We start from the raw sequence: 60948 nt of genomic DNA, 5'->3' as shown, positions 1-60948 counted from the left end.
CCTCTTTCACACATGTGAGAAGCCTGTGACCTGTGGGGTGGGGGCTGGTGGGGTTGGGGGTCTCTCAACTGATTAAAACTGATGACAGATCTGACCTAACAATAGACTTACCCTGTCCTTGATTATGTTAACATTTCCTTGCAGCCGAAGGGCACCGCCCACAGAAATATTTTCGGAGCGGTGTCCCATCCAGCCTCAGCGGGGCAGTAGAATACAGGCTCCGTTCACTTCCATAAACCTCAACCTCAAGGTGAATACTTACCCTGAAGCACCACCAGAGGACATGAAAACTGTTTTAGAAAAGAAAGAAAGAAAACTCCACCAATACACAGAGACTACACTTCAGTAGAATAAATGTGTTTATTGCACGTTCACAATTAAAAACAAATTTGAAAATAAAGTTTGGCATAGCAGCGCTTTAAAAAAATAAGCTAAACTGACAACATTGAACAGTGCAACAAAGCCCAGCAGCACAGGAACAATTCACTTATACAAAGCTTTTTTTTTCCTAAAACAAAAAATAAACTAACATGATTGTAGGTTGACTGCCATGATTCCACCTTAAAGGGGCTGTATCATGCTTTTTTAGCTAGTCCAAACCCTAGAAATGGCACTAACATGGTAATAGTTAATTTTTGGCGCGAAGGAAAAGTAATTTTGTGTGAAATAAAAGATTTTCTGGGGCTAATTCTGAAACCCGCAAGAGAAAGCGCTCTGTTTCACTGAAAATCCCGCCTCTCCCCCTGTGGACTTTGACTGACAGCTACTTCAACCAATCAGCGCTTCAAAACAAATATGTCATGCGTTAGCTTGTCTAAGGGTTAGCTTTAGCTCTTTAGCTCTAGCTTCTCTACACGCAAAGACACACGAAAACGTCTTTTCCTGTTAGAAACTCACCAAGCACAGACCCTTCAGACTCTTGCTCTTGCTTGATTGTTGCTTTCAGACGATGGTTAAAGTTTATCTCCGTAATCAGAGTTAGAAAAAACTGCCTCTCTGAGCAGCAGAAACACGAGGAAAGCTCAAACACACAGGCACGGAGGAAAAAAATGCTTTGGGGGTGTTTTTGGTGGGTACATAACTATATAACAAGGTTAAAACATACAAAAAGTGAATTTTGCATGATACAGCCCCTTTAATATCTACACACAGTCTTCAGTAAAAGCTACTGTGACTTTTTTTTTCCCTGGATTTTTTTTCTAAGTGCAAAAATGGCCACAGTTGGTTTTAAACACATTCACAACCACTGTCAGAATCCCTCATCAGTGTGTTCGACAGCCAGCCAGCAGGGCGAGGGCTAGTGAGAACAGGACCATCTTAAGGGAGGCTCCAGTTCTAGATATTGCAGCTGGAAAGAGAGTAAAAAAAAAAGAGGAAACTGTTACAGCCTGGCACAAAAAATCTAGCAGCGCTCTCGGGAGAGACCCAAAACATTTGGAAATCGTATTTTTTTCATGAATTTCTCTGTAATCTTACCAATATTACTTCTTCAGCAGCCAAGAATATACTTAAAGCACTATATTTCAACAATAACTATACATCAATAACCACGTTCAATAAAAGCACAGACAAACAAACAAACAAAAAAACCTTTCCAAAATGTTCATGTGTGTGAGATACAGTCTATTTTGAGGTCCATGCTTAACGATTAATATGATATCAAAAGTTTAGATTGTTCTGAACGGAAACAGCATTACTGAGGATGCAGAAGTGACAAACCTTTGCGTAAAGTCTAGAGTGCGCTATAATAGTGTGTTTTTAACCACAGGCATGCGTTCTGACATTTCAACTGTTGCTTAAGAAAAAAAAAGTTCTTACCATTTGAGGACCTCTCTGGATTGAAGAAAAGTGAAAAAAAAAAAAAAAAAAAATCAGCTTTAGACATTTTATTTCACTGCATGGAGACAAATACTGTGTGTGTATCGCATTCGGGCACCTTTGATGGTGAAAGTCGTCTCCATGCCAGCGTGGATGTGGTCCGTCACGTGACAGTGAAGTAACCACGTCCCTGGATTTCCTGCCACCATTTCAACTGTTTGGAAAGTCCCCGGGAACAGATCAAAGACATCTGCACGATGCACACGGTCCGTCTGATTCACACACACACACACACACACACACACACACACACACACACACACACACACACACACAAACACAAACAAGTACATAAAGTTCAACAAAAGAGGAAATAAGTCATGAACACGAGAAAAGATGCTTCCCTTCTTACTGCAAAAAGGGAAATTTAGGCAAAGAACGATATCAGTCAAACCTTGTAGGTGAAAGTCTCAGCGTGGAAATGAACAGTATGCATGTCCACTTCGTTGCCCATCCCCAGCAGATACCAGTCAACCTTCTGGCCCTGAGTCATCAGCAGCCCGTGGAGGTTTCCATACAGCTTGCCATTGATTCCTGCAATAGTTCACACAAAGAATTACACTGAGGTCACAAAACGGTTGTAGGGCGATGTACAAATTCTTATCCTCCTATACCGCGAAGGCAACCTGAACATGAGTCCGTCTCACAAAAAAAACACACTCACACGCAGGATCAAAGGCAGTTTTTCAATTACTCTCACATGCACGTTGTACCCAAAGAAGTCCATGTATGCATATAAAGAACATGCAAACTCCATATAGAAAGGTTCCAGCTGGATTAGAACCCAAGTGATGAGGCCAGAGTGTTAAACACTCCATCACCATGCAGTCATCGTAATATCCATGCAGTTAACATATTTAGGGTTAGAGTTAGAGGCCAATATATTTTTGTGCATGTCATTTCTTACAAACCGTATATCTTAGATCAACACAACATTTATGTGTGCAAACAATTTGTTTAACATGAAGGTTTTAATATTCATATCATAGGAAGTGGTGCAGAGGGAGACACACTGCTGAAACTGCTGAATCTGATTTTGTTGAATGTTTCTTCCTTTTAATCGTTCCACTTTTCTCCTCATCCTTGTCAATTTTGGAATTGTTATGTTATGTTATGTTATGTTATGTTATGTTATGTTATTTTTTCCCCCCACATTTCATAGTTCCACTTTGGCATTTCTGTGTCCACTGGAGTAAAAAGACTGCGTTGTGACGGACACCGGCCCTGTTAGAGAGTTATCTGTTTCACTACAAAGGCAAACAGTTCTAATTTGGTTTCTTTCATCAAGAAAACAGATCTGTGTCTGTGCCTAATTTTTACCTACATGAGACCTACTCTGTCCACCACCTTCATGCCGTCCCACCCAGCTGTTCTTACCGTGCATGAGGTTGCTCTCCTCAAAGCCTTCATCTGGCTCGAATGTTGCAGGATCGACGCCAAGGTACGTTCTGATATTTTCTTCCATGTACCAGGACTGGTTTTCATCATACACCATGAAGAGCAGAGCAAACTCATTTTCCACATCACTTCTTTGTCTGTCGGACCCCTGGCCACGCTTCAGAGTCCCTGGTCTGCAGATCACCAGAGGCCCCAGAAGTCCACTGTACAGATCCTACACATAGAAATAAGGTGTTATAACAAACATGTGGTATTGCTTATTGAGCATGCATGCTGTATAATGATTAATGCACCTTGATGAAATCAACAGTGGAGAAGTATGCATAAGAGATGCAGTTGGGATCAGTGATCCCTGGACCAGAGCTCTCAGGAACGTCCCAAGTCAACTCAAGAATGTGACCTTAAATCAAAAGAACATGAGATAAGGGAGGGAAAAAAATCAGTCCCACTGCTTCTGAAGATGGATCAGAAGAAAACATTACAAAGAACAGAAGTCTTGGTCGGGAAAGCGTGGACATGTTCCAGCATATGTCTCACCAGGTTTAACAGGAACGTGCGCCCCGCTGGCCTTTACTCCATGCGCAGTGATTGAGTACGGTCGGCTGGCTCTGTTCTTGAATGTGATCACGATTTGTTCTCCCACTTCTGCTTTGATTATTGGACCTAAAGCAGAAATGAAAACCTGAGTCATTTTGATCTTTTCTTGGTAAAATAACAAAAGCAGCACTGATCGGCTAAGCTTACCCATAACTCCTAAATGTTGCTGATTGGGCTGTCGATCCTTCTGAACTGTGAAGGAGTCGTCAGTGTATTCTCTATACACCACCTTCTTATAACGAGAGCCAATCCGATTGGTCCCTTTTTCCACAAATATGCTGCCTGGACTGGGAGACATGTACCATTTTGCTTCCATTAACAAACAGTAATAAGTTTAGCCACTAATCACAGGTTCGGACTCCAGCACCGAAATACTCCTGCAATTACTCCAGCAATAATCCTGCAATTATCTTACACACACCTGTCCTCTGATGTGACGTGGTGTTTCTCAAACTCCCAGTCTCTCTCAGGTGAGTAGTCCCACTCCACTTCATCAGCGCTGATGAAATACTGCACAATTTTAGTCGGCTGTGTTTGCGTGTGCTTCACTTTTTTGTGTGGGCAGTGGTTCACCCTGTAAATCTGCCTCATGCCGGCTGAGTAGTGGTCTGTTACTCTGCAGCTCACCTCGTGCACACCTGTCGGGAGAGAGAACTGAGGTCAGGAATTTGGACGCATGAATGAAAGATGCTTTCTTTGGCTTTATTCTCTGTGCAGACATTTTTTTTAGCAGAACAGAACCATAACATGTGTTCCTGACACTCTGTTTATATGTGTGTGTGTGTGTGTGTGTGTGTGTGTGTGTGTGTGTGCGTGTGTGTGTGCATAATACAGTAATGTTACTAACCAACGACGTCAGGCTGCATGGCGACGTAGGCCGTGGTATGAGGGAAGAGATTGACAGTGTCGCGCGTTGTGCTCTGCTTCTTGAAAGTGTTGCCTTCAAAATAAATACCGTGGATGTCCACTTCAGTGCCTAACCCGAAGGTGTACCAACTGACTCTGTCTCCGGCACACATCTCCAGTCCATGAAGGTTCCCATACATGCGTCCATTCACAGCTGAGATGAAGGAAATGAATCCATCAGAAAACTACAGACAAGTTAGCTGGGTGCCAGTTATTAGTCTCAAATAAAAAGTAGATGCACAATCAGTATGAATATTTCAAACAAACAACTAAAGGACAATTGAAACACCTTGAAAAAGCGCTATACTTACCATGCATGTTGTTGCTCTCCTCAAAGCTCTCGCTCTCTGCATTTGTCTCATTATTGCCAAATTTTTCAACATTTTCATCTAAATACCAGCTCGAGTTTTCATCCATCACAGAAAAAAGAAGGAAGAACTCCTTATCCACGCCTTTCTGTGAACCAATACAGACATCCAGGAACCACAATGAGGATATGAATATGTTTCAGATGTGTAACGTTAATGGTTATGTATTTAAAACACAGTTTTGACTAATAAAATTATGTAACCTTCTAAATTGCATAATGAAACTCAATCAATAATTTTATCAACCAAAATGAATAATTAAATATTAATAATTAATATTTGTAGCTTATATATTTTCAATTGAAGTCCCATACATTTATCTTTAAGTTTGTAATTTATTGTGTAATACAGCATTTGTACCTGGGTTCCCTTCACCGACAGCGCTCCTTTTTTACACACAAGCAGAGGTCCAACTAATCCGGAGTTGGTGTCCTTGATGGGATCAGTGGCCGAGTAGTACAGATAGGGGATGCAGGGAGAATCAGAAGCCGAAGGGCCGTCCAGCACCTGCCAGACGTAGGTGAAGTTCTCACCCGGACCAACGTGGGAGCCTGGTTTGACAACACCTGCAGTGAGAAAGACAAAGCAAAATGACCTTAGCTTTCCAATCAGCATTTATAATAACTTTGCTCTGTGTGGAGACATTGAAATGTCTTCCTTCCTTCCTTTCCTTCCTCTTCCTTTCCTTCCTAACGGTTAAAGCAGTGGTGCAATACATATCTGCAGCAGTGAAACGGGCTGCTGCCTCACCGTCTTTGTAGCTGCTTCCCTGGAAATGTTTGTCATAGTGCAGCCCATGCGGCTGGATACTATAATTCCTGTCAGCCATGTTCAGAAATGTTATTCTGAGGGTGTCTCCTTCCTCTGCTCTCAGGACTGGACCTGGGAAAAAGCAGACAAACAATAGAACAAGATAAAAGGTGTTGCCTACAAAATATAACACCCCCACAGACAAAAGACAGCACTTTCATTTTTATCCAATCTGATAACAATGAAATGGAGAAGTCTTACCCAAGATGCCCAAGTGTTCAGAACGAGGCTTTTGAGTAGTGAAGGTATCATCTGTGTACTCTTTGTATATCACTTTGAAGTAGCTGCCCCCAATTCTTCCTTCGCCTCTTCCGAAAAAAGCCTCTGAATCTCTGTGAAAGGGAGGAATGTGGGAAAACGCATCAGCTGTGAGGCAGGCAGAAGAAGAAGCAGTAGAGAGGAAGGGATTTACCACTTAGAAAGCAAACAGAGCAACAGCTGGTCGGTCAAAGGCCTCGAGGAACAATAACAACTGATTGACTTTATGATTATCTGCACTGTTTCCTCCAGACACAACAAACTTATTATACCGTAGAAATGACAGGCTCACCTATAATCAGCCCTGACCACGCACACAAACAGATGGAGAGCTTTAGAAGTGACAGTAATTAAAAGGCCAGACAGGCTTGGGATAACTACTGGACAAAGCAGGCATGAGCCTCGGCTTATTGTGTATTTGGTGCAAATTTTTAATCAATTTTCAGGTTACAAAGCAACAACAGCTTCCATTTTTCTGACTCTCTGTTGTCATACTATTGGACTTGCAATCACGTTCACGCTGACAAACTGCCATCAGATGAGTCGGCCCACCTGTCTGCCTCAGTTAGCGATACGTTGTTTATCAGGTCCATGTCTGAGGGAGCATAGTTCCACAGAACTCTCTCGGCTGCCAGGTAGTAGTCCCGCACAACACCGCCCAGCGGTTTGCTGCTGGCCTCAGCGTCACATGATTTCACCTCATAAAAGGCCTGCATCCCAGCTGAAATAAAAGAATACACACACACACACACACACTGAAATGTTTGTGGTGAACAATAAGCGCCTGCACTTCAGGAAACAGTCTCTCAAGTGTGAAGGATCAGAAATGATTCTTCATAAACATTCAGTTTACACGTTCTTTCGTGTGTTTTTGCTGCTACGGTTCATTTTCTTAACAAGAGGACATCAGATACACTGAAAACTATCATACATTAAACTGATGATCTGAGTAGAATTGTCTTATCAAAACATCAATGAAGGAACTTGAACGAGCACAGGGTTTTATTGACATTCCAGAAGGACTCAGAGAAATGGCATTTCAAAAGTGTCAGCATTACAAAAAGGGCGTTAAAACAAGCAATGCTGATTCAGTTGTATGCTGAAGGAACTTTGGACAGCTTGTAAACCTAAGAGCTGGCAAGTTTAAAGAAGAAATGCCAGCTCTGCTGCAAGAATCCTCAAATCATCATGAACCGACAAAATAGATTTACTTCCCGAAAAATGCATTCTCGCTTGTCAGCAGTCCTGCAAAAGCAGCCGCCTCAATAAAGGCCGAGGGCAGTGAGGTCAAAGGTGACACATCACGGGGTTAAAGGTCAGGTGTCTTACCCTGCAAGTGGTCATTAACCTGGCAGGTCAAAAGCCACTTTCCGCCCGCTTTTGGAATCATCTCAGCTGTAGCAAACGTGGCAGGGAACAGGCTGAGGACGTCAGTGCGGTGGCCACGGTCCAGGAGAGTATTCCCATGGAAAAAGGCAGAATGAATGTCTACCTCGTTACCCATGCCAAACAAATGCCAGGCTACTGCACGGTTCTGGCACAACTGTATTCCGGGCAGATTACCAAACAAGTACCCATTAATGGCTGTCACATGGAGAGAAACACAGAAATGGGTTAGATAAAGGGACATAGAGGACACACTCACATTGATCCATGAAGGTTACTTTTGTATCATTTGTTAACATATGATGTGGGGTAAATCTATTGTTTAATCATATCAGATAAATTTATGATTCCAGACAGATGAAAATAGATTATACATATACACAAGAAGTTAAAAAGACAAAAACGTAACAGAAGCAGTTGGAGAAATTGTAAAAAAGCCAGATGTGTCCCATTATCTTAATGTTAATGCAATCTCTGACAGACTTTAAAGTTCACAGTTATCGTCATCTCTCACCATGCATAAGGTTTGACTCGTGAAAGTCCGGGTCGTCTGGGTCGATTCCAGCGGAATCAGAACAATTCTCAATATTGTCGTCCAGGTACCAGCTCAGGTTTTCATCCACCACATTGAACATCAGGAAGACATCCTGGTCCACGTCATTGCGGGCCGACTCCGGCTGTGACGGGACTGTTTCTTTAGCCGTCTTCAGGATCCCTGCAGTCGCAAAGAAAAGTGAAACACAAAAAGCAGGACACATTTAATCCTTGTTTGGACGTGGATTCCCTCCGAGTCTGTTTTTCCCGTGGAGCTTTGCTTCGCAGATTTGAAGTGTGGTCATTAAAAGATTAAGATCGTGTGTTCCACTTTTTCAAAGAAATCTGTTTCAATAAGCCCTTTGTGGCTGAACCTATGATTAAGGGATCAACAGATAACTTCAGTTTGACTTGCACTGGTGCACAGTTGATGCTAACCGACAGGTAATCACACCAGCGACATTCTGTTTAGATCAGAGCATGCGGCCACACAACTCAGCACCTTTCTTGCATGTGAGCAGCGCTCCAATAAGTCCAGAAGCAATGTCTCTTGGGGCATCAAAGTGAGAGTGGTACACCCAGGTCAGGCAGTTGGCATCATCATCAGTGGGCGCAAATTCCGGTCTGACCTCCCAGCGGTAGGTGTAACTGCCTCCCGGAGGCACGGCGTCGTCCCTCTTCAGACTGTCTGATGTCCCATCTGGATAGAGCGCGCCTGGTAAACAAATACACAGCGTTTTTGTTGGGGGGTTTACTGCTGTTACTTCTTCATTTGAGACAGCAGCTGAGCCTGGATGGTTGCACCTCATGTGAGCAACAAGTTACAATGCAGTTACATTCCTAACTAGCATTTCTGCAACACAATGCCAGGAATTGCACAAGTAAAAACAGAATAATCAAAACACTGAAAGTCGCATTTTATCACATCTGAAATAAACCAGGATGTCAGGCACCACCTGTAAGCACACAGCCTTAGTTTCACTTTCAGTCTGACTGAGGGTCTCCTCTGGAAACAGTTTATCAGAAGAGAACATGCTTGTAATCTGGAACAAAGTTCATCTGACAAGATACTTCCCACCCATGCCCACCCCGGTGACGAAAAGTAAAAGATCCCCTTTACACGTCACCACATGTCCAGTCTGACGCACTTTTTCGATTATGTTTCCTTATGTAACTGATCTGCAGCACTGAATGCGACTGATACACTGCTACAGCTGTAAAAACAACATAGTCATATATGCAAAATGATCACACTTGCTGTTAAGCCCTTTAACTTCGGGGTCACATAACGGTGTAGAGGTCAGCAGGAAGCCTTTATCTTCACAAATCAGTATTGAAAATGGAACAACAGATTTCACTTCAATCAGAGAGAGTAAATGCATGAGGAAATACAGTTTGTGTTTTTCTGCGCTCACATTCCTGATGCTCACTCTTTACCTTCGGCATTTTTCTCATAGAAAACTCCATGAGGGTGCACAGAGTAGTTCCTGGATGCGAAATTCTTAAGGTGGACCACAATGGTTTCATCGACCTCTGCCCGCAGGATCGGTCCCAGGAAGCCCAGCCACTCAGGCCGCGGAGACAGGCTGCTGTAGGTACCGTCTGTGTACTGTCGATACATCGCCTTCTTGTAAACGCTGCCAATAGAGCGGGGCCCTTTCTCCAGGAATATAGATGCATGCCTGAGTTAGTTTGGCAAAAGAGAAAGAAAAACATGAGAGGAAGACACGGAGCAGCTGTCAGACTGAAGGCTGGGCGTGTGAAGGAAGTCGGAGGAGACAAGGCAGCTTTTAATCCTGTTTTGGCACAACACACAGACAAGGTCAGGTTACTGTCATGATATACGACACAGAATTCCTCCTGCAGATGTACAAATATGGCAAATGCTGTGATACCATTCCAAAACACAGTTTAAGTCTGTTAGCTGAGAATAATCTTTGAGTTTATAATGTCAAACTGAGTTTTGCTTCAGCGTGCACATAAACTGTAGTTCTGTCACTGTAGATGTAACGTTGCAAAACATTTCACCGAGCTGCACTTCATTACTAATTTGAGATGTTATTACTGTGATTACATGGCTGTCAGGGGTAATAACCTGTTACTGGAACTGTAGTAAATGCAATTTTGTACCATAACTGCAGCAGCAGGGATGACACTGTGTTACATATACTCGTACTTCACATACAAATAGGCTGCACTGATAACCTTGCGACAGTCTGATAAGAGTGGTCTCACTGTGCACCTGATAAGAGCAATTTAGTGCTTTCTCTATCTTCGTGTCTTTTTACAGACTTGGTCTGGGAACTCCAGTCTTCAGAGTCATGCTTATGGTATCAGTTCTAGCAGCCACATCCTCATTTAGGGGACCATTTTTGAGTGATAGGGCTAAAAATGACACTAATTGGAAGTGTTTCGGTATTAATCTGCTGATCAATAAATTGTAAAGCAGTGTAAATGCAGCAGGAAATTTGTGGAGTACAAATGCCTCTTGTTGAGGTCAGCACTGGAGCTGACTCACAGGACATAAATTCAGGAAAGTCCAGCATTACACAAGGATCTGCTCCAGACCTGTGTTAGGAAATCCTGTAAGACAAGACAAACTTCTGACTAGAAAACCACTGAACACTTTTTCAAACCTGCAGGCAACATTTATTATTATTATTATTATTATGATATGAAGTACTTTACTCACAATAGCAATAAGGAAGGTAGATAAAGGCTACACCCATAACACCCCTGATCATAAATTCCCAGCAATCTTTCACTGTCTGTGACATTGTATGTGGATCGGGTTGACTCTGTTGTATGAAAGCTCACTGCGTACATCTAAACATGACTGGGAGATAAAAGGGGAGCACATCCTCCAGACATTCCTGACTCACATCAGATATTTCTGTTTTTGGCACTGCGCAGGGGAGTCATAAAACAAACTGATCTGGTTCCGGTTCGTCTTGCCACTTAGTAACCGTGTTTCTGGTTTCAATTTCAGTGAGTAAAACAAAGCTCTGACCTCATGAGTAAGAACAGTTATTCACTGTCATGTTTTCCATGCATCTGCCAGACTGCAGGCAAAGCACACAACAATCTCCCCACAGGTCTAGACAATGTCACACACTGACTATGAGACAGCACAGGACTTTTGGTGTAAAACTTACTTATTATGTCTAAACTGTATTTTCCTTTAGGGAGGGGTCACTTTTTAAAACTTTTTTTTTTTTACTTTGCTGCAAGTTATATCAACCACATCATATGATAAAATGAACAGGAAGTCACATCACCTGTCATTCTTATTAAACACAAGTGTTGTTAAGCATCATAACTCACTCATCGTCTTCGATTGCCTTGCCGTTCAGCAGGTTTTTTCCACTTGGAGCGTAATCCCACCAGTCCTCTGTGATCCCCACGTAGTAAACCCTCTCCCTGCTGCGCGTCCCCTCCGAGGCGGAGGAGAGAAGAAGAACCAACAAACACGCAGCAAACTGCCCCAAAGTCCGAGCGGAGAACATGCTGCTGCTGCCGCTGCTGCTGGTCGCGCCGTTTTGCGGCTTCTCTGGTTCAAAAGGCGGAAAGAGCGGAAATCTCCACCAGTTCCTCTTCCATGTGAGAACGCCCGTACGTGCGTTTGCAGTGCGCCTCTTACGAAACCCTGAGGAGGAAAACAGTCCGTCTATTCAGGGGAAGTGCCGGTGTGACCGCCTCCAGAGGCATCAGATGCGCGGCGATGATAACCTCTGAGTGTTCTCCCGTCAATTATCTTTGACGTGTAATTGAAATATTCCCCTAGGAAATTAAGATCGTTTATCTACTTATGTTTAAAATGCAGAGTCAAACGTCCTGGACCCTGTAATTTGGCTGTCGGATTTCCAGGGGCGATGAATCAGCACAAAAGTTGATTTCACTTATAAAATTATTGTGGCTTTACATTTCAGAGATGTCACTGGACTGACAACAAAACCCAGAATATCGAGAATTAGAGTCCCGCATCCTTATATGACAATGCGTAAAAAGTCAAACACAATAAAACAAGTTAGAATCTTCATTAACCTACAATTCATTAACAACAGAACAAAGTAAGACATGGTTAAATGTCCTGCACTTCTTAATAGCGAGGGATCGTTCACTGAATGAACATCCGCCCGTTTCCTATCTGCATCTATGTGATTTACTGGCTTGTTGCCTGACCTAACAAGCTGTGAAAAGCTCCCCCAGCTATTGGCAGTTCATTTTAAGCCTTTCTTTCCCCTCCCAAACTGCTTAAGTTTTGCCCGGTAAATGTACAAGAGTCTTAATTCAAACAGCTGACAGTTTAATATTCTGCTCTCACAATAAAATTGGAGTTTGTAAGATTTGCAACTAATTTATAATAATTTTATAAATAAAACGGTTTAGTCAAAAATTGAAACAACGTAGACCAATTAAAAAAAATAGTATTAAAATAAACCTCCATTATCAAGAAATATATAAGGCATGAAACATTGAGGCCAGACTGTAACTACAGTGTTTCCATCAAAATAATGATTTGTATTCAGCTATGAACAAAGCCAGATGTCAAACAGACAAACTACTCCTAAGCTCTGACTTGCTGCACTTAAACAAATATGTTTTTGAGGTCAGCAGCTTGCAATGCCACTCTCCTTAATCCACTAACTACAGTACGTTTGAGCAATTTTCCCAAAGAAAACATTAAAACTCTTGGACGGAGTGAGGGCGCCACCTGCTGACCGAATCTGTGCTCTACAATCAGAGAGGTCAAGGGTCACTTTCAGTCTCTGGTGGCACAAAGTTAAAGACACAGGCCTTTAAAACCTGAAGAGTTTAAACCATTTCAAGAAGTCGATTTCCTGAAATTCAACAGTTTAGAGAAATACTGTTGATCCGTCCATCCGTCCATTTTCCACCATCTTTGTACTGCTTTGTCCTGTGTCTTTAGCCTGTGTATTGGCCATTTAAATGATGCCACTATAGTATCAACACAAAAATTTAGTGGGAAGAGGAGCAGAGCTCAGTGGTTTGCACCAGTAACTAATTTGTGAAATTCCTGCCAATGGCCTAAAAACCTTTTGGGCTACTGTTTGTTTGATTTGTTTTGAAACTCATACTGACTTTTTTTTTTCATCTAACAAACTGGAGCTTCAGTAGCATGCGGAAGAAGCATATACATCCACACCAGCCTGACTCTTTCCTGTTAAGTTACTTGGCTACATACTATACTGTGAGACAACATCCTGTCCAACATGACAGTGTTTCATGAGTTTGAGGTCAGTAAATCTGGCAGGCTGTTCCATCTCCTTGACTTTTCAACTCCGGAAGAACTTCTTCCAGAATTTAAAATGATTTATCATGACTTATGATGAATCCTGCTCTGCTGAGGCAAACGTCATCCGGGGAAAGAATTCCTTCCCATACTGTGGGAGTTACGGGAATGCCACAGCTTGCAGAATGTAGCCTCCTTATCACTTTAAATGGAGTCTTCTGCCAGTCAAGGTCAGGCTTGTTTTCCACCAACAGAAGTTACAGTGATAATGCGTCAGCTCAATATCCATCACGTCTTCTCCACACATTGACTGTGGGACCTTAATGAAGCTTCAGAATGTGGACATTCCTCTCAACCCAATGCTGATGATGAAAAACCAACTAGGGACTTTGGGTTGTCAAAACTTAAAGATCAACAGCAAAACCAACAAAAATCAATCTGGCATCAACAGAGAGGATTCATCAATTTTTCATTGGGGGCATGACCCACATATTCATGCTTATATAATGAAAGAATGTTCCTTACAAACGTGACATAATTCAAAAGGGAAATAACTTGGTCTCTATTTAGTGCCAAGAAGCATTTTTGCAGCAAAGAAATAATGCAACAAATAAGTTTCTATTTTTTTACTGTGATAACTTGATTTAATTACATTAAATGACACATCTACACATAGAGTACAAAGATTTTCTGAGGTGGTTGTGATCGCCTCTCCCTAAAAACAACTCTGCTATCTTCCCCTCAGGCAAATGTTTATGGACCAAAAGTTCAGGCGACGCGCCGCGTTCACGTGACAGCGCACTTGCATGTGAACGCGCACGGCGGCGCGCCCCCGCCGTCTTCCTGCCGCTGCAGGCGGTCTGTGCAGACATGGCTGTCCTCAGTAAGATACCGCACAACTGCTACGAAATCGGCCACACTTGGGACCCGTCGTGCGTGCATTCCGCCGCGGCCGTGACCAGGAGCGCCCTGGAGGTGTCCTTCAAAATATACGCGCCGCTGTACCTGGTAGGAGGGTTTATCTGGAACATTTAGCTCCTGCTGCTAGCTAAAGTTAGCGAGTGTACCAAGTCGAGCTAACTACTACGTTTAAACATTAGCTCGCAAGTCAAGAGAGAGGGATCCAAGTTCAGACATCGCACGTGGACTGGTTGAAGAGTGCTTTCATTTAATGACACATCGTTGTCTTGCTAATTATGAGAAGCTAGCTTAAAAAAAATGTCCAGTATGAACTAAAGTGCTTCAACATTCTGATTGCGATATAAGGGTCCGCTGACTGACCACCGCTCACCTGTCCTCTGCAGATAGCAGCAATTCTAAGGAGACGGAAGAAGGATTACTATTTAAAAAGGCTTCTGCCAGAGATTCTGTGGTCTACCTCTTTCCTCACCACCAATGGAGGGCTCTACATTGTTTTCTTCTGCATTCTCAGGTCAGTATGTCAGATTAATGAAGTGGAGAGCCACAGGCTGCGCATATCTTTATAGCAGCTTAATGTCAGATGAGTCACACCAGCTTAATCCTACTTTTTAATTTTGTACATTGTGTTGTCATGAAATGCTATAGTGTCCATGTTAACCTTGACCTTTTGTTTTTGTGTGAAGTTGTGCTGCTGTGATGAAATATTTGCTGAACAGATACATCCCATGGTACACTGTGTTGACTTTTTAGGTTGGTTTGAAACTCTTTAGCAGTAAGATGTATCACTGCAACACACAAGACGTTTTGACGCACAACCTGATATATTGATGCTAAATTAAAGTTGAATACTCCCTCTGCAATGGCAGTGCTATGTAAAGTAGGGAACAATGTTTTAAGTCACTTCAGAATCAGCTCGCTTCTTTTATGAAAATGTGAAAGGAATGTTCATCGTCCCACAGCAGCACAAATAACACTTTTGACCTTCTTCAGGAAACTCTTGGGAGGGTTCTACTCCTGGTCTGCTGGGTTCGGCTCAGCTCTGCCAGCCTCCTATATCGCTATCCTCCTGGAGCGCAAAAGCAGGTGATACTTCTGCCTGTTTCTCATTGGTCTTATCCTATTAATGCTGAACATGTTACGAAGTCCGAATGATCAATTTTGCCTGTTTATACTAGCTCAAGCACATTTAACAAGTACAGCACACTAAAAATGCAATTTCTAATCTGCTATATGTTCTAAATCAGGCGTCCTTGTATTGAAATATTATGCGTTTACTCATAATCTTTTTCTTCTTTTCCCACCCCTGCCAGGAGAGGGCTGCTGACAATATACATGGCAAATCTTGTAAGAAGTGCTCTGTTAACGTCAGCATTTTTTGTTCCATGTAAATAAAGACTTCCACGTATAACGACTGGCTTCAACATGCTTTCAGGCCACCGAGACTTTGTTCCGCATGGCAGTGACCAGAGGCATCGTCAGACCCATCAGGCATGGCGAGGTAAAATTGAAGGAGGTATTCTGTGTGTGTGTGGCATCAGTGGTTCCGCACAACCTTTAGCTCCTGCCTTGCTGCTGCTGACATGAAATGATATGCATAATTCTTCTAGCCGAAACTCCCAGACGGTTTGATGTTTACAAATCTGAAAAGACCACCAGACCACTTATGTTACATTTTGACTATAACCATGAAATGAATCCAGTCATTCATGTAGTAAAAGACTCAATCAGTTGAAGCTTCCAAATCTTTTTTTATTAAGAACTGAAACCAAAAGAAATCTCCACTCTGTGCAAGTGTGTCTCCTAAACATTACATAATCATGATTACAATGATTAAATGCCAAAGTCCAATGGTAAAAACCATTGTGAGTTCAGCACATTGTCAACAAGCCAACCAGTAATCTCATGTGACGTTTATCACAGCATCTGGATTGCAGTGGTTGAACTGAGCCATTGTGCTCAGAATGACTTCTTATCTTGATTTCTTCTGTCTTTTGTTTCCCTTTAGGTGCTCTTGTTCTGTATAACTGCATCGCTCTATATGTTCTTCTTCAGGTCAGAGCAGCGCTGAAAACATGTTGGTTCAGTGATATGTGTGACGTGACGTAACAAAAAAAAAATCGAGATGATTGTTGTTTACGTTGCAGGAGTAAGGATGGACTCAAAGGCTTTGCGTTTTCCGCACTGAAGTGAGTCGTCTCTGTCTCGACTTGTTGTTCAGCCTGCCGGTTACGTCTCGGTCTTGGTGAGGCTCATGAGGATGTTCATTTTTGACGCAGGTTCATCATTGGGAAAGAGGAGATTCCTACTCACTCCATCACGGCGGATCACGGCAGCGCCAGGCCTCCGGAGAGGACGGCTGCCGTCGAGGCCCGGGGCTCCCCGGCCTCAGCAGGAAGGCCCGACTCCAGGAGGAGAACGCTGTTAGCTTACACCCGGGAACTGCTGGAATCAATGTGAGGCAAAACAAATATTAACACAAACGTTTGTGCCACGATAAAGCATGACTTACTTTTGTTTCTTTTCTTCTCTTTTTGAATCAGATGCAAACACGGTCCAAGACACAGATGTTGTAAACATTACCATGACAACTGCATTTCCTACTGCGTAAAGGTAAGTCTCCTGTTTAATCCACGTGACACTTTTTGTGATTTTCTTCATTTGATGGTAGATGATATAATATTTACATCTTTTTCTTTACTCCAGGGGTTTGTCAGGATGTTCAGTGTTGGCTACCTGATTCAGTGTTGCCTTAAAGTCCCTTCTGCATTCAGGCAGATGTTCTCCAAGCCGTCACGACTGCCCTCGCTCTTCTACAACAAAGAGAACTTCCAGCTCGGGGCCTTCCTTGGCTCCTTCGTCAGTATCTACAAGGTTAATTTTTTTCTTTTTATGGCATCAACAGTTTACTTTTGGTAGTTTTCTTCAGCCGCAGCTGCTTAGTTAGAAAATTATAAAACAACTTGTTCAAAGTTACCCATCTGCGTGGAATATGTTTCTGTGCTGTTTTCTGTTCTTTGCTGTTCTGAAACCATCTTTAAAATCTTGACCTGCCTGTCACACAGGGAACAAGCTGCTTGTTGCGCTGGCTGCGTAACATCGACGACGAGCTCCACGCACTGATAGCAGGTAAACGGCGGCCGTAAACACTCTTCCAACGTATTTTCACCAACTTGCAAGTGAACTGCTTCATTTGACAACTGTTTCCTTGAATTTCAAGGCTTCTTGGCGGGCACCTCAATGTTCTTCTACAAAAGCACAACGATATCCATGTATCTCTTCTCGAAGCTCGTGGAGGTAAAGCGCAGCTATTTTTGAACCACTGCCAAACCATTTTACTTTCTCTGACACATTAAAGCCCATTGAACTTGTGGTGACCGGTAAAAGAGCAACCCGGCACAGTTCAGTGACACATTGAACCTTTCAGGGCACCGGAGCAGCATCTGTCCCAGTGTGCTCCTCTACTCTTTAATCCAAACAAGAAACCAGCCAAACCTGAACAGCAGCACATCCCGAAGAAGCCAAATTCGTTACTTTCATTTGCATTCTAGCGCTGCAGAAATGTTCCAGGCGGAGAGGTTGTTTGTAGTTCATGAACCCGGCGTACTGTTTCTGAACTAAACTTGTTTTTGTTTCTGTGTACCCCTATACACTTCTGTCTGCTCATCAATCTCTCGCAATCTTTGCAGACCATGTACTTCAAGGGCATCGAGGCCGGCCGGTTCCCCTACTTTCCTCATGCAGACACGATCATTTACGCCGTCTCCACTGCTATCTGTTTCCAAGCTGTAAGCAGAGCATGCGCACACTAATCCACTTGTTGAAGTAGTAGTACAACCACTTTTTGTAAGGATTTAAAGCACAATTCATCAGTTTTGTTTTTTTTTTCTTCTTCCCACAGGCAGTGATGGAAGTGCAGAACCTCAGGCCGACTTACTGGAAGTTCCTCCTGCGTTTAACGGAGGGCAGGTAACTGTCCAGCAAGGTTTTATGACATCAGTCAAATTAGGATGAGTGTATTTCTCTTAGTGCAGGTACAGAGTGTGTAGTCCCGACTGAAGTTCAGTTAGACTGATATTGTGAAACAGGTGAGTCACTGGTCGATCAGGCCTCGTGTGATATGTGGACCGTTTGCCGTCCCATATCTTCATGTCAGCTGATCCTCCGCTGTTTCGCACAGTCCTAATTTAATTTTTACAGTATTTGAAGAAAAGATGACGTTCTCAGTTTTGAAGACATTCCACCTCTCACCTCGGTTCTTTAGACTCCTCAGACAAGACACGAGGTTGAGTTGTAACAAAAAGGTTCACGAAGACGTTTCTTTGTGTTTTCTTCCCAAGATTTGCTCTGATGAACCGGCAGGTGCTCGACGTATTTGGCACTCAGGCCTCCAAGGACTTTAAAGACTTCGTGCCCAAACTGGACCCTCGCTACGCCACGGTGGTCAGCCGAGCCGCGCTTCCACCAGGAGGCGACGCCCAGCTGGGCTGACCTGGGAGCGGCCGCCGACCGGGGATTCAGGATTACCTCGACAGCCCTGCTGTTCTTGCTGACTGACCTAAGGATGTTCATAAAGGTGTTCCGGGTGCATTGAAGTGCTGCTTTTGTGTCGTGAGATGGGAGATGCTTTGGATCGCACAGAAGCGCAAAAAAAAGAGCTGTCGGAGAGCAGCGGGTCGTGGGCGTTAATTGTAGAGGCGCAAGCGCACACTTACACACTTCGACTGGTTCAAAAAGATGAGTCAAAACGTAGCATCTTAGCTAAGCTATGTGATCTGGGAAACTTTACATAGTGCAGAATAAACTAATAATTTGAGCCCTCTGAACGAACAGTGAGATTAAATTTTATCCAGTTTGTATGAAGGTAAACAGAATCTTTGATTCTCAACTCAGTTTAGGATAAACCCACATTCCTTTCATCCCTTACTTATTCCTCATTTTGAAAGTTACATTTCTTTTGACCAAACTTCTTTTTTTTTTTTTTTTTGGTGCTTGAAATGGTTGCAAACACACCAATAGGTAAAACTCACTAATCTTTTTGCAGTGGACAATGATAGCAGAGTGCTGGCTAGAAGGAGGACTCGATAATCACATGGATCACTTGGATGTTTTTGGGTGGGTTTTTTTTTTCTTTTTGAATGTGCATTTTGCAATTCTGCAAGTGCAGCCGACAGTCAGTATGGTTATGTAGCCTTATCAAATATCTGGTAGCAATGGGAGATGTATTTACATCGTCTGTCTGTGGCAGGCGTGCACAGATGGGGAGTTTTAGCAATGTTTTAAAATTGAATTTGATTTTTAAAGGCAAGTGAGGTGTTTTTGTTTTTCCAAGTTTCACTACGTCGGATTTTACTTTGTCGACAGTATTTGAAAGACTCGAGTCACCTTTAGAAAACTATTGGGATAAAAGAGGCGAGCGAGGGTTAAAGAAGAACAAAATGATCCTCCAAGAAATGTGACTTTAATTTGCTGTCATTACAACTCATCAGCAATTTAAAAAAACAACAACATTGATTTCACCATATTAATTACTGTGAAGGAGGCTGTAGGTTCAGTGGTACTTTGTTTATTTCTTCTTTTTTCAGGCAGATGTTCACATTGCAGTCGATTCTTCTGAGAAACAGTTTCCCTTTAGTCCGAATTTCACTGATTGTGTGCTTTCAACCTCTTCTGAGGAATTAACTGTAGCCTCAGAGATGGTTTAGCTTGGGATCGAGACAGTTCAGTTCAGGGTGTACAGCCACAGACGGCAAAACACAGTTAAAGAGCAGTAGTGGTTGTTTCACATAAAAAAATATACAGTTAAACTACGTAACACCCGAATCGCAGAGACGGACACTACAGCTTCAGATCTCCTTTAGGCGAGGACTTCAGTAATGATTGAAATCTTTCAATTTAGATTATTCATGAAAGACTAAATGATTCCATTGTATTTTTTTTTTTTTTGGTATCCACTAAAAACTGTGAAACATCTCATGACATGAGTAAAATTACAGTGGCACAACGGTAAAGTAACAGTGTAGTACTTTTTTTTTTTTTTGAATATGTCTAAAGTCACTTTAGACATGCCTGACCTCCATATCAGAAGCCATGATAGTGAAAAATGCAGTGCAAGATTAGTGGTGTGACAGAAAAAAAAACATGATATATTAACCAATTCAGAATTACAATGGAAGCAAATGTCTTTATGTATAAAGGGTACATATTAAAAATATTTTTCAATCCAAATTTTGTTTGCTTTTTTGAGTTCACAGAATGTTTTGGAAAAGTTTTTTTTTGTTTTTGAAGAGCAAACTTATGTCTAAACACAGTACCATGTGCAGCCCCAATAAGAAAACTACCTAAAACAAACAAAAAAGCTCTGTGAGAGAAAAAAAAAGAAAGCTATATATTTGATCTGTCGTGACAACAATGTCCCTATAATGTATAATATGACTAGAGTAGTGTTGAAATAATGTTTTCAAAAGTGTAATGACTCCATAGACAAGGCTGCATTTCTTGGATTGTTTTTTTTTTCTTTGCAGATTTGGTGCTGTCTGCTTATCAAAAATAGTCATAGTGGAAAATAAACCGCAATGCTCTCAGTAATGCTTGTGAAAAAAATATTTTACTACTTCATTAAATTATCAAGTCATGCTATGGACTTTAGTATTTTCAGAATGATCCAATATTACTACATTGTTGGTTTTTACAAATATAGATTGATGTTATTCAGAGTTTTTCTTCATGTTGTTTGATCTTTACATGATCTGACAGCCGGTGGTCAGGATTATGCACGTCCCACCTTTTGCCGATGGGGGTCAGCACTGTGTCAGGGTTTAGGTTTTTCAGTTGAATTCAAACGGAGAAGAAGAAGAAGAAGCCCATACAGGAAGTATCACGTGGGATGACGTCAGAAATTACGTAAACGAGTAAGTTATCACGTTCAAAGTAAAAGCACGCACAAAAAAAATCCCTTCTCCAAGCGCATTAACGACGATTCACACTCGCAGTTTCAAGAGCAATTGCATGTTTTTGGGTCATAATCCTCGTTTAACAGTAGACTCATAACTGATACTAATAAAACCGCACATCTTCTTCATACAGAAACTATAATACGCTTTATTTTGAAATGGTAAGACAACGTCGTGAAGCACTAAAGCAACATTCGCCCGTGGCTTAGCGGTACAGATGCAGCCTGCCTTAGGTTTTCACAGCTAATAGATACAGTTCCAGTTGAAACACAACTATGGGAGGTAAAAACAAACAGCGAACTAAAGGAAATGTCCGGGTAAGTCGCTGCCAGTCTCCGAAACGCGTCAAAGTGATTGAGAGAGCTTGTTCCAAACAGGCGCACATGCTAATGTAAAGTTCACATCACCAGTCCGAACTGCTTGATCGCATTAGGATAACATGGTTCTGAGTTTTTCACTTTCTGGGGTTTGTGTCTCGAAACTAGCCGTCCAACAGCGGCCGAGCTGCCGAAGTGTTGGCCCGAGAAGGAGGCGTCATCCCCGGGTTCGTTGGCTTTGACACCACGGTGTCGTCGGAGCTGAGCTATGTTCCTGCGGTTCACGGCGCCGAGGACATTGACAACCTGGTGGATGCTGATTTTCGCCTTGTGCTCAGGAAACTCTCGAAAAGGGACGTCGTGACCAGATTGAAGGTGAGTTTTAAGATTAGCCCGACTTGCTCTTAATTAAAAAGTGAGTGTGTTCAAACTGTTGTGGCCCTGGAGGGCCTTGTTGACATGCGTGTTGTCCTCAGGCTGTGCAGGACTTTGGCTCCATGTGTCAGGAGCGGGATGCTGAGGAGGTCAAAGGAGTTTTACCTTACTGGCCGAGGATCTACTGCAAGATTTCAGTGGTGACTTACCATTCATTCATTAATGCTTCAGTTTCGTCCTGCTGAAATGCCACCCAAACTTCATCAGCCTGTGTAATTCTGCCTTTCAGGATCACGATCGGCGCATCAGGGAGGCTACCCAGCAGGCTTTTGAGCAACTGGTGCTAAAAGTTCGCCGCAGCTTGGCCCCCTTTCTCAAAAGCTTGATGGGCCATTGGATCCTGTCCCAGTGCGACACCTACACACCTGCAGCGTCTGCTGCATGCCAGGCTTTCCAGGCTGCTTTCTCACCCGCCAAACAGCCGGAAGCGCTCAGCTTCTGCAAGGAGGAAATCCTTAATGTGGGTAACAGTGGCTCCATGGTGGACAAGAGAGTTCTACTGTAATCCCCTAAACTGAATGTAAGACTAATTGGTGGTCTGTGTTGCAGGTACTTCAAGACATTCTGTTAAAGGAAACCGCAGACACACTGAGTGATCCACAGTAAGTTGGCTTATTATTTCCCACTGTATAGGCACAAGGATGAATTATTCTGAGAGTCGTTGATGGCAAACTGGTTTTCCTCTCTTCTCTAGAAGCGTGACACAGGAAGAGCGAGAATCTAAATATGTGCGCATGCTGACCAGTTCACTGTTGGGGGTGAAGAGACTGCTCTCTCTGCTGCTTCTGAATGACAGGCTGGCCCTGGAGCAAAAACTACCCGATCTTGTTCACGCCACAAAGTTCTGGAAGTACAGCAAACACAACACCCCGCAAGTATGAGTAATTTATAGCTATGATTTACTACATAAATTATAGAGTAATTTAAGTCAGATCTGTGTTTGATTTCACCACATCATACATTTGAAAACTTGTTTTTCCATAAAAAGATTGAAGAAATTCTAGATTCACATGTTTTCTTCCCACTGTGAATGAAAGCTGTGAGAAATCGCATTTCATTTACTCGCAGTTCAATCTAATATAGGTAAGCGTCATTCTTAACCATGCAAAAGTAGTTACTCTGCTGTGTTTCTGTCCAGGTGAGAGGAGCGTTTTTTGAGATGGTGTGTGCCCTGTGCGAGTTCACTCCCGGTCTGGTCCAGGCTGAAGCAGCTCGACTGTGTCCGGCTGTTCTCCTCAGTATCGACGACACAGATCCCGTAGTGCTGCCGCCTGTGTGGGAAGCTGTTCTTCACATTGTGTCTACCATTCCTGTAAGTTTGTGCTTGAATCACAGTTTCATACACATGTTGATGTCCTAAGTTCTCTGTCGTCCGTGTTTCTGCAGTAAAGTTGATATTTAATGCAAGTTGAAGGTTCTTGGGCCAGCACTGGTAGACATCTGTAGACCCCAAAATAGATGCATGATTTTTGTCTTTCTTGATCCTTAAGATTTGTGTTTTCCATTTCAGGATTGCTGGACACATGTAAATGCTAAAAAAGGCTTCCTCCCTAAACTCTGGCCTCTATTGAGAGAGGGCGGTAAAGGCATGGCTAAAGCTCTTCACCCCAATCTGATGCCACTCCTCAGCAAGCTGCCCCAGCAGGTCACCGATCCCCAACTGGACTTTTTCACCATGTTTTTCACCGCTTTAATTCAAGGGTAATGTATTGATGTGTGTGAATGGAATTGGGGGAATGAAATAATTTATTACGCGCTAATTGAAATGTGATCTGGATTTATACCGTATGACTATCCTGATGTAATATTTAATAATCAGACAAAACACTGAAGAGTAATTCTGTGTCACTATTCAGATTGACTTGGAATTCTATTTTTTAATATCTTTTAGATATGATAATTAAAAATTACTTGGTCTAAATCCTAATTCTTGCAACCCACTGTTTTATTTCCAGTCTGTCTAGTGAGCGCGCGGTGTCAAGTCCGTCTGAAAGTGCCGTGATAGTGACAGCTGTTGTCGAGTGCCTGAGGTACTGCATCCTGCAGCACACAGAGGAAGAGGGAGACCAGCAGAAAATCAGAACCATGCTCATTACCCAGCAGGTAGATTCTTTTTCGATCATACTGCCTTTCCTCAGCATCTCAAATGCACTAAAATCCATCCCTTTCTTATGTTAATGTTTTTTTCTTTTTCCCCCTCTTCTTCTTTGTAGCTCCTGCCCCTACTAGAAAACGCTCTCAGCAATCCTTCGCTGCAGAATGGTCCTCTTTTCCTTTTGGTCACAGAAATGCTCATCTCCTGGGAGAAGAGGGCCGGTTTGCACAGTGAAGGTGGCGTTAATGATAAAAAGGACGTCTTTCAAAGACTTCTAGTGGACTTTTGGGAGGACCTCAGTCGGATGCTTGTCGGTTATGTTGACAACGAGGAAGCTGACCCACGGGCTTTGGAAGGAATCGCAGTTTTGCTGAAGGCGAGTTTCTTTTTTTGTGTATTTTTTGCATAGCTATATTCCCCATCATGTGGGATTGAGAGTATGGCTCAACATCACGTCTGTCAGCAAATTCTGTGGAAAGAGAGAAACGGAGATCGTGTTTCTTAAATTAATCAATCCACTTCTTGTTCCCCAGGTGATGCGTTACCCGGAGAGAGTGAACAGAAAGCACGTCCAGAGAAAGAAGTCCGTCAAGATGTGTTTCTCTAAGTCGGAAGACATCGAGAAAAGCGGGGTTGAGGGGGCTGGTGGGGAAGAGCTTGTGCAGCCGGTGTCGGAGCTCGTGATGGAGAAGGCATTCGGGTCCCTGCAGACGCAGCATTTCGAGGATGTGGTGTGCCAGCTGGCGCAGCTGTGCCTTGTGCATGTGAATGAGAAGAACTCTGAGAGACATCTTGTTTTTCTCTCCCTTCTCCTGCGGTCCTTCCACACACCCAGAATCTTCACCGTAAGTCGTATCTCACATTTACAGATAAGTCTATCATGATGGAAATCATTTGCTGCCTCAGATAGATCTTGTGTCTTTTTTCTTCTTTCTTTCGTTCATTTTAGACACTGGTTGAACTGGACGATACAAAAACAAAAGATAGTGTGCAGAGCGATGAGATGATCACGAAAAATCCAGCAATGGAGTTCCTGCTGGAGCAGGTGCTGGTGTGGCTGACGGAAAAGGAACGCACAGACACTCAGCACCTGGTGGAGATGGTTTTCAGCTCACTCTATTGCTGCAGCCGACAGGAGACCACCCGCATCCTGAACCACATCACAACGGTAATGTAATATGAGATCCGAGCGTCGTCATATTAGTTTATGCTGTGCCTCAGCTGTGTTGCTGTTCTGTCGTTGACACTTTTAATTGTGTGTGTTTAGATGGGCTTACAGTGGGAAATCATCCTGCAAATCATCCAGAGGGCGTGCACGGACCCTGACACCCTGAAGAGCTGCGGTGACTGGCTGAAAGGTTCGGTTCTGGGCGAGCAGCTCCTTGCATTGACCGAGGAGCTGTGCAGAGTGGGGAGCAGCCGTGGCGTTTCCGCCTCCTCTGCAGGCAGCCACAGCTGGACACTTATCAGCCTGGTCCTTTCTCAGCACCACAACAACGGTGAACACAATCGCACACACCAGCAAACACTTGTATTCTGCTTTTTTTCTTCTTCTTCTTCTTCCAATGTTATCTGTTAGACTTCACGCACATGTCTTGACTTGTTTTCCGTGCAGTCTCTCTGATTGGAGAAGTGTACCTGGAGAAGATCTTGGAGAGGCTCCACGCCACTCTCTCCGAGACCAAGAGTCTGTCCGACGCAGGCAACATGGAGCCGCTCGTCTCCTTCATCTGCGACGTGGCCTCCACCTTCTTCTCCTCTGTGCAAGACTGCCTTCTTCTCGTCTCCGCTGAGGAGCTGCTGCTCACCGTCTTCCAGCTCACTGCCCAAGATCAAACACACACTCGGCTGTCTGGTGGGTACACCGTACAAATAAATGATGATATATAGGGGAAGACAAACATAATTGACTGTATTTTGTTGTTGCTTGAAAAGACTCACTTTTAGATAAGCTGAAGAAAGTGTGTATAGCTGGAGTTTCGTCGCTGGTTCAACACTGTGAATACGAAGTGAAGGAAGGTGGATTCCTGCACAACGCAGCCGTCTGGGCGAAGAAACAACTTCTAACAACCTCGCTGGATCTTAAAGGGTATTCAAGCATATCGTCATTTTTCTAAAAGCTGTTATTTTCTGCGTTTCTGTCTAACAAAATGTCAAGAATGCCTTTATTGGCTTTGTTCTGGCTGAGTTTTGTCTGGTGATATTTTTCAGCCTACAGGTTTTAGTCCTCGCCGTACGAAGTCTAGTGGAGACCATCGTCTCCGTCTGTGATCAGTCACCCTCCATCCTCAACCAATTCTTCACCGTCGTGATGCCAAGCCAAACAGAGTGGACAAGAGTCAGACAGGCTTTACCACCTCAGGTCAGCAAGCTAATGCATTTTCAGGTTTTAGCTATAATTTATTCTGGCACAGGAAAAAAAAAATTGATATTCATGAAAAATTTGTCCCCCCTTTTTTTATTTAATCTGTCCTCTTCAGTGGATCAAAGCGCCTTTATTATCCGGCCGTCACAGAGGTGTTTATGAAAAAGCTTCAGTAGACATGTGGAAAGTTAGAGACCTGAACAGACTCCCAGCTCACCTCGGTGCCTGCGCCCTCCTGGGAAGCGTCGTCCAGGCCGCTCAGTTTGTTCCTTGTGACCAAAATGAGTCAAAGTGTCCTGCTCTGCTCCAAAACATCATTTACACGGGTACGAACTGATGCTTATGTATTCTTAAGCTGTGTGAGGACCAAAGGCTTTGTCCTCTTTTTGTTCATATTTGCTTCTTTTTTTGCAGTTTCTGAACTTCTGTATGCACTGCAGTGGTGTAAGGAGGTGAATTCCAGCCCTTATATAGTTTCCGCCTATCAGAATCTGCTGACTGACTGGGGGCTCTCAGAGGGTCTACACAGTCATGTCCCCATTAAAACCCTGCTGGAGGCTCTCTACTCAAGGTAAGGGTCAATCATTGATCTTTTTCCCATCTTTACTTGGCAAACTAATCTTGAATCAACTCTCAGTTAACAAGTCATTTCTTCTCCCGTCAGGTCAGTGACAGACGGAGGTCTGTGGTCTCTGACTCTACAAAACTACATCCACACCACCAACCTGGCAACCGCTCAGAGTGCGGCTTTGAGGAAGCTTTACGGTACTTCAAACAGGTCTGTAGCTCAGTAGTTAAAGTCATTTAAATGCATAGGATTTCACATTCAAAGCGTCCGCCCGGTCACCCGCGCCACTCTGTTGTTGCATATTGAAGTCGGTTTGTGTTTTTCTCAGTTTGTTCCCAGTGTCCCAAAGCAAACTGAGCACGCTCCAGGTGCTGTGCCCAACCATGACAACAGAAGACAGAGAGACTCTGGTAACTCTGGCTACCGCTGGATTAGTCAACTGGCAGGAGGATGGAAGTAAGTGTAACTACAACAAACAGACAAATGTCAATGCAATCATCCAATCTAGAAAACAAAATCGCCACATAATCCTTTTGGGCTTTTGCCACAGATGTTTCTGGGTGTCTACAAGTGCTGCTGTGCTGCCTGCAAGCTGGCACACATGTGGAGGTGGAGGTCGTGCAGGCGATCCTGGCCACTGTGATGGAGTGGAGGAACAGTAAGGAGGACTGGTTCCTCTTTAGCAGGTAACATAACCACGCGGTTCACCAACTGCACCTATAGAAACACTTGAAGTTCAAACATTTTCATGAAAACCGTCGGGGATATTTGTTTTTCAGCGACCTGTCTAACGCCGCTGCAGAGCAGTTGAACCTCACCATAGAGATGATGCGCTTCCTGTCCTGGCTGGTGACTCGCTGTCCAGCAGTTCTCGGGGGGAACCAGTGGGACTTTTTGCTGTGCTCTATGTTGGCCTGGCTGGAGGTGAGACATTCAGGACATGCTCTGTTTTCTGACTATAATCGAAGAAGAGAGTCGTGTAGGAAATTCATCTCGTAGAAAAACCTTCATTAGTTTTGATCGTTTCTGACGCTTGTCCTCGCTTTGACCTGTTCCCAGACTGCCGCTGAGAACGTGAGCAGCTTGTGGAACCCGTGGGTGCAGCTGTTTGTGTGCGAGAACGCCGCGTTGATCGTGAGGCTGAGCCAGTTCTTCTCGTCGCCGCCGCCCGACGTGCTGGAGAAGCTTCCGTCGGAGCTGACTGCCGAATGGACCGACTTCTTCGTCCAGGGAATCTACAGCCTGCTGCTGCCGCTGCCTGTCGCCATCACAGGCGAGTCTGTGGGATTTATCATCGCACGCTGCACATCCTCCTCGTCACTGATCAGGAAAATCTGGATCCATACATATATTCTGTTGCCTTTTTGCTTGATGGTTAAAAAAAAAAAGAAGTAAAAGTGCAGATGCCTCATTTCCTTCCCTATATTAGAGAGTCCAATAGACATATCGGCGTATCCCAAAATGATTAACTCTGAAGAAGTTCTCAGGTCATCGCTCGCTCTGTCTCTCTGGAGACTCCGCTAACTGAAATTTCCAGCGGATCCCAGTTGCTCCTGCAGTTCAGATAAACCCACGGGCACTTTTATCCTCATGGTCCGGGACTGCCCCGAGGTTAAATACTTCTGGAGAATTGATTCCGCTGCTCTTTTCACGATGCTTTGGAGACTGATCCCTGACGGACACAAAAACTGCTATTTCTCGACGATATTTTCAGCTCTCCGGTTAAACATAAAACACAGACATCTGCAGCCGAAGGTCTGCTGTCGGATACCAGCTTAGTCTTTATCAATGAATGATGGGCTCCCCGGCTTTATCTCTCCCAACGTGTGGTTAAAAGTAACGACCAGCTGTACTTTTTAGAAATTGTTGACGAACAGAGCGCGCACCTTCACCACTTCATTAGGCGCTTCTTGTAAAGCCTAATGAGCTTCAGGGTAACGCCGCTGTCATAAATTCAGCTCTTACAGAGGCTTTGTTTGGAGGCAGCTACTCGTAATGGTTCTCCATGTTTATTTCTGAGTTTGTAGTTCGCCATTTTTTTGCTTTACAAGAGTGTGACACGCTTAAATTTACGGAGGCCAGTTTTACGGCAGCTGTCATTCTGGATGTAAAAGCAGAAATAATGAGGAGTTGCGTGTTTATATCAGATTCAGGTGTGTCTCATAAAATGAGGTGAAAGCTGTTATTGACAGTCTTATGAGTTTAATAGCTGCTACACTGAAACGTGGATTTAATACGTTTTGGCACAGTGTTGCTCTCCACTGGATCTGAAGCAACGACGACAATGTTTGTCATATAATCTGCTTAGATTCTGTCTGTACACAAGAGAAACTTTGTCACTTTATTGGTAAGCCATTGCAGTAAAAAAAAAAATAAAAAAATTCAAATTTCATATGTAGGAGCCTTGATTTCATGATTTACATCCATTTCCAGATACCTTCACTGAGCCGGACGACCCCGTCTTCCCTCTGGCCGTGCTGGAGTCGCTGGGCGGGGCTCTCACCTATGTGCCCGTGCAGCAGTTGAGCCAGAACTCCTTGCCGCCGCGTTTCATAGCGGACCAGAAGACCAATCTGCCGCAGCCGCTTCAGACGCTCCTCAACACTTTCTGCCCTCTCCTGTTATTCAAGGCCAGACCTCTGCAGATCGCCGTCTACCACATGCTGGAAAAGTAAGCTTTTGCTTTTTTTTAAAGCCTGAGTTTCAGCGTAATTTAGCTTGAATGATTGAATAGCATTTTATTTTTGGGGTAAAATACATTTCTGGAGGTATTTGGGGGCTTGTACATGTTGTCGATGGTCTTGTCATGTTTACTTTGTGGTGTAAAATAGGAAAACTATTAGTTTACTGTCTGTCGCTGCAGAGTCATGCCTCAGCTGCCGGAGTGTGACGGAGAAGGAGACAGCAGCAAATCCGATGACGACAGAGATGAACCATGCCTGTAAGTCAATAGATTTATGAAGTGTTTCCACAAAATCTGCTTTTGTACTGTGATACATGTGTTGTAAAGCTGTGTATCTGTGCTCAGTTCTCCTCCAGCCTCTCTGATGGTCATCTTGTCCACCTGCGAGGAGCTGTGTGAGAACATCCTGGCCGGGGTCCAGGTGGGAGAGTTTGCGGTGGTCCAGCCTCTCAGTGTGGAGTACTCCTGCATTCTGGCCTATCTGCTGGCCTGGAAGCTCCTTCTGACATTCTTTAAATCCTCGCCATCCCATGTGAGTCACAAGTGCAGATTGAATCATTTTATATAGACGGAAGACGTCGGTGGGAAGTCGTGCTGACGTGCTCCTGCTCTCTCTCCAGCTGCGGGCCCATTATGCTCAGTATCTGAAGAGAAGCTGCTCCCTCAATAAGCTCCTCCTCCACCTCTTCAAACTGATGCCCGAGAATCCCGTCTACCCCGGCCAGGGGCCGGAGACGAGGGACACCAAAACCTTCTTCACCGAGAGCCTGAGCCTCGCTGTTGACAGTAAGCAGAGCAGACACACACACACACACACACACACACACACCTACACACTTTATGTACTGTGAAACAGAAATGAGCCTCAGTCTTCTCCTCTTGTGTTTTCTTTTCCTTACCCTGCAGAGACAGACGGCGTCAAGTGGGAGCTCCCCCACCTGGCCTGCAGCGTGTACTACAGCACGGTGCAGGACCTGCCCGCCATGGTGCGGCTGTGGTGGAACGGCCAGGAGAAGAGAGTGAGCGCGGCGGCGGAGAAGTTCACCATCAAATACGTCAGCCCAGTCCTGTCGGCCCAGGAGATCTCGTCGGTGCACACCAGCACGCAGATGTTCGACAGCATGACCGTGAGTTCACCAGGGGTTCGGCTGGGAAGCGTCGCACCGACGTCGTCATGCTCATTCGCTTTGAAAAGGAGAATATAAATTAAAAATAAGTTGTGCATGTGAGGTTATGTGTGCACACTTTAATTTACTACTATGAGCTGTTTTTTTTCCCCCCCAATTTGATGACAACTGAAAATTTAATATGGAAGTGGTGTGATATCAAAGATTTCTCTGTTCTTGCCTTTGGCGAAGCAGAACCAAAATGCAACGTTGTGTTTTCCTCTTTAGATCCTTTTCTGTTTTGTTTTTTTTACAGTAATAGGTTCTTTAATGTTCTCCTAATGTGCTTGTTGTTATTTCACTCGGCATCATTTAACTGTGTTTCTGGCAGATTTTGCACAGTTTACTCTCCAGATGTTCGACTTGTCTGCACAGGCGAGCAGCCTCTTTTGTTTGTTGTTTTTATTTTAATTTTTTTTCTTCCGTCTGTCCTAAATGTTTTTGTCATCTTGAGCAGGATTTTTCCGTTCCTCCTCCTTTTCCAGCCTGTGATAAAAGGTTAATGTATCTAATATTTTTCAGGTGGACGCATCCTACGGTGCCACACCTGCTTCGCATTTCCGCTATAAATGTCTCGGCAATGTTGGATCTTTGTCGATTGAAAAGAATCGCCTCTCATTGAGGATAATGTGAGCAGCGGCTGGGCTGTTTGACTGAAAGACCCCCATTGACAAGAGTAAATGTATTTATCTGGTCGCTGCAGGTCAAAGCCCGCTCGGCCGCGCGGGAGGTGATTGCAACCTATTCGGTAGACGACATCTTCATCGAGTTGGTGATTCAGCTGCCGCAGAACTACCCTCTGGGCTCCATTACGGTGGAGAGTGGGAGGCGCGTGGGCGTCGCCGTGCAGCAGTGGAGGAACTGGATGCTGCAGCTGAGCACCTACCTCACACATCAGGTGCGAAACCGCGGACGCGAACGCAAGACGCCGGGGTCGTGAAGCCGAAGCCGCCCGTTCGCGACGAGAGCGCGAAATACTGAGAGGGATGTCTGTGTGAACAGAACGGCAGCATAATGGAGGGCCTGGCTCTGTGGAAGAACAACGTGGACAAACGCTTCGAGGGCATCGAGGACTGCATGATCTGCTTCTCCGTCATCCACGGCTCCAACTACTCCCTGCCCAAGAAGGCCTGCCGCACCTGCAAGAAGAAATTCCACTCGGCGTGTTTGGTGAGTGTGTGTGTGTGTGTGGTCGTTAATCTATTTTTACTGATTATACCCGAGCACATTTTTTCAGTCGCAGTTCTTTACGCGAGTAACCGATTTTTTTCTTCCTCCTCTCTTTCTCTTCTTTGTTCAGTACAAATGGTTCACCTCCAGCAACAAGTCCACCTGCCCCCTCTGCAGAGAAACCTTCTTCTAAATGCAGCAGATATTGATTTTATGATTAATGGTCACAAAGCAACACATCTACAAAAGGTTCAGTTTACAAGATCGCTTGAAATAAAGGGATTATTTAGGGTGGTCCAATGCTGCAGTAGCAACAATCTAGTGATGATTATAAACGGGCATAATGAGGTTGATGAGTCCAAAGGTTTGTGTATATAAAATCTCGACTGTTCTATGTCTGCCCACCAGGAGTTCAGTAAGTTTTCTTTTGTCTGCTGAAATTATTTTTATTTTTTCAAATGCAAAAGTGCAGGAAAAGAATTTTAGATTCTTTCATATAATAAAGAGAAAAAGCGCCTACAAAACAAAACAAAAAAAAAACCCAAAAAACTGAAGGTTGATTGAAATTTTACGATATCTGATCAGATCTCTCCTATATTTCCTAATATTTAGGAGTCTTATATAATTCTCTGATTGTTGACGCACGTTTTGAAACTAGAATGCATGTCTGTATGGTCACCAATCAAAGAACATCATGGTATGTGTCTTTAAACCTGTGCCTGCCTGCTGCTGTAAATTAAATAAAATACAGCTTGATGGCTGTTATTGCCGGTTGTGAAATGTCTTTAATTCAGTGCAATACATTCCAATGAGTGTCAAACAGATGCAAAGCCACATTTTTCACACAGGTACAAAAAAAACAAAAACAAAAAAAACCAGAAGGTCCATTTCTAATTAAATTGTCACAGATTTTTTTTTTGTTTTTACAACACTTTTGAGGGCTGGTCTATAAGTACCTCCACATCCTAGAAATACTTTAAATGCAGGATGAGGAATTTCCACAAGGGCATTGAGAAAGCAGTTGTATATTGCTGTCAAAAGACCCGTCATACAGCTGACATATTCCATCTCCTGCTCATAAAGGCTTTGTGTGGCACAAAAAGTTCACCTTGAATTCTTACTGGTGGCTGCATGAACGCGGCACTGATGCACCATATGTACGCTTTTCCACTGAGTGGGCTGTAAAACGCAGGCTCTTAAAAATATAGCACTGCCCTCGTATATATTCTACTTTAAGAAACTGTTGATTGAAAATCACACGTGTATTGTTACGCTCACGATCCATTAAATCCCTTTTGCCAAAGCTAATTTCATCTATATGTTAATTACTATCATTATATTTCAGTTTCTGGGACTTAATTCTGAAACAGAAGAAGCAAAAACTGCATGTAAAGCTCGGAGGGCAAACCTTTAGGGACATGACAGCCTGATGGAGATGTGACTCCCAAAAACAGCACTACTACAATTAATCAACAAATATAACAGTTATGCAGAATATCTATTTAACGTCTGCTGTGTTAAACCCAGGTCCTTTAGTGAACTGTTACGTTAACCCCAGCCTCCAATTACAGATGTTTGACATTTCCATACAAGAACCGCTGTAAGTTAACCTGCGCTAGTTTCCAGGAAAGGCTTGTAATTAGCCTCAGTCTGTGACTTGCTGCACCAGTCCCCCAAGCTCATTTATCTGTGGTCCACCTCCTCCTCGTGTTGAATAATTTATCTGTTTAATGGAGGCTTGCTCTCATCACAGTTGTTCCTATGGAATTAATTATGACAGATTAAGCATGATCAATGAATTAATCCCTATCATTTGGTCCGCCGTCTGTGTGTGTGTGCATTTGTAATTCATTATTGCGGTCAAGATTTATCAATACATACAGCCAGCATCCATCATCATCTGCCCTTGACCTTTTTAATAGCCATTGATCTGTTTGCTGGGCATAAATATTTATCTAGAGACCCCCCCCGCCGCCACCACCACACCCCTTCTCCATCTCACGAGTTTTGACAGAAACACTCACACCGACAGCTTCAAATCTTATTGCTCATTATCTGCTTGATTAAGCAGTGTCGCGAATGTTATGAACTACACAGGAGACCTCAGCGAGGCTCGTTCTGGCTATAAAACACTCTCGCTCTCGCCACAAGATGGCAATGTGATCACAAAGACTGGTTGATTGCCTGAGTTTAAAGCACCATTAGGAAAAAAAAAAAAAAAAAGTGTATATAAAACCCTAAAAGGAAAAGGAGATCACACTTCTGGGCTGTCTGAGTGGATTAAATTACCTACAAGAATCAAATTAGTGCCGTAAAAATGTTCAATCTTGTGTTCCTTTTCAGACAAATAGTCTTTCAATTGATTCATATGAAATTTAAAAAAGGGAATTAACAAGAAATTGCCAGAGGGATAGTTACTGTACCGTCTTTAATTACTTTAATGGATTTGATGAATACATCCAGTCGCGATGCGCCGCGCTATCAGATGCAGTGTTAAAGATCAAACGCTGCAAATAGACTTGTGTAGCTGACCGTGAAGCGGGAGGAAGCCAGAGGAAAAGGAGACAATAAAGCAGAGGCCACACGCTTCTTCTTTCTTAACGCTCGGAGAGCCTCAGATGCCATCCATCATTCTGCTGTCCTCTGACTATGACCCACTTCCACTGCGAGCGCGGTCCGACGGGCAGCGCTAATTAGCAGCCACCCTGTTTGTGAGCAGTCGGTTCACCGGCCTTTCTGGCCAGCGAGCCCGATTGTTTGCCGACTTGGTTACTTCATAATTAGCCAGGCCTAGTTAGCTCTCATTTAGCTCCCACTGACCCATTTGTGAGCCTATTAGGATTCGGAGCCGCTTGCAGGGAGGGGTGGGTGGGGGCCTGGTCCCGTCCCAGTCGTAGCACTCTGCACCATTAGTCTGTATTCTGTGCATGGCTTAAGCACATGTGGCTCCTCATATAGTTAGTTTTACTGTAATATTGCCCACACAGTTTTTTTTTTCTTTTTTCTTTTTTTTTTTTTTTTGTCCCTTGTGTGAAATTCCCCTTCACTTCCACTCCTGTATTTTGCATATCTCTCCCACGTTTCCCATCGTTACAGCGATACTGTGAGCGCAAACATAATGCTGGGAATTTATTGGATTCATTTATTGTGAATCGAATCAGGCTAATTTATCCCAAACTGAAGCAGGAAACCTTACAGTCTAAGCTATTTACTAAACTGTATGAGACTCATATGCAGAATGATCAATTTTATTAACATTTTCTGTTTCATATAATGAAGGTAATAAACAAAGATTATTGAGCGGCGCCTGTTGGCTCTTGGACATGCATTTGTATTAGTCATTATAGTCTGGGAAAGGCTGCTTCGTCCGCCACAGTTTAAATCTGCTGTTATTACTTTGTCATCACGAACAGGCCTTTTATCGCTTTCTATTACCGCTGCCACTGCAGCAGTGGAGGACACCCAAAGACCAAGGCATTATTTTGAAACGCAGTGACCATATTAAAATGGACAATTACAGGTGCCTTTTTAAACGCTTAAATTGTTGAAAGTGCACGAAGATGAAGAATAAATCACTCGCCAAAGATTATAAAGATCAGCAAGGCAGACAATCGAGCACATCATTGACTGTGCGCTTTTAGAATGACCAGAAAACCTTCAGTCAACCAGCTCTAAAGCGCAGCTCCGGTCTGCATGTGGGAATAACGACACACGAGAGCCGCAGAGCCAACCTGAGCATGACTGCAGCCTTTTAGATGCAACTAGGACAAACGCATGAGCGGTGCTTCCTGAATATTTTAGGCCGCATGTGTTAGCTCCCGCGCATGAGCTAAACGGCCGATAGCGCGGCGCGTTCTGCGCCGTTATTGTTTTCTAAAGTAGCGGGGAAGGATCGGCCGTGCTCGGTGCGACTCAGTGCAGAGGTAGCAATTAAGCGGCGAGAGTTCACTGACGACAGATCTCTATCAAGCCCCGTTCCTAAATTTAGAGACACCCACAGGCATGTCTATATATTGTACAAATGCTCTATATATTGTGATAGAGGCTAAGAAAATGGGCTTCTATTCCCTGTGGCAAAATTTGATTTACTGTTCTATTTAAATGGCCCCACTGTTTCAGCGAGGCGGGTTCTTCCATAGCTAAGCCCAAAGGCGTTTAGATACATCACGCTGTGAAGTAACAAGACATTTAACATACACCACAGAAAGTTCAGTGGAAAACAGTGTGCTTAAGCCATCCAGAGCTAATTCTGCACGTTTCAAGGCTTCTGCGTTTGAATCCCATGTTGTGATCAGCTGGTCTGGGGATCCATCACGTTATAGATTTAAATCTCATCATAGACTAGATGGATTTACATTTATACATGACATGTTGCACAGCCATTCATGGCGCCCTGAGGATGAAGAATGGCGACATTAAAGAATCTCGGTTTTTATTTAGTGAAGCCATTGGGTTGACGACTACACATGAAAATGTCCATTCTTTTTACTGATGACCATACGCACAATGACAGCTGTAAATAAAATAAGATCTTTTTTTTCCACATAAAGCATAAATACTAAATAACAGAGCTGGGTGATATTATAACCAACTTCATGCAGTGTCACGGTCAGCACTCTTTGCATCGCAGTGGGAATATCTCTGGTTTGAGTCTGAGTTTGCATGTTCTCCCTGTTTATTTATGAATTATCTCCAGGTTCTCTGGTTTCTTCCCACAGTCTAAAAGCACACGTTTGAAGTTGAGTACTGATTTTAAATGGTTTCATAGTGAGTAGTGATCTGTCGACGCTCCCTTCACTTCAGCGTGGATCAGATCCAGTGCCCTGAAACTCCAAACTGAATAAAGCGGTAGAACCAATGGACAGATGGATAAACATTTGTAGGTCAACAGGATGCATTTTCACTGTTTGCCTCGTATGCCTGTCATAATAGTGCAATTTTGCGTGCTGATTTTCTCCCCACAAAAGTTTCAGATTTGTGATAATATCATACAATAAAGTTTATCTCATGAATATAAAAAAAGAGATGAATAATTACAAAAATAACACTTTGTGGTTGTCAACAGAATGCACTGCAAAATGACTTTGTGATTGTTGTGACAGTTCAGTCCAGCTTCGCCCTCCTTGCCTGCTCGGGGGAGTTTGAGAAGTTTGAGATCACCTTGATACAATAACTGGTACAGTTCAGATAGATGGAGACATCGGTTTGCTTCTTTCACTGCACAAGCTGTCAGGCCTGCCTCCGCTCCAGATATTTACTGTGGTGAGAACATCAAAATAGGATCCGGGCAGTTTTTCTGTATCAGCCATCACAATGGCCGCCTGATAGACGAGCATCCAGCTGGACGGGGCTCGGCGGAGAGCTACAAACCGAGCAAGAGAGCAGCAGATCCTTGAAGTTTTTAACAATTAGGTAAATCCTAATTGGCAATTACTTTGATTTGTAATCCTAAAGGTATTTAATGAGCTCATTTAATGGTGCCATGGAGCATGATGGAGTATGGTAATTAGTTTTTATAAGAAGTGTAAAAATCAAGGTGTGCATTGAAAGAGGGTGGTGCCAATTTTTTTTTTTTTGGCGTACCATTACCAAAAGACGTTGGCTTCAGAAAAACAAAAACACCAGCTGTATTCCCTTTAATAAACGATAATAAGAAAAGAGACACATACACGGTGTTTAAGTGAGATGTTTGGGTGCTGCTACTGTAGCTTTCCTCTTAATGATCGCCCCCTAATGATGATGTGTTTATGCTGTACATCTGTTTTCAAGGGTAGGACTGAAAGGTAAAAAAAAACAGTAACGCCGCCGCTCTCTCCCTCAGTGTTTTACAGTTGTGAGAGTGGACGTCTCATTTCCCAGTTCCTGCAAGGTCGGAGCTGTCAGGAAAGAGTGAAGCCGGGGAGCTAATATACTCCGGCCGGGAGGAAGAGCCATCCCTCATACAGCAGACGGAGGAGAGGGGGCGAGGGAGGAACAGTGTGAGATGGAGAGAGGAATGGAGCAAAAGGGGGGGGGCAGATTAGGACAAGTCAAACAGGGAAGACAGAGCGAAGAGGCTCCGAGATAATGGAGAACTGGAGCACAGAGAGGGGGATGAAGAGCGAAGGGGAGAAGAGAGAGAGGGAAAGCTGGCTGCCCTCCCCTCCAGCAGCGTTGATATGACAGTTTGTCTGAGGCCAAATCTGAGGCCAATTCATTCCACTGATAAATGCCGCCGGCTTTACCAACCTTTTCACAGAGGGCTGCATGGACACTCCTTTCTCTATCTGGGAGAACAACTCCTCAGCAACACCGCGGCCTCAGAAAGGTGATATCTGAGCGATAACTTTACATCCGAGGGAAGAACTGAAGGAGGAGTTTTGAAATGCAGTTTGTGCTTGTGCTGTGTTCTTACTCAGCTTTTATCTCTCTACTCCACCACCAGTATTACTCATGCACACTCGTGCGCCCTGCTTATCAGTTTGGTGCTGGATTGGATGTATTAGGCTAATGGCTAATAAATAAACCCAATTATGCTTATGATAATGGAATGATAATTTGACATCAGTTACTCATTCACTGCACAACTAGGACACTTTGGTGGGTTTTTTTTTTTCACTGACTGGAGACGAGACGAGAGAGAGGAGAGAGATACCTGAAAGCAATGCTGCCTATAGGCTAATTCTCACTTTATGTCTACATTATCTCACTGCGCAATGGAGCCTTATCAAGGCTAGCAAAAATAACAAGGTAATCAATTAAGTGAGCCGTGCAATTAACTTAATTAATTGCTTGTATGCCCAGGAGTTTCCTGGGGCTTGTGCTGTGGGCTACATTGCTACACTGGCCAGCGATTAGATTAGAGTTAGTAATGCCATTTGATTCTCAAGTGTGCGCTTGGCAGAGTGGAGTCCCGCTGGTTACTCCGAGCATCTATCTCCAAATTAACAGTATAATGCAACCTGCCTGCACAAACGGAGAGGCTGTTTGTAAGCGGAGGACTTGAAGTCAATGCGGTGAGGAGTCAGATCTCTGTTTTGACAGACCACGTAGCGGACTTCGCTTTGCCGAGGAGGAAATACAACAAAATTGCTTTGGCATCTAACAAACAAGTGCATTCGATACTGTGCTTACTGTGCACAGATAAACAGCTGATGGCAACCACACAGCAGGCCTTTCAAGCCCTACAGACCCAAGAAATGTCAATATTGAGATATATTTTATTGCAGATATCATGCTCGCTGTGGGATTTTTTTTTTTTTATGTGAAATGTTAGCTCAGTTTCAGAGGCAATAGTCACTCTGCGGTAACATGGGAAACACACTCACATCTGCCGTGATAATACAAACACTCAGGGTCATACTCAGGGGTGATCCTCTGAATTTTTACTGCATAGCTTTTCTTTTTATGGCCAGTTTCACTTTATATTCCCACAATTTCCTGATACAGACGCGAACATCTGAACTATAAAATGTGCTCTCGACGCCAAGTGACAACCATACTGTGTATGAATTGCGTAAAATATTATCTTTATTAATGTAGTTCAGTCAAAAGATTTCGTGCCGTGTTTGAGGTTGATTGACAATCCTGGTTTGGTAAAACGTGGATTTCAACATTTCGCTCAGAGCTTCTGGTGATGTTTTACTGGAAGCTCATTTCCTCATATTCAAAAGCAAGTTGTGCTCGTGTTATTATTATGTTTGACTTCACGTGCTCAAGAGAACAGAAAATTGGTTTTGAGGTATTCAAACCACACACACACACACACACACACACAAGGAGAGACGGGGAATTGATTTATAGTCATTCAGATTTGTCCTCCTCTGTTTGACTGCCAGTAATCTTGCGCCGTTTCTCTGTGCAATATTGAAGATAAGACACCCTGTCATTACTGTAATGTGCTGTGTTTGAGCACCGTGCCACTACACCAGACATCATGGTCGGATTTTACCGGAACAGAATGTGTCTCTGTCCCCTTGTCCCATTTCCTCTTGTATTTTAATGAATATGCTGACAGTCGAATTAGCATGGTGTCACTGTGGTAGCATGCTCCGGCGACATGGCTTCACAGCTGTCCCACTGTGATAGCAAGCTGCACTCAGCTGAAAGATCTCGAGGACAGCCACAGGAACACATAGGCTGTTATGTTGTGAAATAGGCAGACTGCACCTTCACTGGCGTTCTGCCATCATTCCTTTATCCATGATTTCATTCAGGCCGCAGGAATTTGGGAGAAGTTCTCAGTTCAAATGTGAATGTGGGAAATTTTCGGACTAGAAATAGCAAAGTCTCAGTCATTCACCCATTCATCCATCCCTCCTTTCTTTACAATGCTTTATTCCACTCAGAGCTGTTGGCAGCTGGAGCTGATCCTTGCTCTGGGGTTTTGGTTTATGCTTAGAACAAGTCGTCAGTCCATCACAGGACCAACACAGAGCCAGAAACCCACATCTCTGACAGAAAACAGCCTAAAATACCTCAATGAGGACAATTCAACATAATAATAAGACTAAAAAGGTTTTTATTTTCTTTAAAAGTTCCCTCCAATGTAAGTACAATAGTAAAACATATCCAGAAGATTTCTGTTTTTCACAAAACAACAGCACAATTTTATGTTACTGAGGTAAATAATTTGCAATCACATCTTATTTTACATTATTTAGCTTGTTTTTTCCACTAACCTGGACATGCCTTTGAGTAAAAAATGAAAGGTTTACCTCATGGGGGTTTGCTTATCGTCCCCACCAGGACGATGGGTCCCTACACCGAGAACAGCTTTATGTCTCCATAGCATCACCGTATTCATACACACAGCATGCTGCAGGATATGCAACTTACAGTCTTTTTTTTGCAGCGGAGGTAGGAGTGTAAAAAGTCTTTTCCAAGCGAGTCTTTTCCCCGAGTAACCTGCTGAAGTTCACCATATTCAAACCCAACTGGCTCCCCTGGGTTTTAATGTTACTGTTGGTTTTCGTACAGAAAACACAAAGACATACAGTCAGACACACTCGCAAACTCTGCATGCATGCATGAATGCATGAACACTGCTGCTGCAGACAAGATTCCTTTCACGGCCTCACAAACACACACACATACACACACATGGATGCAAATCTAGATCTGCAACGGTAGTCGTCCACCATGGTCACATCATTTCTCCAAGTCTGAGCATGAGCCAAAGTCTGAAATAATGTGAATGTAAATTTTATTGCACTAAGTAAGAGTCCATTTAGAGAAAAAGCGGAGAAGAAGTACTTAAAGTGTAACCATATAAATCTTTTCTTTTTGTTATGCCAGCACAGCGTCGGTTGATAGAGTGCTCTAACGCAAACTGCCTCAAATTTTCTCCTCTTTAGGCACCTCATACTGTCCAGTCAGCATCCTCTTAGTGCGGTCATAAAAAGTTTGTTGGTAGTGTCTACTTCCACCCAATCTGATTTATGGAACGAGGTCTTTATGGAGGGGGAGAGCATATGCGATGATAAAAGTTATATAAGTATGCCCACATACACACTGCTTTATGAGATCAATAAATTCTGTTATATTGCTGATTACCTACTAAATGTTTGGCATATTTCTGATGATACGTTCATGTTATTTTCAAATACCTTCAAGGAAACATCAAGGTACAACAAAAAAAAAAAAAGAAAAAGAAAAAGAAAAAAGTCAGCAGGAAACCCATGAGCTGCTTGCTCATAACAGAATTTAAACGTGATGATTTCAACATCAATTAAAAAGAAAAAGATGATAGAAAATGAAATGTTATCATAGAAACTTCTGACAAAACCAACTGACTTTTCAGTGATATTTTATGTACTGGAGATGCACCTGTACAGACTGGGCAGTGGAAATTGAGGATATGAATTAGCGTGACGGGGGACAGGTGACTGCACAGCTGAACTGAGAGCTTTAACCAGCTTGAACATGCACGTTACAAAACAAAGTGCAGCTCAGAAAAAGCTGTAGACAATCAATCGGTGAAATGTTTTAAACACCGGTGATATTCAAAGTCACCTCTGCTGCAGTTCTTTAATGTTATGGTAAGAAACTCAAGATGTGACTAATCACTGGCAAGAAAAATGAAGCTTTTGATTTTTCTGTACATTTTCTCATCTTGCTCAATTTCGGAGGCCGTTTGACTTTTGTTGTTGAATTATGAACATCTGATTGAAACTGATTTAACCTAATGATTCACTGACCATCTGTCTGACACACAACGCGGACCAAGATATCACTGTCATGGCGCTTCATATATGTGTATGACAAAGTCATAGGCACTATAAATAAAGAGCTATCCTCCCACCGGAGGTAACTGAGACAGTCAGTTGAGCAACACGTCTCTGTGAGCATTTCACTGTCAGGTCTGATGAAAGCACAAAGTGTTTTGACTGTTTATGGACCTTTGAGAACATTTGCGTACGTAACATGTTAATGACTGGCTGTGGGAGAGCGCCGGGTGATGTGAACATACTGTATGGAAAACAGAACCATGGCTGATGGGAAGAAGTTCAGTCAAGTCACTGTGGCTCTGTCTCCATGGTTCAGTGTTGCTAAAATGTTCCGGTCCTGCTTCTTTTCTCCAGTGTTGATTACTACATTACTGTATTTCTTTCAGTTATTAATCATTAATTTGCTCGTACACACTGTGAAGCTGTCTGTTTCCTCGGAATGATCTGTGTTTAATGAGGCTCTGCTGTACTTTTCAAAATGTGACTTAAACAATAGGCTTCAGGTAAATTTTTTTTTTCCACAGTCTTGACAAAGGAACAATTTCCTTCAATCTATTACTCGACAATTTCTGACCGCCTCTGTGACCCCCCTTTGACCTCTCTGATTTGCATGTCTCTCAGACGGATGAGGAACAAGGTAATCATTTTTCTCCTCAACTACTTTTACAAGCATCAGGAGGGCCATAAAGCACATCGGCGACCTGGCTGCAGTCTCTCCATCAGTATTCACCTCGCTCAAAGATCGAAAGAAGTTTAGTCTGGTTTATGAAAAGAGTTTTTTTCTTTTCTTTTCTTCTTTTTTTTTTTTTGAAAGAATTTATGTGAGAAAAGTAGAAAGGTGAACGCATTCAAGTGCAGGGAATGCAAGTCAAAAATTTTGGTGATTTTCATGCTTTGTCCTGAATCACATTACATTCCATCAATCAAATAATTTTGATTTTCTGAGCCATGAATGTTGTTTTGGGCCGTCGCTGTCTTAAAATACGCTCAAAATGAAGTTTACACCTTCTGCCAAAGTACGAAACTTTTTCTGATCATTCTTTGAATAATTTCCCTCCATGTTGCGATCCAAAGCTACACATGTAATACTGTAAAAAGCCGGCGTTTCTAATTTAAGGTGCTCTTAAAAGAAGATAGAAGAAGAAGAAGTTCTGACAGCTGTCAAAGTCTCGACTAACATGTTGCAGAAAGTGTAACAGTGGGAAAGTGACTCATGTTTACTTCTAATTGTCTTTCCTACTAAGAATATCTTGATAATGTTCAGGTTGCTGCAGCGTTGTGACGCGTTATCCGAGCTGTCAGCACTGTGTGACTGTGTGTGACCTTAAGTTCGGTGAAGTTACAGCAGTTGGTTGAAGGCCATATGGCGGTACAAACATGCTATTTTGATCTTTTGAGTCACTGGTTTATGAATTAATGACAGAAAATAAGGTTTAGAAAATAAAATAAAAAACGCAACTAATAAGGTAGGAACATGCAGCTATGCTAAATGTAACAATTGACAGTTTTTATTCATTTACAATTAAAGAAAGTTAGTACTTTCAGAACAGTAATAACGGCGTTCCAATGATTTGTTAGTTTTTAACTCAGTATTCCCGACACAAAGAAAAACAGTGTTCAAACAAATGCTCCTTTTTGTGGCGGTCCATGTGTTCATTGCCATTCGCAGTAAAAATTTACGCTCATTACGAAACGGATGTTGTCGGTTCGCAACACCAACAGAATGAAAAGTAGCCAGTGTGTTGATTAGTTAATTACCAAATTGCGCCGAAAATCAAGCTCACTTTGACGAATTTCACCCATTCGTTGATCCGGCGCCAGCTTTCCGGAGGAAGAACTGCGAGCCGAGCTCCATGCTAATTTAACCATATGGCGGTTCAAACCTCTCGCATCACAGTCACTCCGTTAAACAAACTCTAGATGTACTGAAGACAGAACGTGTTTCAGGTCTCTGCACTTTATCTGGCACACTTCATGAGCTGTTTTCCACTCATCCCCTGCCTGCCTCCACTGAAACGTGCCTGATGCCGTGCCCTTTTGATCTCTATTGATTTTAAGTGAATGTTCTTTGCCTTTTGATTTACATTTAGCCTTAAATCTGACTGCGTGCGCATTTGCATTTTGATACCCCCCCTTGCTCGCTGCATAATTATGTGTATTGATGTGCGGATGACACAAGAATAATCTTCTTGCTACTTTGACATCCTATTTGCACTTTTAAACTTTCCCTCAAAAAGTGGAAACTTTGATGTCGGTGTCACTGCAGCCACGCTAAATGTTTCTCCTTTTTTCTTTTCACCCACCTCAGCGAGGACATGAAAGTATGATTTTTAAAAAAAAATATATATAATGCCGACTGAAGTTTGTGTGACCAAATGGGGGCACAGCCGAACATGAGCTCATAAAGTGCACACTGTTGACGCACAATATGCAAAAGGTGCAGCGAGACACACTTTCCACGTTGGCGGCTGATCTAAAGTGGGCCAGGCAGGGCCTCGGAGGGAGAGCGGAGCAGGACAGAAAGTGCAGGAGCCAAATGGAGATGTGGAGGGGGCCAGAGGGCTGGTCTGAGCGGGGAGAGGCAAGAAATAGGAAAAAAGGAGAGAGTTATGGGAACGGGAGACGTGACAAGGTAGTGAAAGAGAACAAAGTTTATGCAGCCCCTTTAGCTTCAAAACACAGTCTTAAATCACAAAGGTCTAATCCTTCTGTCTGAACACTGTGTGGCCTACAGGGGCGGCGAAATATATTGATAAAAGACAAAGAAAAAATATATCATGTTTTATTTTAAACTGGAAATTAGGTCAAGTCTCCTGTTGAAACTTCCAAAGTCAGTATATTAATATTCAAATAAGTTTGCAGCTCCATCCACCAACTCTCCGGACGTGAAAACAATTTATTTTTTTTACCTTTTAAATCTGACATTCGTTTGTCTTCTCACAGGGTTTCTGGTTGGAAATACAAAATCGCAAGAGAATAATGTTTAGGCTTATGACCGTGAAATGGTACAAATGTCCTTCCATGATGCTGAAGCATGTCCGCCCTCTTACCACGTTTGCGGTTGGGCTTCTAAACCAGAAATGCGTTACTCAAGTTAAACAAGAAGGTGTTTGCTTACGGTCTGGCACAGGGATTCTTTTGGGCCCATCTTAATGGCCCATCTTTAATAAATATTTATAGGGGGCACAGGGGGATATTAAAAAACATGACATGCTAAGATGGGCTTTATTCCCAAGGAGATACAGATCTATGTGGTGTTAACAAAGGCGGAGAGGTGAGGGAACGCAGGCAAGGCAGTCATTTGTTTGGCGATAACAGGCCAGCAGACGACTTTAGCAAGGACATGTTTGATGGACGTTTCATACACGGTCTGTGTAAGCAATGAATGCCGCGGTGCTAAAGGCGTCGCATTGTTTTACTTTTCACTGAAATTTCCTCAATAGATTCTGCAGCGTCACAAAGGACTATTCAAAGAAGGAAGGAATTTGAATATATAGATTCAAGTTCAATAGCTTTTCAGTGATATATCAAAGCTATTTATCTCCCTTCTAGCTTTCTTACTTCAACTCATACCTTTCAGAAATCTTTAATAACCATTTATATTCCGCCGATCCAAGACGTTTGATCAATAGTTCTAGTTTTTCAATAGAAAAAGTTTTATTTTTCAAGCCAAGAGTTCATGATATTGAATTTGATTTATTCAAATTTACTGCCATTACACACGTACAGGTACAAAATTAAAAAAAGAAAAAAAAAAATTTAAATCTTACTGAATATATTGTCAGTGAAGAATCTACCACATTGATAAAAGTTAATATTCTCATTTGACATTCACAGCTCTAAACTGATAAAAACAATCTAAACCATCAAATCTCATCACGTCACATGAAATCAGTGTGATATACCGTACATCCTGTCCTCCAAGCTTAATGTCGCTGCACTTCACGTCTTTGAGTTGTGACCAAAAGAGAAAAGGGTGATATGTTCAGAAACTGAGAGCCACACAAAAATGTTACGTTTTAATAATAGTTTGAGTTTTAATTTGAGAGTAACCGCTGTGCGTGTTGTGCTGACGGCGGTCTGCAGTTCAGTGTCAGACCCGCAGTGTCGATGCAGCAGCTTCCCCCTATACGGCATCATAACTGCTAACAAACCAAACGGATGTCAAACCACACCTTTAATGAGAGACCAAATATGCAGAGCTGAGCAGAGTGTACCTTTAATGATGTGCATGATTCAGGTTTTCTGGTGTGCCTGTCTTCCATCAGCAGCTTTGACTCAGGACACTCTGCACCTATTACGGGAGAAAAACATTGCGCAGCTCTCTTTAGTTAAGTGCTCCTTCTTCAAGTGTTGTCGCTGCATTCGGTGGACTCTGGATAAACTGTCATTTAGATGTTTTTCCTTTGGGGCCCAGTTACTTGCGTTGGACGTATTCCTGCATATGCATTGATTTAATCCCTTAATTCTGGTCATGGTATAGATAAACAAACACTGATAGAAACAAACCAGAGTGTTTAAAATACAAACAAACAAGGATCACAACACTGAATGCACCAGTGAGACGACGTCTCTTTGAATCGCCGAAGCCACTGAGATCATTTTCTTCAGTACAGCCCATATTGTTGCATAATCGGAAGCAGCTACAGTTACTGAGACTCGGTGGCACCGTGTGGTATTTAATGGCAGTTATAACGACCCTGCAGGATTCATTAAAATTAAGATGCAACTCCTGATTATGTTCAACATCTGCTTCACATTACAAGAATGGCTTCCAGGTCACAAACCCCCCAGGGATGATCGCTCCCCCGACGCCAGGATGATGGTTTGACCATTACAGATGGATTAATTAAGGTCTTTGCACCAAAGCATCCAAACTTAAATAACATCTAATTTTCATAATTGAAGATTTTAATATCCAGGGCTGAGTTTACTGCTGACAGGTGACTCAGGCTTACTCACATGCACGGTCCCAGGAGGCGCTCTCCCCAGGGTTGTCTTTTATCTCCTCTATTATTTCCACTTATCTCCGGAGCCCATTACCAAGTCAGTATAAGTCTGTGGGCCAGCAGCCAATCACCATTTATGATACTGGCCGTTTGTCCCTCTTACTGCTAAGGACGTGCTAACATCCAGCACTTAGAGATTTTGTAATTTGCACAAAGTGATAGATTGAGGAAGTGGCTCATTGTTCCACAGATCACACATACGTCTGCTCAGTACGCTCTGACATTGGGCTCATGGGACTGATTGACAGAACCAGCAGTTTGGGAGTTTATCAGAGATCAGCCGAACAGAATTTCCTTCCCCAGCAGCTTCTCTATTGTAGTGGACGTCTCCGGTCGGCAATTAATCAAATCATTTCAGTGAAACGTCCCTAAAGTTTGCCGAAGCTAAATGCAACTCATCCATCACATTCCTGAAAGGCTTCAGGTGTGAAGGACCGAGACATTCTTCTTCTCCGCACCTTGTCGCCGGGGATGCGATCTATATGCAAAGTCGGTTCTCCACACATCCGACTGGTTTGTGAGGTCCTCCAGAAATCTGAGAAACAGTGAGAGTGGAATTAGGAGAACTGGTAGTACTTCAGTAAGAGAAGGGTGGGGATGAAGAGAGAGAGAGAGAGAGAGAGAGGCAGAGAGAGGATGACAGATGGAAGGATGATGGGGAGATTGGGTTACTTGCAGATAACATCGCTGCGTGATAGATTTTTGCGGAGACTAAATTGGGCTCGTGGGCTGAGGGGGAATCGGTCTAAGTCCTGAGTGACGGGCAAAGAGAAAGCTTATCATTGACGAGTGAGGGGAAATTGGACTTGAGCCTGAATGGCCTCACGATAAAGCTCTTCATCCGTGTGTGTGTGTGTGTTTCTCAAACGGTTAACAACACGCTAGTCGATAATTCTTTTTCAATAATTCAAAAAGCACCATTTCGTTGTTTGTTTAATCTGTAAGTAGGTGGACATAGATATTAGAGCGGCAATTATAGCTGCACTTCAGCTTAATGAAGCAGCTGCTCTGGGCTCCAGGGGCTTCAGAGCAAAACTGTTTCTTTTGGTTTCTATAAAAAAAAATATTAGGAAATGTAAGCTTTTGCTAATCAAACTGATATTTACCTTTACCAAGAAATCTAAAATCTCAAAACAAAGAAGTTTTTAAGACTTTTTTAGGTGTTATCAGAGATGGTAAATATCCCCATGGACACATAAACCATAGGCTGTAAAAGCAAACACTTCTAAATGAATTTCCATTTGCATAAATCAAAACCTATTCCAGACAGTCTTTTTCTTTCTTTTTTAATACATTAATGTAAATCAGACCGCAGAGATGTTTTTGAGTTTGTAAGGTTAAGCAGGAAATGAGAAGAAGATGAATTTTGTTTTTTTTAAATGCATTTGTTCTGAAGGTTACAAGGAGGGAAAATACTTTTTTGAAAAGCAATTTTAAATGATGAAGGACGATAACAAATACTAGCACCATCTCATAGGAAACTTCAGCTTCATCCTGTAACTCTGTCATTATGCTCAATTTGAGTGTCTGACTTGTTCATAGTTGTGAAAAAAGTCCACTTAAACTGAACCGAACCGAGACAGCACGCGAGTGCGTGTGTTCTGTCACACAGCCGTTGTGACAATTTGAACAATATCACATTTCTCACGTCTGTATTGTAAATAGAAATCTCAGCGGAACGCTGGAAGACAAACAGAGGGAACTGGCTCAACACTAAACCTCTGATTACCACATTAGAAGCCACTGGTTTGATCCATCCACATTTGGAAGTATAAAAAAAATGAACTCGTCCCATTGACAAGGTGAGAAAAGAGTCAAACTCTCTCCCTCGTCATCGCTGCCCAATTGGTGCCCTTGCTCCAGTGTTCACCTTGCTCCTCCTCTCTGTCTCGTTCTCTCAGTCTGAGCTCCCCGTCCCACAAAACTGGCTTCAGAGGCTCCAACCAGATAGCTAAAAAAGTGCTTAGGTGTGTGTGTAACTGGGTGTGTGTGTGTGCGGAGCGGTGATAACATTCAGGGTTTAAGAGGGACATTAGCGAAAAGTGATTTTGACACCCCATCAAGGAAAGACATGTCACAGTCCTTCACCTCAGTCACTCATCTCTATTGGTGTATCTCCCCGTCGCTTATTCAGTCTCCCTCTATATTTTTCATGAGCATCTATTTAGTTCTCAAACAGGGTTATTTTAAAGTGCTTTCTGGCATGTCTCAGGGCTCCGAAGTGAAATCAGTGCTGGAAAGTAAATAAAGAAAATGAAAAGAGGAATAAATGTGTCTCTTTCATTATTGGAAAAACAGTAAAAAAATTTATTATTATTAATTTAGTTTACTTGTATTGAAAGTGCATTACGAGTATGATTTATGGGTGGATTTTTTTTTTTTTTTTTGTACCAGAAGTTAAATAAAGTCAGCAATTATGATACTTTCTCATTCAATCTTTTCAGAAAGCCTTAAACAATTTGTTAGATAGACAGACCTCTGTAACTCTGCTCTGGTTGATACAACAAATTCAGCTTGAAAGCACCCTGAATGATGGGAGGGGGGGAAAACACTTTAAAATATCACAGGTTTCAAAGGTAATGCTGCAACTGATGGTGGCAAAGTGTACAAATTGTATGCATCCACAATCAGACAGAGATTGCAAAAGTTTGACCCGTACGGGAGGCAAGCCAGGGAAAAACGCCTCGGCTGTCCAAAAAGAACATTAAAGCGAAGACACAGCGTGCCAGAAAAAGTGAAAAAGGCAAAGAGCAGGCCTTTTGGAATAATGTGCTCTGGACAGATGAATCAAAGATGGAGTTGTTTGGGCACAGTAACAGTAGACATGCAGACCAAAGACAGCGAACCGAGGCTCGTGCCAGCTGTGAACCACGGTGGCAGGAAGAGCTCAGAGTTGAACCGCCGCCTCTGGGATCGGGCAGCTCGTCGTCACTGAGCCAGCCGCGAATTCTGCATCTGAACACAGAAAGATAGCTTGAAGATAATGCAAGACCATCTGTCCAACGGCAAAAGTTAAACTGAGAGGGGACCTTTCCACCAGGACAACGCAACACAACGCGCTGCCAAATCCACCGGGGAACGGTTCAGAACAGAGGAGATGAAGGGTTTGCTGAATTTCTAAGTCAAAGCCAAGATTTAAATCTTGTTGAAATGCAGAGAGCACATGGCAGGAAACAAACATGGAGAAGTATGCCAATGATGGAGATGGTTAAACTATTTAAGGGAAACCGATGTGCGATTGGACAAAATAATAAGTACTTTTAAATAAAGATAGATACTTATGAGATGAATATGAATGAATATCCTTTCGTTTTTCAGTATTACTACCTCTGGATTTAGGCTCTTTTTTTTGGGTTGCCATCTCCTCATTTGCACTTTTGTCTGTTTTTTTGAACACTGATTGGTCAGATGTGGAGCGTAGCTGGTAAAATCAGCAAGGAGACCCGTGTGGATGATGAATCCATGCCTTTAAACACTTTGCTTAGTGGCATGTGTGAGTGTGTGCTTTGAAAACAACCGTTTGTGTATCATGCAAACACTCACACAATGATGGACACTTTACTGTTCAGGAGTTACACAAATAGCTGTTGTGTGGTTGAAAGTGACAAAAACAGCTCTGTTGCTGATAAAAGTTGCAGATGTGTGGAATTTACAGTCTTCTAGCTCCAGTTAGAGGCCATAATTCAGTACAACTGCTTCAATGTGATGTTTTCTACTCACCGGTTTAAACACACTAAAGTTGCGAAAATGAAGACTTCTTGTCATTTGACATTTTTATTCATATCCGGACAAAAGGTCCTAAAAGTGACAATATATATCAATAAATGTTACAACATGTACCTAATTCCCTACCAAGTCTAAGCCGCACTTTTCTAGAAACACATATTGTTCAGAAAGACCTTAACGAGCAAAAACACCTCTTCTTCCCTTTAGAATGACAGCAGGAGAGTCATCCAACAGAGAATTTGTGATGCTGATTTTCAAAAGCAGCCCTTATTTAGATGCAGTTCGCTAAAACTCTGACAAAAGTAGGAGTGGAAAACAGATCCGACAAAAGCAAATCAGAGGGAAAGTAGCTGGACCGAAGACAGCTGGCTGGAGGAGTAACTAAACAGGAAACAGCCACACAGACGGACATATATATAAAACTCTCCAGGAGACAGTGGAGTGATAAGCACTCTCACCTCACGGTGATAAAATCTCTGGTCGGGCTTTGGGGCCTTTCTGTGCAACAGCAACAGCAACAACAACAACATGGTAAAATCAGACATGAGGAGAACATAAACCATCCGGTACAAAACTGAACAATAAGATTGTGACAAATATTTGTGTCAGTTTGGTAAATAAATAAAAGATGAAGCCAGGATTTCTTCACTGTGTTGTCTTAGTGCACTGTTTTCATCGACGGGCACTTTATCAAAGACAAATTAAGGTTGTTCATCCAAATATGTAAAAACGGTTGACACTTTTCCATAAAATATACTTTCTGCGACGACAGTGTGCCCTGTATGCATTATTGTGGCCCTTCCGCATGCAGAGTATACAAAGTAGCACTTGATGTGACTAGAAGGATAATGAAAATTGATTTATCATGCTATACAAATACACAGCATAGATAAATGATAGAGGATTCGTGGTGCATATTTTTCTCCAGGGGATTCACTTCTCCTCCGCCGCGGACATATTAATCACCTCGGGAGGGAGAGTGACAGCATGATAGTTTCATGAATTAATAAAGCTCTCGCTATACAACAAAGCCTTCCGGTTAATTCAAATAAGGTCATAACTCAGTTGCATTTGTTTGTACAGAGTCACACATGTACAACAAACACACAGAAACAGGCGCGATCGCTGCTCGATTGCAGCATTTTTCACCGAGGAGATGTTAATACTTATTATTCAGAAACAGTGGGGAGGTGTCGAACTCAGCGGTCTGCCCATTTTTTAATAAACAGCACACCGCTGAGCTAAATCATACCATAGTGACTGTGTGCTCCGACTGGGCCACGTGTTTGTGAGGAGGAGCGGCGGGAACGAAAGAATTAATGCTTTTAATTTGTCAAGTGAATTCATTACATCTCACAATTAAATTCACGTTTCTGTGGATCTGAACATTTTAAATTTGATTTGTAATCATCAAACTTTATGCACCAAAAAAAAAAACACCATTCAGATCAATTTTGTGTCTTTAGAGATCATTATGTAGAAGTGCAGTCACTGTTTGTTCTTTCGCTCTCTGGTGCATTTTTCCCCTCCATCACTCAGATATATCTTTTTTCTTTCTCTTGAATGTTTGACCTTCGCCGGGCGGAGTGATGGATATGCAGATTGATGCGAGTGCTTCACGTTCGGCTGAAAGGGGAAAGGCGCTTTGCTTCCGCTGACTTTGAGATGTGAACAGTGGGGCATTTATTTGTGATATCACACGTACTTTTTTGAAGCATCTTCGTCATTGCACAAGTTCAGTGTGAAAGTTTGAAACTCTTGAATGACCTTGTGGGAAAAAAAAAAAGGGAAGAGCGTGGAGATGAGGGAGGCCAGTGAGGCGGTTCATGGATGCAGTCAGACGGGAGATGGAGGAAGGTCGAGGATACAGGTGACAGATGATATTGGGAGAAAATGATCTGCTGGTAACCACCAACAGGAAAATAACATCTTTCTTATTATCAACAAACTCGAAGATCTCAGACTCAGGAAAATGAGAATTTTCATTTATTTGAATGTTTATTTATTTGCACAATTATTGATTTACTTTATTCGGTATACATATCGGTCAAAATGTTGAGATGACACAAATAAGCAAATCTGTGATTCATTTTCTTTGACTTTTCAGTAAATCCAAGCACATGGATAAAAAGAGCAAATGAAGCAAGAAAAAGGTGTAAACACACTTTCTTTAAAGTATATCACTCAGATGATGGATAATTTCCCCCATCTGAAAATGCTGTATAATTTTTTGAAAAATCCTAAAATAATTGGCTCGTAGAATTGTTTCTAATTCCCCCCTTTACTGAAACGGTACTTCCATGATTGGTAGTTACATCTGTAGACATACATAATATCTTTAATCCAGCTTGCTCGTCATGCTTTGAAAATCATCTCATTATTTATGCATTGCAAGCAGGATTTTGGAGATTAGCCAAACTGCCATCATCTACAATCAGAGCTCATTTCACTGAATTCCTTCACAAAGCCCTTGATGAGAAACATGCATTGCTTTGTGTTGACTGCAATTTGTCATTTAAAGGTATACCGCTGTGCTGTTTTGCTCTAAACACTCGGCGCCAACTTAATTAGTTGTCATTGCCACGATTTCACAGAGATTGCAGTGACTCAGAAACAACTTCAAATGCATTTAATCCACTGCTAAATGATCAAATTGTCAAGGAAGTTGTTGCAGTGAGACTAAATTGGACTATTCAATTGTGTAAATGTGGTACAAATATTGTCTCATTTAGAAAACTTCAGCTCATAAGCTGATATTTTAATGATTAATTGTCCTCCCTTGGAATTAAAGAGGGGATTTGTCTGCTCACCTCTCAGTTAAAGTACATATTTGTCAGACAGCGGTTTGACGGACGTGACAGCGGCGGAGAGTCCCCGGGTTCAATGGTGCATTTTCACAATATACAGCCTTAACAATCATCTCTCAGACACCATGGCAACAGTATAAAAGCTGGACTCCCGCTATCGCAGTGGCGAGCAGGGGGTCTCTTCACAGAGACAGCAGCATTTAGTCAGCTCAAAGAGGATGTGACACTCTAATCCCTTCTGCTCCGCAACATCTGCTTAATACTGACCCATGTCCCGAAGCACTGGCAGCAGCCTCTGCCATAACATCTGTTTAAAGGTGACCCTGACCCCCGTGTAGCGCCTCGGCGTAGAGTTGTACCTTTCTCCCGACATAGATCATTACCTCTGGCCAAACCGGAGGGGGTAGCGTGCATGAACAGAGAGGTGCGCGGAGTCAGGGCTCGCGGACAAAAACACCTGCTTCATCCCGACCTTTTCGTAACCTCTGATAAAGTTACAACTCTTTCAGCCCTTTGTCATTCTTACAGCTGGGGAGTGTCTGTCTGCAGTTTCGCACTGCGAGGAGAAATTACTCCTGACATCTGGTTTGAGACTCGTACGGTCGCTTCCAGAACCGCTGCTTTCTCCTGGATTTATTCTTCACATTGAACTAATACAAAAGTGAAAAAACAAAGGTCCTAATTACTAGAGCAAAAATGATTTACATTTTTAACAGAAAGATTTTCAGAAAGACTAAATAGATCCTGGATATTGGAGGCTGTACTCTGCGGGATTTGCATGTTCTCTCTGTGGATATGTTGTTTTTGTGCAGGTTATGTTTGATGGTAATTGGAGTATGGTGTGTGTGTGTGTGTGTGTGTGTGTGTGTGTGTGTGTGTGTGTGTGTTTGATTGTCTGTCCCTGTGCTTGCCTTGTGATGGACTGGTGACCTATCCAGGATGCATTCTGCCTCTCTCCATTGTCGGCTGTGATTGCCTTCAGCCACCGACTTCTCTGAGGAGACGGATGGATAGAATTACAGAGCATGAAAGTACTGGTATCTTGACACAAAGATATATTTCCCCCACAATGCACCACTGCTATACAAACTTCTCTTCCCTTGACGCTGAGCGAATCAGTAAAAGTTCAGACACGATTGTATTTTGATCTGAACAGACATAAAGTGAACGGAGTGAATCATCCGAATGATATGAACTAATGCCGCAGAAAACATCCAGTCTGACTTCACAAGGTTACCGTCAGGCAGCAGACAACATAACCCCAAAAGATTTTTAGTGTCGCCAATGCAGACTTTCTAAGCACGAGTTCCTCTGATGTGATTTTACCGAAGCCAAAGATTTCTAACAGCGACACAGCAGTGATGAGGAACAGTCACAGTCGACGCTGCCACCGCCAGCTTACATGCTTTGCCATGAATGCAGCATCTCCACCGAGCCAAAACATGTCATGTCACTCAATAAACAGCCCAGCGGCGGATCTTTCTTCCTCCGCACTGTGGTGAGTCCAGGTCTGCTGAATGGGCCTCAGACGGGGCGGACGCCGTCCAATGAAACGCTCAAAAACTCCGCTTCTGTCCCGCTGACATCTGAACTGCGAGAGTTGGCCGACAGCTGGCCGACCACTGCAGAGGCGCAGCGCGCCGTGACCTGTGGATGTTTGGCGCGCCTCGCGGAGGACATTGTTGCGAGCGTGTGAACACCGATGTCAGCTTGTGAGGCGTGTGCGGTCCGCGTGAGTTCATGTGACTGGACGTCGCTGCCGCACATCTGTGAACGGGCGAAAGCTGTGAAGTCTGCCGACTCACCGGGCCTCAGCCAGAACGAGCAAACCTTTGGTGCTCTGCATGGACCGGAGCTGTGCCTCAATCAGCGAGCGCATTTTGAAACGTTTTGCAAAAGCTTCGGCGAGAATACTTTTGAGTTTGTGCGACTCACGCCGACACGAACAAAGACGAGAGGCAGCGGAAGAGAATAGCTGCCGACGTCGGAGCAGAGGAAATTGCCTCGTTTTAGGTTTAAACATGCAGCACACAAACAGGCACAACGTATGCTAAGCGGTGTGTGTTTGTCTGTGTGTTTATCAGCACTGTGTGTGTGTGTGTGTGTGTGTGTGTGTGTGTGTGTGCATGAAATTTAAACACCAATGTAAAGAGAGTGTAATCTGTTGTAATAAAGCATGAGAACTTTTCAGCAATTTAATGAGGCCATGCACGCACGCACAAACACACACACTCTCTCTCTCACACACACAAAACCCACCATGCTTTCTCATCATTTGCAGCTGTGTCCTAAAAATGCGGACTCTCGAATCGACAGACCCGAGGCCTTTTTATATCCTCCATTTGTTGTGCAGCAGATATAAATTAGCAGGACCGCTGCAACCATGACAGCATCCAGCCACAGGCGGACTGATGCTCTGCAATCCCGCCGTAAAGCTCACATTCCACCGCGATATACTCCGACTACACTGGAGTCTCACGTGAAATGAGCTTCTCTGGACAGCCGTGCAGCGATGTTGTTATTATCACTTCAGATGTGAAACTGCACATCCGCTATTAGCTCCGTGTCCACACTGCCAGCGTTCACGGAGATGTGCTTCCTTGAGAAATGAGCTGTAGAAAAACTTTCGGCCGCGTTTTGCTGGAAGATACCTTCATAATTTCAACCTTTTATTTGTAATTTCAGTAGAATTATAAATATTTTGCGATTAAATTCTCTTCATGTACATCATGAACCCAATTGATAAAAGGCACCATACACTCTTGTCTGTCATGTTCAGGCCTGTTGTCGGCATCTTAACATCTGATGGTCAGATTTTTACAAATAAAAAAATAATCCCCAAACCGTGTATTCCCCTCTCCTGTGTACTTCTCCTGTCAAATGTCACTCAGCCATTTGTGGCTGAGTGACATTTGACATCAAAACAGCTTGCAGGGATGAGACGGCCGGGCTGTTAAAATGCTGCGCCTCAGAATTTTACTTTATTTTGTTTCCACCACAAATGAAAGATGTCTTCTCGTCCCTCTCACATGTGGCGCCGTCACCGTGAAAGCGGCTTAACGGGAGGTCACCTGCACGATCACCTCTGCTCTTTGGTCTCAGCTTCACAAAAGTCAAAAGAGAGCTGCTTGAGGAGCTCAGGAAGCTCATGTGGGGAAAATTCCCTCAAAGTACACCTTGTAGACATCAAAGCCCTTTTTTTTTTCTCTCTCTCTCTCTCCCTCTGATGGCATCTTGAATCACAGCAAACTGTTTATGGAGCGTAAGTGTGTAAGTGTGCACCCGGGCTATGCGTGGGCGAGGCTGCGGCAAACACACGGTCAGCACAATTATTGAACATCAAAGGCGGCTAACATCTTTTCTGTCATCCTCCGGAGTGAATCACACCGCGAGGTAAACACGGGTCCGGCTTGGACGGGAGGAAGAAGAGGAGGAGGGCGAGGCGGCGAATGAAGACGAGGTAAGTGTTGTGTGTTGAAGGGAGCGATATCATGGCTGAAGAAGCGATCGGGATTGATAGACGGGGAGAGTGAAGTGTCTCCAACTGAAAGGACTTAAAGACGGCGAGTAGATATGTGAGCCGGTGCCTCCGCATCATAAAGAAGAGGGACGTATTTGCATATGGGGCGGCTGATGCCTTGCAGACAGCTCCGGCTCTCACAGCTGGCAGAATGACAGCGGTGGGCAGGTGTGAGCCTCCACGGCGTGGCACTTTCAGAGAGTGACACTTGCCGACAGTTGTGTGTTCGTGAGTGCGTGCGTGTGTGCGTGCGTGCAAAGGGTCCCCTTCATCTAGAGCGGTCTTTGTGTGGCAGTCTTCAAAAAAAAAGAGAGACAAACTAGCAGATCCCTCTCTTTTCTTTAGCACAGCCATCTGCATGCTTGTTTCTAATTGGCTGATCCCTTTTCTGCAGTTCTCGCCTCTAAAGTTAAACCGAGGGGCAGGGAAGAGGTTTATCTGCTGAACAGAGAATATTCTAGTACTACACACAGGAGGAAAATCACAGGGGGTCTGGACATATAAGTGTCCTCCCAATATATCACTCGAATAAAGTATATAATTTTAAATGTGTTTGCAATCAAAACAAATTAACGTTTTATTTAATTTATTTAACGGGATTTTTCGAGTCTTCAAAATTGAGCTTATTATGTCAATGTCTCAAGAAGAAGAACTTTAATTCACTTAGTTAATTTACTGTTGCCTGGCTCGTTTCTCTGCTCTGAACCGATCCAAAGGTCTGTGAGGAGCAGGAAGTGACGTGGAAATGGCTGTTCAGGCCACAGATCTCAGCACAGAGCCTGAACACACGGGAGAGGCTCGAGACACGGCTGCTTTGAATGTAAAACTTCAAGGAAAAAAAATGTGCTTTAACACAGCAGCTCTGTATTTTGTCCCCTCCTCACCTTACAGCAGATGGCATCGGAAGTGAAATTAATATGCCTGCGCAGATCTGTCGGCAGAAGAGTGAGGAACGTAGAGGACATCAAAGGATGTTTAACAAGAAGAAACCAGCGTGGAGACTTTGAAGATGCTGACAGAACAATGGAAACTGAGCCACCACCCAAAGCAGCAGTGGTTGCAGATTTTGTGCAACAAACACTGGAGTGGCATCCACCAAAACATCAAACTCTGTGAACACAAAAGACTGATTTTACAACTTATCTCATACATTTTAGATATGTGTCAGAGGATTCAGCACGGCCGTGCTGACGCTGTTATTGGGCACAGAGGAGGCCTATTCTTCATTCCCAAACAGCCATGCGCCGGCAAACCTAAATGAATGCATCAATCAATATTAGCACTTATTCCTCATCCTGCTTTGCTCCCTTGTCGTTTCACGGGTGGCACCAAAGCAGGAAATTTTAAACAGTTTGCTCACATTGGCATGCTCAGGGCAGTGCATGTAGCGATCATCTCTCAGTTTAATATCACACCTCTGTGGCCGCTGATGCTCCGGGGCTTTTTTTTTTTTTTTCGAATGGCAGTCAGGGGTCACCTTCCAATCAGCTCACGCCATAACAAAGTTGAATTTTTGGTCATTCATTATTCATTTATTTATATTTGAAAAATTCTCAAGACTTCTGAGCTGTTCTGTGTGTGAAAAGAATACAGAGCGATGGCTGACAGATAAAACTTGTTCATTGACGAATAGAAAGGCAGTTATAGAATGTAGAATACATGGAAGCAGTGAAAAAAATAAATCACTTCATAACTTGTATTTCATCCCACCTGTCTCTTCCGTCTGTCCAGTTATTCCTCCCTCCTCTTTAGCAAAACTCCAACAATGAAAATGGAAAACTTAGAAACATTTCTGAACGTTTTTGCCGTATTTTCCCCAGGGGAATACAAACCTTCTGGAAACTGAATCCTGTTTGACAATAAAGAGAGACAAAAGCAGTTATGCAGAGTAACAATTTGGATGGAAAGTCATTTCTGCCTGGTTGTTCTTGTTCTTTCTGAGCCGGCTCACAAAGCTGCTTTGATTGATTGAGCGGTAATTGAGTTTTTCACTGACCCCTCACTTTTCATCAGGAGCAGAATCGTACCTCGGCTACAAAAATGCATCCCTCTCCAGGCTGTATTTATTCCTGACAGATGGGTTGATTGCAGCTGCGTTTTTCGGTCTAACATGACATCTTATTGCCATTACTTAATTTGCTCTCTCAGCCGTCATTTTCTGACTCACTGAAATAGTCCAGATACCTCTCATTCCTGTCTCTCACACTCAGCGGCATTCACACCTTCTCTGGGTCTCTCCTGGTTCATTTTCTCATATTCCTCTTTATGTGCTCCATTTTTCCTTACAGCGCTGCTCATTCTCCACTCTCCTGATGCCGTCGGAACGCTAATAATTGTGAGGGTTTAAACCATTTTCACTTCATGTCCTTCAGACAGTGATATCTGGAGCCAATATCCTGAATCTCACCACAACCAAAGCCTTTTACAAATAAGTGCACACAGCATGCCATACTTACAGTCTTATGGATTTACTGCAATGCATTTGAAATCTAAACCCATAAGTTGTAAAACCCAAATCCCACTCCAGCACTATATAGCACCTGTTCCACAAACACAGGGATAAGTTACAGAAAGTATAGTGAAGTGATTGTTAAATCTTATAAATCCATGTTTTCTTCACTCCTGAATCAATGATTCTGATGCTGAAAGAAATGTTGCTTCAGTGCAGCTGGGAACGGGGATTTGGAAAAGTCCCGTTTCCCACTTTACAGCGCTCACATGGCAATAAAAAACAAACAACATGGCCGCCTCCGTCGGTGCCGCCGCAGGGTCACGACAAGAGATAAACAAGAGGGGGATGAAAAGAGCCACTGGAAGTGCAAGCGGAACAGAAAACCGGATCTTAAAACTTTGAAGATCGCACCACCAACAGTGCAAACTAATAGTGAACAACAAATCATCAAACGCTCAAGCAGGACTGCAGTCAGAGCAGGAATGATGCTGCACTGAACCACGACTCAAGGAATCTCCATTATTAGTGAACAGTGAACACAGTTCTGCCTTTAAATATGGATCAATGCCAAATGCCGTCTTTTTCTCTGAGCCAAAATGGTCAGTGGTGAATTACAATTGCTTTTTATTTTTGTTATTTCTGTCACTTCTTTGCATGAATAACTTTGGGTGAAAACTATGACGTGTAATTTCTTGTCTTTTTTGTCTTTTTGCACACATTTAAAATTCCTCAAATGATTTCTTCCGCAGCAACACAGACTTCACCGTCCAAATGAGCCACAGGTTTTCTTCATTGTTTCAGTGCCGTTTGCATCCACTGCACTACTGTGAGACTTCTCACACACTGAGTTGGTGCTGCTTTTTCTGAAGCGTTGCAGAATATATCGACTGCCAGGTAACATGGGAAAATACCAGAGACAGATGGAAGACTCCACATGACAAACTGGATGGCAACAACAGCACACAGTGTAAAAAATGCAACTTTGATTGTTGTTGTTGTTAATAGAAATTTACGAACATGTGTCCATGTGTGTGTGTGTGTGTGTGTGTGTGTGTGTGTGATGACTAAAAAAAACTGAATCAGGCTTATCCAGATGTTTTGGCAACTATTTATTCAACAATTTTCATTTCATACATACGAACCTCTAAATTAAATATAATAAATCCC

The 60948-nt window shown here is 43.1% G+C and overlaps 3 protein-coding genes across 4 annotated transcripts; 2 read left to right on the top strand and 1 right to left on the bottom strand.

Annotated features, from left to right (window-relative positions):
* Positions 1 to 1016: 1016 nt before the first annotated feature.
* On the bottom strand, positions 1017 to 11801 carry hephl1b (hephaestin-like 1b). Its single transcript, XM_030101215.1, has 20 exons — positions 11460 to 11801; positions 9573 to 9817; positions 8638 to 8850; positions 8116 to 8316; positions 7545 to 7799; positions 6768 to 6936; positions 6159 to 6289; positions 5898 to 6029; positions 5508 to 5713; positions 5091 to 5235; positions 4721 to 4933; positions 4295 to 4511; positions 4021 to 4160; positions 3814 to 3939; positions 3570 to 3676; positions 3256 to 3490; positions 2273 to 2412; positions 1937 to 2090; positions 1819 to 1833; positions 1017 to 1348 (listed from the first exon to the last, which is right to left on the bottom strand). The coding sequence occupies exons 1-20, from the start codon at positions 11639 to 11641 to the stop codon at positions 1263 to 1265; spliced, it is 3312 nt and encodes a 1103-aa protein (XP_029957075.1). The 5' UTR covers positions 11642 to 11801; the 3' UTR covers positions 1017 to 1262.
* A 2435-nt stretch (positions 11802 to 14236) lies between these two features.
* On the top strand, positions 14237 to 20437 carry tmem135 (transmembrane protein 135). Its single transcript, XM_030101590.1, has 15 exons — positions 14237 to 14397; positions 14694 to 14821; positions 15301 to 15393; positions 15621 to 15654; positions 15743 to 15808; positions 16316 to 16362; positions 16455 to 16496; positions 16587 to 16763; positions 16851 to 16920; positions 17014 to 17181; positions 17373 to 17436; positions 17528 to 17604; positions 17997 to 18095; positions 18209 to 18276; positions 18648 to 20437. The coding sequence occupies exons 1-15, from the start codon at positions 14260 to 14262 to the stop codon at positions 18796 to 18798; spliced, it is 1422 nt and encodes a 473-aa protein (XP_029957450.1). The 5' UTR covers positions 14237 to 14259; the 3' UTR covers positions 18799 to 20437.
* Positions 20438 to 21428: 991 nt separating this feature from the next.
* On the top strand, positions 21429 to 32824 carry ltn1 (listerin E3 ubiquitin protein ligase 1). 2 transcript variants are annotated; one of them, XM_030101023.1, is made up of 31 exons: positions 21430 to 21577; positions 21746 to 21952; positions 22054 to 22152; positions 22242 to 22472; positions 22562 to 22614; positions 22707 to 22887; positions 23151 to 23324; positions 23523 to 23713; positions 23968 to 24115; positions 24226 to 24483; positions 24641 to 24952; positions 25057 to 25275; positions 25375 to 25606; positions 25723 to 25962; positions 26043 to 26196; positions 26319 to 26469; positions 26588 to 26798; positions 26887 to 27043; positions 27137 to 27250; positions 27369 to 27496; positions 27591 to 27726; positions 27820 to 27964; positions 28100 to 28313; positions 29474 to 29711; positions 29904 to 29981; positions 30069 to 30255; positions 30344 to 30509; positions 30630 to 30850; positions 31593 to 31787; positions 31892 to 32059; positions 32190 to 32824. In XM_030101023.1, the coding sequence occupies exons 1-31, from the start codon at positions 21536 to 21538 to the stop codon at positions 32250 to 32252; spliced, it is 5313 nt and encodes a 1770-aa protein (XP_029956883.1). In that variant the 5' UTR covers positions 21430 to 21535; the 3' UTR covers positions 32253 to 32824. The 2 variants fall into 2 exon arrangements, with proteins under 2 accessions (XP_029956884.1, XP_029956883.1); XM_030101024.1 differs by lacking the exons at positions 31593 to 31787; positions 31892 to 32059; positions 32190 to 32824 and adding an exon at positions 31412 to 31586 and having other exon boundaries at positions 21429 to 21577.
* Positions 32825 to 60948: the final 28124 nt, after the last annotated feature.

Source organism: Salarias fasciatus, chromosome 10 (assembly GCF_902148845.1).
Source record: "Salarias fasciatus chromosome 10, fSalaFa1.1, whole genome shotgun sequence".
NCBI lineage: Eukaryota > Metazoa > Chordata > Actinopteri > Blenniiformes > Blenniidae > Salarias > Salarias fasciatus.
The sequence above is the reverse complement of the archived record's forward strand: the minus strand, read 5'-3'. Positions and strand labels throughout refer to the sequence as shown.

Bases quoted from the DNA above. Each gene is read 5' to 3' on its own strand.
- tmem135 (XM_030101590.1), top strand. From the start codon at position 14,260: ATGGCTGTCCTCAGTAAGATACCGCACAACTGCTACGAAATCGGCCAC. The intron at 15,809-16,315 runs GTAAAATTGAAG...GTTTCCCTTTAG, and splicing joins GACCCATCAGGCATGGCGAG to GTGCTCTTGTTCTGTATAAC. The intron at 16,921-17,013 runs GTAAGTCTCCTG...TCTTTACTCCAG, and splicing joins GCATTTCCTACTGCGTAAAG to GGGTTTGTCAGGATGTTCAG.
- hephl1b (XM_030101215.1), bottom strand. From the start codon at position 11,641: ATGTTCTCCGCTCGGACTTTGGGGCAGTTTGCTGCGTGTTTGTTGGTT. The intron at 9,818-11,459 runs GTGAGTTATGAT...AAACTAACTCAG, and splicing joins AAGGCAATCGAAGACGATGA to GCATGCATCTATATTCCTGG. The intron at 3,677-3,813 runs GTGAGACATATG...TTTTGATTTAAG, and splicing joins GCACGTTCCTGTTAAACCTG to GTCACATTCTTGAGTTGACT.
- ltn1 (XM_030101023.1), top strand. From the start codon at position 21,536: ATGGGAGGTAAAAACAAACAGCGAACTAAAGGAAATGTCCGG. The intron at 22,615-22,706 runs GTAAGTTGGCTT...TCTCTTCTCTAG, and splicing joins GACACACTGAGTGATCCACA to AAGCGTGACACAGGAAGAGC. The intron at 22,888-23,150 runs GTATGAGTAATT...GTTTCTGTCCAG, and splicing joins GCAAACACAACACCCCGCAA to GTGAGAGGAGCGTTTTTTGA.